General features: G+C 37.4%; 3 protein-coding genes across 3 annotated transcripts in view; 1 reads left to right on the top strand and 2 right to left on the bottom strand.

Annotated features, from left to right (window-relative positions):
- The window catches only part of LOC120293697 (increased DNA methylation 2-like), an 11104-nt gene extending 6751 nt beyond the window's left edge, over window positions 1-4353 (bottom strand). Inside the window, exon 1 of the mRNA XM_039313414.1 lies at window positions 4247-4353. Coding sequence (XP_039169348.1) covers window positions 4247-4353 — 107 coding nt within the window. The remainder of the gene's footprint in view (window positions 1-4246) is intronic.
- A 48693-nt stretch (window positions 4354-53046) lies between these two features.
- Window positions 53047-53715, top strand: LOC108959500 (ethylene-responsive transcription factor 1-like). The gene has a single exon (XM_018873222.2). It carries the CDS (start codon window positions 53047-53049, stop codon window positions 53713-53715), a length of 669 nt encoding a protein of 222 aa, XP_018728767.2.
- A 6199-nt stretch (window positions 53716-59914) lies between these two features.
- Window positions 59915-61318, bottom strand: LOC120293696 (40S ribosomal protein S13-like). The gene is made up of 3 exons (XM_039313413.1): window positions 61226-61318; window positions 60715-60853; window positions 59915-59957 (listed from the first exon to the last, which is right to left on the bottom strand). The coding sequence occupies exons 1-3, from the start codon at window positions 61316-61318 to the stop codon at window positions 59941-59943; spliced, it is 249 nt and encodes an 82-aa protein (XP_039169347.1). The 3' UTR covers window positions 59915-59940.
- Between the last annotated feature and the right edge of the window lie 10771 nt (window positions 61319-72089).

Genomic DNA, 72089 nt, shown 5'->3' with positions numbered 1-72089 from the left:
AGTGAGTAGATACCAATCCAATTCAGGTCAAGCATATTGGAAGGTTGTTAAAAGAATATTGAGGTATCTGAAGGGAACTACTGATTACAAACTGAATTACTAAGGAAATGATCTACAACTTATAGGCTATTCAAATGCTGATTGCGGAGGAGATTTAGATGAAAAGAAATCTACCTATGAATTTGCTTTTTTACTGAATAATGGCGCCATATTTTGGGGCAGTAAGAAACAAACATGTATAGCCTTATCCGCGATGGAAGCTGAGTTCATGGCATTATCAGCAGTAATACAAGAAGGTGTTTGCCTTAAGAGATTTTTGGATCATTTAGGTGTTATTGCGAATGTTGCAGACTCATTGTTGGTTAACTGTGATAGCCAAGCAGTAATAGCGTATACCAAAAATCCAAAATATCATGGCAAGACCAAATATATAGATACCAAGTATAATTTTGTCAAAAATATGGTTGTACGAAAAGATGTGAACTTACAGTACATGTCTACGCATAGAATGGTAGCAGATCTTATGACAAAGCCAATACCTAGAGATGTATTTTGTGGTCATGTAAAATCTCTAGGACTGCATAGAGGCTGATATACTAAATATTGTAATTTCCATGCAGTGTTCACATTTAATGAATTTGTGTTTTTCATCATTAATGCCTATGAATCTTTGTTTGACGTTTATGCATCTCAATGCTCAGTGCATTATATTAAGTATGTCAGACATATAAGAGATTAGACCACTCACATGGGTGATCGCCTCTATTTACTGTGTGATAAATAGAGATGAAACAGTTTTTAAGCTTATTATCTAGGTGATAATCGAGAGCTCAAGCTAAAAATATATATGTCGCATTAACTAAGTGTTAAGATGAGGACATAATATTTATTATGTCCAAAAGTAAAATAATCCACATATTTACTTTATCTGTCTATAATGCCAGATGTGAGTTTTAATGAATTATGTGAATGAGTAGATATGTGAACTCAAGTTAGACATTATGTGTGTCTGAACTATCATCTGTACGGTATTAAAGGTGTAGACATACACTCCATGGGAAATGAATTAAATACCGTAATACATGTAATTTATACTATGTATGCATGAGAAGAACAATAAGAGTGGCAAAAGTTTGATCTCAACTTTTATACCGTGTGAGATTCTTGAGGAAAAATGTTCCTCAATTTAGTGCCCTTATGAGTCTTACTTATTCTCAAGATGTCTATTTAGTGTTTGCTATCTTAGGATGTTGCCAATGATCATGAATTGATTCGATCTAATGGGACATTTCTAGAAAAGCAAGCTGAACTAAAATTGGGAGTTTGAAGGAAAGAGGAAGATCGAATTTGGAGAATCACATTTTAGTTTTTTATTCACTGGTCGACCAATTATTATTGTTTTTGGGATAATCATAATTGTGAATACAATATATCACTGTTTAAAAAGAGATCGAGAAAGAGATATAAATGTGATCGATCGATCTAGGGTACTGCATACTAAATCTACTCAAAGTATGATGCCCATTATGAGCTGCTATATATTCCTAACAAATGTATGTCAACGAGCTCTCGATGTATGTTGATTGCACTGATTATTCACCGGTATGAATATTGTAGAGAGGTAAAGAGGATCCTGTTCGGCCCACCATGCGAGTGGGAGATGATGGTTTTATTTGTATGATGATGGGCTTAAGGCCCATCCGCCCATGTTAGGCCTAAAAGCCCGGCCTGCAAGATAAGGGCCCATGGATGAAGGATTGAGATATGAAGAGGTGTTACGTTGAGGGGATGTGTCTTTTGGAGAAGACGTAAGAGAGAAAAGAAAAGGGAACGTACCCTTTCAACATACATATGTTTTTTCTTTTCTTTTCTCCCTCCTCCCAAAACCAACGTAAGTTTTCTCCCCCTTGAACCAACAGTACGCTCCTTGGTAAACCCATATCATATTCTTCCTCGAACATCAACGTTGGTGTTTAATCTGTGGATAATAAGGTACGCTCAATTCCGTGGTGTGTCTTTGATCGGTGATACATGTTTGTTTTTGGGCTCATCTTCCACATTTGTTTTAGGGGTTCGATTTAGTGTCGAATCCGTTTTTGGGAATCAGTAATCCCCAACAGCCACAAAGCGCTATTCGACATGCAAACAAGGGTGCAAGTCAGTCGGAAAGAAGTTGATGAACTAAGGGGGTAGTTACTACCAGGACCAAGCATTCCAGGTGGAACCGTGTCGTGAAATATCTTGAGCAACGTAGGCTGGGCCACTATGATAGATTGACTGGCCTTCCTGAGTATATAATAGTATGCGTGCATCATTTGGGCCACCATCAACTTGGATCGGGCCAGCTGATTCGGAGTGTACTGGGGCAATCTCTCGAATACTCTCTGCATTGATGACTTGTGGGGTGGCCTTTCCTCTTTGAAATGAGGCCCAAAGTATATTCCAACAATGGAGGAAGCACTGGTCATTCATCAGCATGCCTTCACCTGTAGGAGTAGCAATGGATGGTGCCGCAGCATTCACGGGTGGACCCATTTTTAAACAGAATCTACAGGAGAGCGATGCATTAGTTGAGGAATAGGATATGCAACATAACTAGTAGAATCTTCTGATTGCACATTATTAATGCTTCATTCAATATAATGGATATGCCGTCAATAATATGTTTGATTTCTAGCATTGCAAAAACTAATAGATAACGAACTTTCTTGTAACGTAAGTGAAGTCATTCTAACTGCAGAAACTTAATCGACATATCAGATAACCATCAACATGCTGCTTGACATCTACATGAATCAACTGTTAGTAAACCTAAACTCTGGTAATAACAAAGAAATGCTCCAACCAGTTACGGATGAATCAATTTTTTCTGGCGAAATTGATTAGTGAAAGAGCATGGCTCATCATGATTCAGTTTAACAATCTCCAAGAACTATCCAAGGCAACAGGGAGGATGATGCGAAAGAAAAAAAAGAAAAGAAAGTTGGTTCGTTGGCACAAAACAAACTAGGCTTAATTAGATCATACACTCAATCTCACAAAAAGAACAAATTTTATTCCATAAAATGTTATATTTTGGCTCCGTTTTAAAAAAAAAAGCAAAATCATGTGAATAATGTATGTTTTTCATCAATTTTTCACAAACAACTTCATGAGCACATCAACATCTACAACAAGAACAAGAGGGCAAAGAGGCAAACCAGTAAGTTTGAAGAACTTGTTTGATGCTTTGGACTGGAGTAGTATTAGAACATAGACTAGATAGTGATTGAAAGAGTTGGGCGTGGCCAAAAAGTACTAGCAGAAGTCAAGCTTTTATAATGCTAGTTTGCCTCTATGAGGGGTAGTTGTGTCATTCAACAACTTTCAGAATTCATACATTTTTGGTTAAGATTTCATTTTCCTTCCTTGCCCAGCAAAATTTCTACTAATCCAAGAACATAAAGGTATCCATTTGGACCCATACTAATGAGTAGGTAATTTAATTTAACTTACCTATTTATACATAGTTTTTAAGGGTGTGCAAAAGAACTAAGATTGCCCTGAACCAGACTAGACTAGTTGCTCCTAAAAGGACTAATCAGGTTCCACATTCCTGATTACAATTTAGGGATATGTGCAACACAAGTCCTAAAACTTACAAGGAAAGTGCAATTCAGCCATAAAACTTACAAAAAGTGCAATCGAATCCTAAAACTTGTCAAATTGGTTCAATTGAGTCCTAAAGTTAACACCGTTAGATTTATTAACGGAAAATGCTGACGTGGCGCTGACGTCATATTTTAAATAAATTTATATTTTCCACGTGGCTTTTTAAAATTATTTTTTATTCAAAATTTTTAAAAATTAGATTTAAAACTAAAAATGAAAAACTAATATTTATTTTAAAAAAAAAACTGTTAAAAAAATAAAGAAAATGGTACCGGCGGGCATGTCCACCGCAACCGCCGCCCATCGCCTGGAGGGGCCGGCGACGGTCGCCGGCCGGGCGAGGCCTTGTCGGCCCGGGCGAGGCCCGACCGCCCCGCCGGGTCGAGCGAGGATGCCAAGATCTGGGCACGCCGGTCCTCACGGGGGCCGGCGACCCTCTGCCCTCCCCGCGGGAGGCCTCGCCGGCCCTCGCCTGGGGTCGGCGATGCTCGCCCAAATCTGGGCACGCCGATTCAGCTCCGTCGCACTCCCGACGCCGTGCCCCGACGCTGTCCAGATCTGAGTGAGTGGGTTCCGAGGGCAGGGGTTCAATCACCGTTGCTGCACCGGACTGCTGCCGAGCCGTGCCGTCGTAGCCTCGACGCCGTCCCCAGAAACAGCCGTGACCCTTTGCGGTGCCGGGCTGCTACCGTTCCCCGACATCCTACCGCCAACCCCCCGACGCCATCGCTGCACCGGACTACCATCGTCGCCCAGCCGCCACCGATGACTCCACCGATCCAACGTCGGGGATGCCCAGATCGGGGCGCAGCGACCCCCGACCCCAAATTTGGGCGGCGTGCCCCGATCCGCTGGGGTGGCGCCCTCGCCCGGCCGGCGAGGGTGGCGAGGGCAAGCCGCGACGGCAACGCCGGCCACTCCGTGATGGGCGGCGGCGGAAGCACCACCGGTGCCTTTTTTTTTTTTTGCACAGTTTTGTTTTTTAAAATAAATTTATCTTTATCTTTTTTGTTTTTAAATCTAATTTAAACAAGAATAAAAATAATGTTAAAAGCCACGTGTATAATAAAAAATCATTTAAAATGCTACGTTAGCGCCACATCAGCATTTTCCGTTACTCAGTTTGACGATGTTAACTTTAGGACTCAATTGAACAAATTTGATAAGTTTTAGAACTCGATTGCACTTTTTGTAAGTTTTAGGACTGAATTGCACTTTCCTTGTAAGTTTTAGGACTTGTGTTGCACATATCCCTACAATTTATTGGAAACAGTGAATATTAGTCTGCTTTCCTCTTCATCACTCTGTCTTTTGCCTCACTCATCTTCTGGTCTCGCTTGCCTCTCTCATCTCACTCTCAATGGCCTCCGGCCTCGTAGATCCCATCTTTCACTCTCGTTCTTGATCACTTTCAGCTCCATCACTCCCTCTATCACTCTCGCTCTTGGTTGCCTCCAACCTTCAATCTCATTACTCGCTCTCAAGTTTATGCCTCTTCCAAAGTGGGGACATTGGTCTAGTTTCTGAGTAGGTCTGTGGAACCAATGGGTGGTCCCCAATTCTAATTTTTCGAAACCGATTCTTAACGGATAGTTCTAGGTGGTTCCCAATTCTAGAGCTCTAGAGGTTCCAAAGTGGGAATGTGACAGCTTGAATTTTCAGATTTCGTTTTCGATTAACTAAATCGGGCATTTCATCGATGCGCCAATAGTGTTATTCTTTGAGTTGATCACTTACAAGATAACTGGACTATCTAGGGAAGCAATTAAGGAATCTAAATACAATAGACTTGAGAATTCGACCAGGAATCAACTGCTCGATCGTGTTGGTTTGCAAGGGTCATTATGACACCATAGAAATCGATCATAGATCGGAGATAGGTCGATTTGATTGAGATATGTGATCATAATGTGGGTGATTCCACCTGATTGCAAAATACTCATTGATCGGCACTAGATTGATTTTTTTGTCATTTTGGTACCCAATGCCCATAATTGAAATCTCGAGATTTTTACGATAACAGAGGGTCGCCAATGTGTCGGGGATATACATTGTGACTCGAGATAAATTGATCATGGGTCAATTGCATAAAAAATTCCTAAAAGTGACCCACTAGACTAGATCACACTAAAAGCGCACCGGATTGAAAATAACCACAAATTTGAACATAATTTCAGAAATTTAAAGTTCTGTGGTGTCATGAGCTATTTTAGGAAAGTCAATTCATCATTCGAAAATTTTTCAGAGATTTCGGGATTTTTGTGGAAAATTGATTCGGGCTTTGCGGAATAATTAGCGGAAATTCGGACAGGCCAAATTAAGGGAAATTTGGACTTTCAAGCTAAGCCTTTGAGTGTTGGGGACTCATAGAAAATTGTCAGGATTTTTCTTCATCAAAATCGGACCTCGTTTGGGAAATTGAGTGAAGAAATTGAAATTAAATTGGTGAAATTCGAAATTAGGAATGGGGTTGCAAATTTGGACTTCAATTTGGATATTATTGTGAGATTTAAATTGTGGAAAGAATTAGGGATTTAAATTGTGGATATTAATTAAGAGGATGAAGCTTGGACTTTTGGGACATTTTAATCATTCCTTTAACCAATTAGGCCATCTTCTCATCTCTTCATTTTTCCTCCATCCGCGGCGTCCCAAGCGAAGACCCAAGCAGCCTTTGCCGCTTGCTCTTGTTCTTATCTTCCTATGAATTTTCATCCACGCGTCCAAGCCCACCGAGGAACCAGCCCCGCATCTCCGTCTCTTCCCCACGACCAGCATGCCCACCTCCACTAATAATTGTCTCCTTGGTCAACAACATCCACAAAAACCTCCCTTGTTAACCCTTGTGCAGCCACGAATCCAGCTGCCCCTCCACAAAGTCAAGTTTCACCGGCCTGTTTCCTCTCCCGGGTGTCTTCACCTCGGCGGATCCAGCAGCGTTGCCTCTCAGCCACGTGTCTCCAACTGCGCAGCAACAACGCTCGCATCGCCCTCCATTTTCCTTCGTGCAGCTCGTCCACTGAAGCTGCTGTCCGTGTGTCGCCCAGCAGCAACCCTTGTTGCTTTCTTACTTGGGCCCATCTTCGGCCCAGCTCGCAATTTCCATGTCCCTAAACCGTGTGCAGCAGGAGCCCAAGATGACAGCCTATTAATTGAGTCTTCAGCCCGCGAGTCCAACCCAACTTCGGCGAGCCCGATTCAGCAAATCCCAAGCCCGCGTCACTTGAAGCCTACAGTAGTTTCAAAGCCCAGCCCAAAAATTTCAGCAGCCCCTCTTGAAGCCAGTCCATTTTCAGCAGTTAAGCTTGCAACCTTGAAACCGAAGAAGCAGACCCAAGCCCAGATCAAGCCCGGTTCAAGTCTATAACAAATCTCAAAATGGGTTGAGATTTGTTGGGCCCGTTTTAGGCCTAGTCCGAGTGTTTGCCGATGCCGCCGAAAATTCAGATTTCGGCCGTCATCGCGGTGAACCGATTTCCACAATTAACCAGTGAGTTTATACTCTAAACTCTTCTTAGTAGGCTAATGATGTCTAAGAGGTGTTTAGATTTAATTAATTAGGAATTAGGTGGTTAGTTAGATTAAATTAGTATTTTAAATTTGCAAGTATGCATGTTAGGAGGTTATATTAGATTAAGTGAGACCTAGATAAATTGTATTATTTATCTAGAGGGGTTCGGGAATTTTCCGGGTCCGTATTGGTATTTAATTTAATGACTTTGGCCTAAGTTAGTATTTTAGAAATTAAATTGATTTACTTAATTAATTTTTGATATATTTAATTATTAATTATTTTTCAGAAATTAGACCGGGATAGTCGGTGATCGGAATTTCGTGATGATTGCAATGGTATGATTAATTTCTACAATCGAGTGTTAAATTGTGAAAATTGAGTGATGATTGGAAATTGAGTCAATTATTCCGAAATTGGTGAATTTTGATATTTATCCATAAAATTCCAAGTGTCGAGTTTTAAACACCGGAAATGGTTTTATATACTATATAAACCAGTGGGGTTTTGAAAAAAAAAGTCTATCAGTCTTCTGGGGTGAATTGACCATGTACCCACACACAACGATTTTCATGTGTATTTCTAATAAGAAGAAAATAGGCCAAGTTCACCATTTTAATGGAGATATTTGAGTACAATGCACAATGTCCTAGGCTATGTTTGAGTGATCGTGTGTTGGTTAAAAAAACCCATCCCGAGCTATTAAGCTAGACGTTACCCTATATGGGATGCCCTACCAATGGATGCCGGTCCAGAATCGACCAATGCTCCTTTATGGAATGCTGTCGACGTAGTGATGATGCCGTGCACAATTGTGTGAGACGATACTTGACAATACCAGAGGACCACCGAACAGAAAGTAAGCCATACTATATGCCGAGAGTAAAACTAGGAACGCATGATTGATTGAGTGTGGCGTTCTTGTTGTTGGAGCTTAATTGTTGCTCATATATGTATGGCTGTCTGTGATATTTGTACTGACCTGTAGGGTGGGACTGAGGCGAGGTAAGTCCTTTATACTAAATGCGTGATTGAGTGGTTAGGACGCCTCTGGGTGTATTACCCCCTAATCGGGATTTAGAGCGTGGACTTGTTGAGACATTATCTCACTGGTTATTGAATAACCATGTTCGGGTTCTTAGAAGGTGGTCGTGGAGGACCAAGGCCCCGAAGTCTAAGGAGGAGAATGAGTATAGAAAATCGGTGGATGTGTCCTATCAATAGGTTATAGGATAGCCTCCTTTGAGAGTCGACCTTTTTGTAGGCCTTCGACTAAACTCATTTTGTACCTAAATCTCGTTGTTAATAAAAGTGTGCTTTTGTGAATTGATGTCCTGCTTTTCTATCCCGAGATGATTATTGTCAGGGGATTTATTTTCGCTTCCGTATGTGCAATAAAATGAAAGGGTCGGCAACTCGTCTGAGGAAGTTGCAAAATTTTATCGACCAAAGAGGGATGGGCACACGCTCGGAGGTTTGGGGCGTGACAGGGAACCCTACTTTAGAATTGATCACCTCTACTTTTATCTTCAATTGTAGACTAAAATATGGAAGCTGTCCATTTGTTATTATTATTAAATATTTGGTCCAGATGAGGTTAGATTCGGTCAATTATATCAACAAAATCTACAAAATCCGGAAGGTCCTTAATTTGATAGGAAGCGATTAGGTTTCAAAATATCCCTTTAATGAAAAGTCCAATCTAGTGAGCATAATCCGATATTTCTTTCAGTTTTGTGGCCAATCAAGTCGAGTGAATTGCTTAAATTTGATTGCTCCAAATATGCTAGGTTTTATTATCTTCAGTAGGTTGACTCATCATTGTCCAGGGAAAGGGAAAAAAAGAAAAAAAAAGAAAAAAAAAGGAACGTGCAAAGCATCTAAAGTAAGTCGGGGGTGTAATTTGCGGTGCCAATTAAATTACACAACATAATGGCCGAAATTAATATATTATTATACAAGGTAGGGCAATGACAAAATTAAAAAGTGCACAAATGAATATTCTGTCGGAAAAAAATTGAAAATTATGTCACTCAAGTTCAATAATATTATGAATAAAAAAAAGTTCGTTAATAATTTTTTTCTGAGAAAAAAGGGAGAATTGGCTCTTTGTGTTGCCCATCAATAGAACAAAAGTTATGTGAATTGTATGATTGACAAGAGTAAAAAAATATTTTCAGGAAAAAACTTGAAACAAAAAGTGAAAAAAATGAATCTGTTTTAGATTGAGACATTGATGTTCTCTGTTTTGACAACACGTTTTGGCAAGTACCAACATTTGTTTATGCTTAAAAAATTACAAACTATTTTAATAATCTACCAATATTTATTTGGGAAAATCTCAAATAAGAGCCTAAAATGGGTTCATTTTCTCAAAAAATTATTCAAAGTGGACACTATATCAAATAAGGACTCAAAGTGGCTAATTTTGTCTCAAATAAGGACCCAAACTTTCAATCTTATTTACAGCTTGGGGCAGTTTTGTCCAAGAACATTATTTCTTTAATTTTTTTCTTTCTTCATCTTCCTCACACCTCCTCCTTCACTCTACATTGCCTCCTTCTTCAACACCATAATCAGGGCCCCTACTAGCAACCTCGTGAGCTTCATGTCATCACGTAGTTGGTCCTAGTGACAAGAATTCGGATTGGAGTTATTTGCTATTGGCCACCTTCTCGGATGCTAAAATCCTTAGTTCCTCAAGATGCATCAAATCTCGGCTCGCTTGTACTCAGCCTAAAGCTCGGATTGACCTCCATTTGACGATGACGATGTTGGATTTTCTATTAGGGGTAGCGGTCGATGAGGTTGAGAGCTCGAATATAACTTGTCAATGGCGGCAATGGGGCAATGAAGTACAACAATTTCTATAGTTAATGATGTCAGATACAACTAATGATCAATCTCAAGATGGGGGTATCGATTGAGGAGAAGAGCTATGTCGATGAGAATGGCAAGAGTGTGAGTGGGTGTCTCTAGACTAGTGATTATTGAAAGGATCCATTGACATTGCAAAGGGGAAGGGGGATCTTTGAAAGATTGAATTTACGCAAGAGAGGCAAACCTAAATTTGAAATTGATGAGGCAAACTCTTGCCAAGGTTGAAATAGTCGCCAATTGCAACAAAATTGTTCTTTGGCATGAAATTGTTGATCACCAAGTGTTAATTGATTAGAGGCATAAGTTAGTCAAACAAGACGATCTGGCGATGCTTGGATATTGCTACTCTGTTGTTGGCAAGCAGGATTGAAAACAACACAAAAAATTGCAGTTGCTGGGTTAGCGGAAGGCCCGAAATAAGTGGAGTTTGATTCACTCTCGAGGTGAGAGAAATACGTCGACAAAGGGATTAGTTGCGTAACTTGGGAGTTGGACAAGAAGTTGAGTCTCAGCAAAAGCAGATTCATATTATGGCTTTGAGATTATAATTTGCGATGAATGTTGGAATAAAAAGAACTTATTTTTGAAAGCTCATTTCAGCTTCGTGGAATTGTCTACAAACCATTTTGATGAGTGAAATTTAAAATTTTCAACGAGTTAGACTACATTGTAATGGTTCGTGTTAAAGAAACCCAATCTTAGTCATACAACAAGATGACACAAAGAGTGATGGAGGGGCTGATAATGGAGGTGATGTAGAGAGTGAGAAAGATGAAGAAAGAAAAAAGAAGAAAGACAAAGACAAAAAAAAAAAAAAACAAAAATGTTCTTGGACAAAAGTGCCCTTGGTTGTGAATAAAATTAGAAGTTCAGATCCTTAATTGAGAGTAAGTGTGACATCCCAAATTTTCAACCCTGTCTTCTACTGAATAAATCGGGCATTTCATTGACGCGCCTATAGGGTTATTCTCAGAGCCGATCACTCTCGAGATAACTAGACTATCTGGGGAAATGATTAAGGAATTTTAAGGCAATAGACTTGAGAACTCGATCAGGAATCGACTTCTCGACCGTGTCCATCTTTAGAGGTCATTACGGCGCAGTTAAAAAATCGATTTGAAATCAGAGATAGATTGGATCGACAGAGATGTGTGGCTAATCGTGGGTGACCCCACTAAATTAGAAAATTCTCGTCGGCCGACACTAGACTGATTTTCTTATTGTTTTGGTACCCTGTGTCCGTAATTGAATCCTTGAGATTTTCACGACAATCAAGAGTCGCCATTGAGTCGAGTGGGTTTATAGTGGCTCGAAGAAAATCGACCACGGGTCATTTGCCTTAAAAGTTCTGAAAACTACCCGATAGTTTAGGTCATGCTAAAAACGCGCCGAATGAAAATTAACCGCCAATTCCGAGTTCGATTTCAAAATTGAAGTTTTGGCCATGTCACAATAAATTCTAGAGTATCGACTCGCCTCAAAAGATTTTCGACAACCGACACTTTTTGGGAAAAAGTCGTCGCCGGGTCATGTTGGTACGAAAATGTCGAAGATGGTTTTCGATTGTGAAATTGAGAAGCGTGAAGGATACTTGAGTGAGGAAAATGCCGAGGTAATTGATGGATGACCAATTGATTTTGTGAGGGCCAATGAAATGAAATTTGGATGGGATGAATGTCCAATTGAAGCTGAGATTTTAAAATTGTAGCCCCTCCCTCCTACCATTTTGGACCAATGGAAAGTCTTGGAGAGGGTCTTCATTGCGATCATCGGAGCTATGGGATTATACTTTGCCAGATACGCTTGAAAGATATTTGTTGTGGAAAATCGCCATGTGCCCTCACTTCTCACTCTTATCCATCTCTCTCCCCTCTACGGCTCCATTGGACGACCTCAGCCAGCGGAAGAGAGAAACTGACGCTGCTTCTCCATCCGTGTCTTCTGCCGAGCGTCCACCAAACTGCCCGAGAAGCTCAGCATCCGCCGAATTCTCCACCGCTTCGTGTCTTCAGCCAGCTCACGCTCGGTCAACAACGAAACCAGAAGAAGCCCCGTCGTTGACTGAAGATCCTCACCGCACGAAGTCAAGACCGCCTGTTTCTCCACTATCTTCTTGCGCCTTCTGCCCACAAAGACCCGAGCTCCACGCGGCTTCAATTTTCGTGAAGCCTTGCTGACCGAAGACTCCACCGTGTCTGCCGCTCCAGCATCGTTGAAGCTCCTGCTCTCGTCCGTTTCTTCTCAACGCGTGGCCTCCACCAGCGTGACTTCATGTTCCGCCCACAGCAGTCCACGTTCCCAGCGAATCCTGCCGCGTCTTCCTCAACTCACGTCTTCAGCTGAAGCCGCACCCTCTCCAGCTCGCCAGCACCACCGAAGGAGGAAGTCTCCACGCGTCCGAGTCTTTTAAATGCTCTTGGCTCGGTCAACAGCGGCAGCAACCGAAGCTGCTTGGTTGACCGCAAAAGCCCTCGCCATTTCTTTCGTTCAGTTAGCGTGAAGAACGAAACCACGGATCCAGCAGCCCAGCGTCTCTTGCGGATTATCTAACACGCTGACACGCAATCAACATATGTCAGATTTTTCGACATGTGATCAACTATTCTCAACACATTTTGACACACGTGTCTGAAGAGAGTATCATTGAAGAAGACCATGGAAGGTGGAGGTGAGGGTGAGGAGCAGAGACAAGGCTATGACGGTGAGGGAGGGCCAGAGAAAGAGCAGAGGTTGAAGGACCTAGAGGGCCGCGACTAGGAAGAGGGTCATGAGGAGGAGGATGAGAAGGAGTCGGCCACTAGGGTTTGTGAGTGAGGAAACTCAAAAAATTAAAAATGGGATTTTAATGGGACTTTGGCGTGATTTTTTATTTCTAGAGGGAAGGGAGGGGTGGATGAGAGGGTGTTCAATTCTTAAGAAAGAAGTGACAGGTTAGGAGGGGGAGAAACGAGGGAAGTAAAAATAATTCTTGGGGGAGACGTGTTGACTTGTCGTGTCGTATTGTATTTCATATCGGTGCTACTTAGAGTGTTGTAGAACCTCCAGTCACCGTTGTCAACAGTGGGAGCCGTTGGGAGGCCGTCCGCTTTTCAAGCCACCCTGTGAGCCATGGAAAGCCATGACCATGGATGATGGGAGGAGGAAGACTAAAAACTCAACACTGGAAGCCTGTGGCCATGTCTTCTAAGACCCCCAAACCTTTTGTAGAGGACAAGTCAAGAGACCCACTTTCCTCAACGCCCAAAAAACAGGGGCAAAGAACCATCTATGCCATGGATGATGTAGGACCCTTTCCGACGTCGCTGGCTATCGACCTAAGCTACCTCTGGCTCCATCTTCTTCTTCTTTTTGGTACTTCTCCAATCACCTCCAAATCTGGAATTGTGTTAGTATTGTGTCGCTTGCCCCATGGCCATCGTCGCTTTGTCGACGTCACTCTTTAGATCTCTAAGATCTGGTCTTCTGGCGGAAAGCGTTCCGGGTGTCACACCCTTGTCCATATTAAGTCATCGGCATCGAGCAATGCCGAAGGGGCAGCTTGGCTTAGATGCGCAGGAGTTTCCGGCAACTCCGTTGGTTGCCACGGCAAGGGGATGTGCTGCAACTCAATCAAAGTTCTTCCGTGGTTTGGGTTGAATAGATCTCTCTTTTTGGAAATTTTTAAATTTTGTTTAATTTGACATTAGTGGACATCTGTCCAAATAATGAGAGTGGCCGAGACTAAAACATGTATGCCGAGATCATCAGATGACGTGGTAATCTCTAACCACTGAATATTTCTCCCATCAAGCAAATAATTAAGGAGCACAAAATTTTGTTAAGGATTTAATTAAAATATTTTCAATAGAAAATGGAACAATTTATGACATACTCAATATTTTTATTAATTTAATTATAAACTTTCAATTATGCCAATTTAATCTTAATATTTTGATGATTAACTAATTAGTCCTAAACCTTTTGACAATTTAATAATTTTTGTTATTCCGACTAATTTTGGTTGAGAGCCGTTGATATTGCGGTCTAGTCAACATTGATGGTCTTACTGCGGGTGGATAGCACTTGGCATAGATAATTTTTGCAATTCTTTTTAATTTTCTTTATTTTTCTCCTTTATTTATTTATTTCCTTTTCTTTGTTTTTCTTTTCCTTTTTCCCTTTGACGGCCATCACTGGACCTCATTCATGCTTAACGGGAGTCGTTGGCTACTAGCGAGGCCACCCTTGTTGGGTTTGATGAGGCCCCCTCCTTACCTTGGGTGAGGGTGGTTATCACCTAAGGCTAGCAACCTTTGCCGGCAATCAATGATGCCTAACATTACAATGGTTGATGAGAGAAAAGGCCCAAAAATAAAGAAAGAAAAAAGATGAAGAAAAAAACAACAGAAAATGAAAATAACAAAATCCAGAAAATTAAAAAATCATTTAAAAAATTGTTAATGTCAACGCTAATCATGCCATATAGAAAGGCTAATCTTGACTAGACCACAACGTTGGCGATATTTGGCCACAATTTGTTGAAGAATCAAATTGCCAAATTTGTAAAAGGTTGACTGAATTGACAAAGTTGGAAAATGTTTACACTAATTTGGCAAATTTGTCAAAAGATTTTAGGATTATTGTCAAAATTAAAAGTTTTAAAATTGAATGGGTATAAATGTAATAGATTTAGAATTCTTTTGATAATTTTTTACATTGTAATTAGATGTTAATTTTGACTTGAAAAAAAGAATTCTTTTTTCTTTTCCATAATAAATTGGATAGATCATTGTTTATGATAAAGTCACAATGTCACGTTATATCATATTACACGAAGTATACAAATATGTGATTCCATTTTTGGATCTCAAGACATTTTAAATTTGTTATACTAATAAATAATGGATTACAATATGAATAAAGTGTATCAATATCACGCCTAATGGATTATAATGAGCACATGCTTTCTTTGAGCTTTGGTATAGGTTTATAATTTATCATATGCAGATATATGTGTGGTTAATAATGTATCGATTCTTATGATTAATCAACTTTGATTGTCATTATTGTTGCCACACTACTCCTTTATAAAGATGCCTTTCGTGAGACCCGACTCCTTAATTACTTTTGTCTTTCCTTATGAAAATTTATGATGTATTTGGCTACATTTCTATTCTATGGAATAATTTTTTTTCAGAAATAGTTTTTTTTTTTGTTTCTATTTCCAAGAAGAGTTTTGAGTAAAAAAACGTGCTTGATAACTATATTAAATTTCTATTCCTAAAATAGAAAGAACAAGATGAAGACCTACAAATTTTTAAGACGTGAAATTTCTTTTTAATTTTTAATATTTTCTAGATTTTTCATTTTTTTTCATTTTTTCCCTCTCTTCTTCTTCCTTCTCTAGCCAATGGTGGCTCAAGACAACCGGTTGTGAGTGGTGACAGGTGGTGATGAATAGGTAGAAGAGGAAGAAGAAGAAAAGAAAAATGACTTATTCTGAAAATTGTTCTCGGAAATATGAAGTAATTTTATTTTATTTTATTTCTTGTATCTGTTCCAAATCTATTATCTGGTTACTTTTCTATTTCCAAGGAATAAAATTAGTTGACATTACCACACGAATTTTGTTTTTTTTTTGGGAAATAAAGGAACAAAATTTGATAAATAGAAATGTTGCCAAACAAAGCCTTAGTTAGCCAAATAATGCTTAATTAAGTGTGAAATCATCTTTACTTCAATGAGGCCAAACAGCTACATAAACTCAATAAAGCAATTAACATATAAATCGCATTACAAGTTAGGAAAATGACACAAATGGTCTTTGAAGTTTGATAAGTTGTGCAATGTGGTTCCTGAATTTTTAATTTGTTCAATACGATCCTTAAATTTTAGCCTAGTGCACAACGTGGTCCTTGAATGTTCTATCTAGTCCATGAATTATATTGTGACGCCCAAATTCTAATCTCTTCGCTCGCTAGTTAGAATGGGCATGTTTGAGCTAACTAAAATTTATTCCGGTAGAGACTACTTCGAACATGAGAGAGTGGAAGGGGAGGGATTATTTTAAGAAGAAAATTTATTTTCCCCACGTTGCAGCCAAGTGGAGTTGAGAAGGAAAGGGGAGGCAACACTTGTACATCTTATTTATTTTATTTTATCATTCTTCTTCCTTGAAACGTTCCTGATACATTTTCCCCAACAAACCAGCGTCTTCTCTTCTTCTCTACCGAAGCACCCACTTCTTTTCTCCCTGTTCTTGCTTTGTTCCACCAAAAACCCGACCTCATCTCGGCCTCTCACGACCGGTGCCTCCATCCAGTAGCGAAATCTTTGTTCGGAGCTCCATCGCCGGCCGTGGACCCTAGCTCGCCTGACGCCTCCTCCCTTCCCCACCAGTGAAAGATCCAGGCAAGTGGGGTTGTGTTTAGAGTTTCGAGTTCACGAAAAGGCTGTTTCTAGTTGTGCATGTGAGAATCGGGGTAGATTTTGAAGTTGGGTGCAAGAAATTTGGGAACCAAAGCTCTGTTTGGGAGCTAAAATTTGGGGGACTCAGTTCTATTCCTTTGCGCTAGACATTGGTTGCTGGATGAGGTACTGTCGCATGTTATTTAGAGGATTTTCCTCCTCCGGTTCTGTTGTGGTTCGGCCTCACCTATGGTGTGCCGTTTGCAAGTTGTCTGTCTGGTTAATGGCCATCATGGGGAGAAAGTCTGCAAGAAAGCTGAGAAATATTGTTTTGCTTGGTAGAAGGCCATGAGTGTTGTGAACATTTGCTTTGTACCTAGTTGTAGAATGTTTCTTGTGGGTAAAGACCTACTGTAATTAATTTTAGATGCTGTGGAAGAGTCTTGGTGTTGTAAAAGAGATTGGTGGAGAAATTTGCAGTTCGGTTGAACTAAAAACAGAAGAAAACAGTATAAGATGCTTCTGTTTTAGAGAAATATAGATGGAAAACCTTTTTGTTTTGGTGTCGCCTTAAATTATGATGATGTAGATAAGGAAAAGAACAAGTTTACTTGAGAGAACATTCATTAGATCAAGTTCGGCATCTAGTTATAGCAAGGTTAATGAGAAAATGTGTTGGTAAGAGCATTTACCTTGAACTAGTAAGCTGTACTTTAGAAAACAGCAATACCTTAGGTGATTTCACGAGTTTTCTGTAATTTTCTAGAAAGAATTGGACATTAAACTCTTAATGAAAGTTGTAGGAAATATTCTTGAGAATGACATATCAAAATTTGAGAGTAAATGGTCAAGGTTAAGGTGGTGAAACGATATTTCTTCTGTAGGTACTAAATCTAAGAGTTGCTGCAGAATTTTTGAGGAGAAGACAACAAATTACTGCTTTTAATATACTGAGATTTAGGCTTAGGTTTCTTCACGGAAAATGTTAATCTACGTCTCTTCTATAACATACTGAAATTTTATAACATTCTGATAAGATTAATATACTTTCTGTGTCTGTGATTGAAATTGCTCATTTCAGTCTATAGACTGCTTTGATCCGAGAATGTGCAGCAGTTGCTATGTCGCCTTTAATGAGAGTTCCTATATACTTTGAAGTATTTAATTACATGTGTTTAGACATGTTTATGGTTGTTCACATGCTGAGGTTGTTGGTGCTGCAACATGGGAATTGTGAATGTGTGAAGTTGGCTAAGAGCCAATGTGAGACCCCGGGTGTCGGGATGCCTGGAGAGAGGTGACGAAGAGTAGTGGTAGTCTCTCCAGAGGTCTGAGAAGGGTTGAATAGCTTCTCAGAGACTCGTGATGCCAGGTTGGGTGCGAGGGTACAGGGTGGAGTGTCATCTCCCCGGGTGATCGTGGACCTCGTGATGCCGTGGTTGGGTGCGAGGGGTTCAAGGTGGAGTGTCGTCTCCCCCAGTGATTGTTGCAGCTAGATTTCTGTGGATTCAACAAATTGATGATTCTATTTACCTATTTGTCTTGTTATTGGCCAATCCAAGTTAGGACTAACCGCCCACTTGCTGAGTTTTTAATTTAAAAACTCACATTTGTTTATTGTGTCTTTCTTTTAGAGTAAGAGGTGGCTGAGGAGCGCTCGACGTGTGGAAGAATTTTGTTTTTGGCTCAACGAGAGGCGGGATATTTACTATTTGTGGTTCATAGTGCTTTTATTTATTTATTTATAGAAATCCCCCTCTTAATCTCATCTCCCCACGTGTAAAGAAACCAAGTTTTATGATAAATAGAGTTGAGTAGCTCAATTCCTTATGATTTAGCTTGATTGTAATTTATTTTACAACTCATGAAGTACAAACAAGTCAAGTGAAATTAATGTATATGAGATCCAATGTGGGTGTTGAATATATGAAATTATTCAATGTCATCTTTGAACTTGAATTAATGGAAATATAATATTGATAATTTAATATAATTTATGGACTAAATTGAATATTTACTAATAGTTCAGGATCACATTGCAAATTTGGATAAAAATTCAAAGACCACATCGAACAAAAATAAAATTTAGGGACCATATTGTACATTTGAATGAAGTTTAAGGACTATTTATGTAATCATCCTCGTAAGTCTGAGACAATGACGAAACAAAAATTTGAAGAAAGAGTCCCAATTGTCGAATAAGACATTATTAGTCTCCTCTCATGGGACAAATCAAATTAACCTCATGAATTGATTTATTTTTCATTTTTCGACCAAGAAAAAGAATTGACTTTCAGAAAACTACAAAGTTCATCCTTAATCTTATTTCTTGATCTCACGGTATATCTCTAGTTTTGAACTCTACACTTATTATCCCTCGAAAAGCCTTTCTACGATATACGCTGAATATTCATGATAACGATCGTATCAACATTTCAATTAAGGTTTTCAACTGGGAACTAACGTGACTAGACAAATATATATAGTTCAAAGGACCCGATTATACCCAAAAAACAGGTCAAAAAGGAAATTGCATATGTTGAAAATTTCAGTGACTTGCGATAGCTTTATCCTATATAAAGTAAACAAAAGTAAGATTCAGCAAAGGCCATTCAAAGTGAAATATTAAAATCAGAAAAATTTAAAAGGGTGCTTTTAAAATGTGGGGATGCATATTCTATGTCGGTGCAAAGCATGAGGATGATAACTAAAAATTTTCTCGAATTAATTATGTATCATAATATCAGATAAACAAAGAAGAAGGGAACATCTAATTGCGAACATGTTTACTCAAAACTCTAGATCCAACGCAAAAGTGTATAAGTCTCGAATGACTGCCCTGCATATCCATAGCCCTAGATATTCTTGATCTACATTTGAAAGTGAAGAAAAAAATCTTTAGAATGATTATAGCTCCGTTTATTTCGCAAAAATTAAATGATTTAAAAATATTTTCTTAAAAACGATTGGTTATTTACTTTTCTTTAAAAGAGAATGGAATAATTCATGATATACTTGATGCTACATGATTGTCTGAATGGACGGTAATAGTGGTTTCAAGTTAATATTTTTTCCCAGAGTTAAAAGCGTAAAAGTTTATAAGTTTTTTTTTTTTTTTTATGGAAAATATACTCTCATTAATAGTTTGAGTTTTTTCCTTGAATTTCATCGCTAAAAGTTTGAGTTTTCTAGGGAAAGGTTGAATGCATTCGGCCTTCACCGATTGGGGCATTTTGTCACACATTTATGGACTGCGTTGGACCTTTTTGCGACGAAAATTCAATGAGAGAGAGAGCGCTAGTGTCAACGGCGGATGACGGGCATGCGGTCGTGATTGAGAGAGGCGAGCTGAGATCTACTGCGTCTTCTTTTTTCCTCTATGTCTCGTTCCTCTGTCTCGTTCCTCATTGTTAATCCATGCGAATTGTGGTAGTTATGGAATTTATGACTGAATATATCAATAGTCGAGATTTGACACACTAATAAAGATGTGTCTAGTACCCTATATAACCCTCAACTTTAATTAGTCCAAATTCTACCATAAACTTTTTTTTTTGTACATTAAAAAACCCCCTACTATAGATCGGTCTTAGTTATTCCTTAAACTTTTTTTATCTCATAAAAAAAAAAACCATTAACTTTTATTTGAATCCCAAATCTACACATCTTAATCCTCCGTCTAAAATTTCTCGTTGACAATCAAGAGATGAAAAACTCTCGAGCGTGACCTATTTGAGCATCCTAAGCCAAGTCTCTCGAGGACAAGCTCTCTGACTATGAGAGATAGGAGACTCCCAACTACAAGAGATTGAGGATTGAGCATAAAATTGAAATTCTCCGAGCGAGATGCAAGGAAGATTTTTTTTTAAAAGTAAGAGAACTTGAAGAAAGCCAACCTAATTACTCTAATTTTTACCCAAATTCATCTCCAAAAGACATCTTCTTGGATTTGAAATTTGAGGAAAACTAGAGTAATGAGATGGAATGCCACATAGGATCATTAAGGGTGATTTTATTTGGAGGTTTGACATAAGTAGATATGCGATTCAATTAAAGTCGGTGGCTTTTTATGAGATAAAAAAAAATTAGAGTAAGATTGAGAGTGGGCGTAGAGGTGAGAATTTTATGAAATAAAAAAAAATCAAGTAGAGTTGAGATTGGATCTAAAGTTGAGAGAAGAGTATTAGGCTCCATATGTGTCTTTTCTCTGTGTCTCGTTCCCTATTGTTAATTTGAGATTGGATCTAAAGTTGAGAGTTCTTTTTAGAGTATTAGGCTCCATATATGTCTTTTCTCCGTGTCTCGTTCCCTATTGTTAATTTAAGATTGGATCTAAAGTTGAGAATTCTTTTAGAGTATTAGGCTCTATATGTGTCTTTTCTCTATGTCTTGTTCCCTATTGTTAATCTAGAGAGAGAGAAGTAGAGAGAGAGAGAAAGAGAGAGAGGGTGGTAAAATATTAACGACATAACTGATAGGTACAACTACATATAACGATGGGAGACACGAGATGGGAACAAACTGAGGGGAGATGTTCATCACTTTTTTATAAAGCAATCACATTAGACACTTCATTTAAAGTTTACCACTATCGTATATTTAACAAATTTACTAAGATTCGTTTACAAAATGGGTCAATATGTGAGGGCTTTAAATGAGTGGGTTATATTCGAGAACCAATCACAGTCTAACATATCACTTAATAAATCAATTTCATAAATTAATTATAATTTTTAATCCACTCACATTGTGGTAGCATTTCTCTAGAACTTTTTTTACAGTACCCAGCATGTCTTAATTTGAGTAATAGTTTCACGTTAAATTTTTATGATCATTATATGAAGACGTAATCATGGCCATCATATGCTAAAAAAGTGAAGCTGTTAATAAACAAGATTGCATTGGATGGGATCAAAGTAATTTGATTTCTTTATCTTACAGAATCGATTTATGTTTGTAATTACATATATATTTTTACAATCACATAAAAAAAAATGCGCATAGTATTGTGGTTTTATAGTTTATTCTTTCTATTTTGGTATATTGTTTCAGATGACGTGAGTTTTTTCTTCTACATAATGTTACAATGAACAACGAGGGACGAAGTCACTTTTTCTCTCTATAGTAATTTATAGGTTTATTAAAAGATGCTTTTTCTTTATTTTATAATTACATAGTGCACATCAGAGTTATTTTTTACTCAAATACTAACCGATTCATATAAATAGATAGGAGATATTTTTTATCATAAAAATTTTATTTCTTGCACATTATTTTGTGTACTATAAAAACAAACATATAAGATGAAAATCTTTTATGTTCAACTACGTATCTTTTCGTGCTAAAAGTCTACCATCGCGTAGATAACAAAAGTCGATTATATCGAATATAGGTTAGGTGAATATATCCGCTTATCGATAGGTTAAAAGTTGAAAAGGCTTTTTACTTATAACATGACTTACCACAGGATAAACTTTCATTGTGTTTTGGATTATTCTCTTTTGCTTTGATAAGTGGAAAGATTATTCATACGATTATTTTAGATTGCCGAAATCAAAATTTGCAAAATAAATTTTTATTTATAAAGAAGAACAACGACTCTTTTTTTTTTTTTTTTTTTTTGTATTCAATGAGCAAAAGTCAGTTTTTAAATTACAAATAAAACGAAAAGGAGGTAGGGCTTATTTTTCTATTCAGGGTGTGACTTTTGCTTGCATTAATAGAACCGCATTTTATGTAGAAAAGTCAAATTTACATGTTTTATAGATATTAGATTATCAGATTGCGAATTCAGTTCACCCATTCCATCCCCCATAATTAAGGGTTAAGTGCTAACCCGGCCATTCCCCAAAGGGAAGTGGTTGTGCTCATCACCATTAGCCAATTAGCCAAATGTATATTCCTGCGTTTGGTTAAACTTTCTCAAGGAATTTTGGGTCTCTAAAATCTCTTAAAAAATAATTTTGTTTGATTCAACTTTGTGGAATATAAAGCCATTTTCCCAGATTTTTGAACGAAGATGTATTTGTTAAAAGCAAAGAGTGTTTGGTTGGTATATATTTTGTGTAAAGTGATTTTAATGTAAAAGGAAATGAGGAAAGAAGAAAAAGAGAGGGAGCAACTCAGCAACCACAAACGAAGAGGGCAAGGATACTTCCCTTGCTTTGGCAGTAACCGTTGGCCAAGTGAGCATAAATCAGTGACCCTCGTTGCAACAAAGCTTAGGTGACACAAAGCTTAGTGAAGCCTGACCATCGCAACAAAGCTCATGCAAGCAGATCTACAAAGCCCAACTGTCGCTATAGAGCTCAATGATGCTTAGGTGAGGCCCATCGCTGAGGTTGTGTGACATTAGGCAAATCAACGCCTAACTTGTGAGATCTCAAACTTCTTAGATCTAATATTTGGATTGCACTTCCACAATCTAGCCCTCTAATAGTTAGCACAGCATAAGGTGAGGACCGTTGAGGTCGCACAACCCTAAGTGACACAATGGCAAGGTTTTGCTAACTTAGGGGAGCTAGAGCTAGACTCTAATGTCGTAGGAGCCAAGCGGCAAGTTTAGACTTCAACTTCATGCCAGTCAAGTGACGGCTAGCCAAGGCCGTGTTACTCTAGGTGACGCAACGCCGGTGTCACGCAACCTAGGTGACCCCTCTTTGGCATCTAGCTCCTCCACTTCTGCGAATTCCATATTTGTAGAGAAGATGAATAGTTGCAAGGGCAAAAACATTATTATTGGGGGTAACTTGGAAAGAAAAAGGATTTGGTAGGCTTCTACTCTAATGGGGTATGCCACTTTTCCTAAGAGATAGGCAAGAAAGGCCCCTTTTCCATGATAGCTGGCACCGACTACTCTTTATCCACTTGTAACTCCAATGGGCTTATTAAGGAAAAGAGATTTCAAAAGACGAAAGCGGAAAGTCTGAAAGCCCAAGATGGAACCCACCTATCTCGACCCTTTAGCTTTGTCAATACTGCCATTTCCCCCATGTGGCCCAAATAATTTTTACCAAACACCTTTTGTCATATATCTATATGGGGGCAACCCCAATTTGTTTAATAGTGAATAAAAGTCAAAGTGAAGATGCATCTACGTGCTTCTTCCCTTCCTTTTCTAAATGAAATTTTCGAGTCTTCCACTTCATTTTCCAAGTCTTTTTCTAAAAGTCAAATCATTTGTGCATGCGATGTTTTGCGTAATACAAGGAGTTCTTTTTTTTTTTTTTTGGGTCAAAATAATACAAGGAGTTAAAACTCCTGGATATATTATAAGTTAGGAAGTTCTTGAAGCAGCTGAATGCGTTGAGATCTCCCGGATTAGGGAATCCAGTCCACCTAACAAAACAAAAAAGCTCCGAGTCAGCAATGCGCGTTACCCCACTGTTAACCTATAAAAATAAAAATAAAAAGCTGCCGTACGACTAGGGTACAACAATAATCTTGTTTTCCTGGATTTACTTTATTTTTTTTTCATTTAGTCGAAATCTTATGATTCACGCAATTTATTTATTTATTTTTAAGTGCCAAAACGCTTAGATTCACGTCTTTCTTTCATAATCTTTCAAAGTTTGAATAATATTCAACATTTTGACCAGAAAGTAAAAAAAAAAAAAAAAAACAAAAACAAAATCTTTTGCTTTTATTTAAGTGGAAATGACAAGCCCTCAATTTACCCAAAAAAAAAAAAACAATTCGAAAAGTTATATTCAAATTTGACATCACAATGAAATTTCCCTTTTTTAACACACTCGTCAACTGTCAAAATTCTTTCATCCTCACATTTTTTTTTGGTCATAAGTACCGATATATATTAAAGAGTAAAAGCAGTACATCCTGCTAGAACAGCGTCAGAGAGAATAATATCAACGAAAGGGGGGAGGAAAGAGAAGCCAGTGTCTAACTGGGCCGATAGATCTGTGGGCTTTGGCGGCCCAGTCAGCGGCTAGGTTAGCATCTCTACGAACGTAATGAACGGAAACATTAGGGCAACGCGAGAGAAGATCTTGAAGAACAGAGAATAGGTGCTGCTCATTCCAAGGTTGCGGCTGACGATTCCGAAGGACATTCACCAGATGTAAACAATCCGATTCAAGCTGTACTCGTTGAAGATGAAGGCCCTGATTGATCAAGTGCTGGAGAGCTCGAATAAGGGCAAAAGTTTCCGCCTGAAACGCCGAAAGGGCTGGAACTGTGTTCGTGAACATATTGGTAAGAACTCCTTCATGATTCCTGTAAATACAAGCTACTGTACCTTGCTGATCACCTGGAATGAAAGATCCATCAATATTACATTTGATAGTTCCCTGAACCGGAGGTTTCCATTGACGACCAATATTAACCCTAGCTTCTTGAACTCGAGGTTGATAGGGTTGAAGAGAATGGAATATGCGGCTGTGGGCGAGAGCATTCTCCACAACTCGAGTGGGATCGGGGGCTTTCTGTCTGAAGATGGCATTGTTTCGATGACGCCAGATTTCCCACATCAGATAGGCAATATCTTCAAAGCTTGGGGAAAGCCGAGATTGAGCATCTCTAGAAGCTACCCATTCATCCAAGCGTCGGACAGAGGTAATAGATATAGGGATTTTGATCATATTATGATTCCAAATTCCACTCGTCCAAGGGCAATAGAAAAAAAGATGTTCAATGGTTTCAGGAGTGTTCTGATTGCATAGACTACAGTTTGGGTTAGGGGCAATGTGTCTGTGATATAGGTTGGCTTTGGTCGCAAGAGCGTTTTTACATGCTAACCACATAAATACTCTGATCTTTGGGGCCGTCTTCATATGCCATATCTTTTTCCAAAGATGACCAGGGTTTTGGTAGGAGGATGAGGCGGAGGTGGGAAAGTGTTTATGGATTGAAGATAAGTAATTGTAACAACTCTTAACAGAAAAATCACCTGATGTAGTATCCGTCCAAACTAATTAATCCGAACCCAGAGACGAGTTTATAGGTGTATTGAAAATGGATTCACAAACCTGGGCATTGAATAGATTAGAGATGAGATCCTTCTTCCATGTAGAAGAATCTGAATTTAGAATGTTAGCAACGATAATTGGTTCACCCTCCTCGGTTGCCCTCCTATTTTGCCTATTGACAGCCAATTGTCGGCTCGAATATTAATCTTTGAACCATCCCCCACTAACCACCGGAGTTTAGGAAGAATTGCATCTCGGCCTTTTAATATGCTCTGCCACCCCCAAGAAGGTCTATATCCTGGGGTAGCATTTTGAAAAGTGGATTGTTTAAAATATAGGCCTCTAAAAAGTTGACTCCATATGGCATTAGGTTGCTGGAATAGACGCCATGCTTGCCTCCTGAGCATTGCTAGGTTGAATAATATAAGATCACGGAAACCCATGCCTCCCTCTGCTTTAGAGTTCTTTAGTTCTGTCCATGCTGTCCAATGAATACCAGAATCATTATTGTTCTTGCTCCACCAAAATGCTGATATTTTCCTTTCTATCAATCTGCAGAGTGACAGGGGAAGCTTGAAGATGGACATGGCATATTGAGGTAAAGCCTGAACTACAGCTTTCAATAAAATCTCCTTGCCCCCTTTGGATAAAAGATTTTCCTTCCAACCTGTTAACTTTGCATTAATTTTGGCCATGATCCAGGAGAACATCTCACGTTTGGAACGTCCCCAGTCCGAAGGAATGCCCAGATATTTGCCATATTTGCTAATAACAGGTATGCGCATTTCTCTGGCTAAATTATGCTGTAAAGTCATAGGGCAGTTCTTGCTGAAAAAAATACCAGATTTATTTCTATTGATAAGCTGTCCTGTAGCATGGCAGTACTGGTTAAGTATATTCATAAGATTCGGCATTCCAAAGACTTTGTAGCTTTAAGGAAAAAGGCGAGTCATCGGCAAACATTAAATGAGATAGCTTAGGACATGTTTGGTTGAATTGAATCCCATGTAAGTGACCCATGCTTACCGCTTGATTTATAATAGTAGATAATGCATTAGCAAGCAATATGAATATGTAAGGGGATAAGGGATCACCTTGCCGAATTCCTCGAGTTGGTTTGAAATATGGGAGCATTTCTCCATTAAACCGGATCTTGAAAGAAGTTGTAGTAATGCAGGCCATGACCATAGAAAGCCATTGATTTGCAAAACCCAATTGTTGTAAATAAGCGCTAGAAAGTCCCATTCAACCACCTGTCATAGGCTTTTTGCATGTCGGTTTTCAGAATAAGATTGAATCGTTTTGATCTAGATCTAACCTTGAACTAGTGAAGAACTTCTTGTACAATCATGATATTGTCTTGAATGCATGCTCGCCTCTAACAAATGCTTTTGCTGTTCGGATTGATCAATCTAGGTAAGCATGATCGAGTCTATTAGCCATGACTTTTGAAATAATCTTGTATGCGAAGTTGCATAGGCTAATGGGGCGATCTTTTGGGATATGCTTTCGGGTGTTTTACTTTTGGTACCAAAGTCAATTGTTTTATTTAAGTTTGGATGCATGAAACCTGATTGGAAGAACTCTTGCCTTTGTTTTGACAATAGTTGTTTTGATGATGTTCTAGTGATGTCGATAGAACAGCCCGTTGAGACCATCGGGGCCAAGAGCCTTGGAAGCACCCAGCTGGAAGGTAGCTTGATATACCTCCTCCTCAGTCACCTGACTTAGTAAGTGATCATTAATTTGTGGAGTAACAATAGGAGGACACTGACCTAGAAAAGGAGTAAAGTCTCTGGCCCCAACTGATTGGTATAGTTGAAAAAAGAAGCCCATGGTAAAATCTTTAAGTTGCTGTGGTTCCCGGATCCAGTTTTGGTCTTCATCCATTAACATACAAATGCGATTTCTTTGCCGTCGTTGCACAGTACATGCATGGAAAAATCTTGAATTTTTGTCTCCCCATGTTAACCGGTTTAGGCGGGGCGCAACGCCCAAAACTATTCCTCTTGATTCCATAAGCATTGAATTTCGGTTCGATAGAAGATGCTAATTCTTTGTCTCCTGCCTGATAGGAAGTTCTGTTGTTAATGATTTGAAGATGTTGCTGTAATTGAAGGATGTGTTGTTTGGCATTACTAAAACGGGATCGGCTCCATCTTTCAAGGTTGCAGGAGACAGTCTGTAATTTGGAATTTAAGGAGGTAGGACTACTTTCCCATGCTGATTTAACGACCTCTTTACATTCAAAATGATTACTCTAGAAAGCTTCATAATGGAAGGTTTGTTTTGACTTTGCAGATTGATAGTGAGTATGCAGCATAAGAGGGCAGTGATCTGATCCAATCGAGGGAAGGGCAAAAACTTCTGTAGAGGGATAAGATAAACTCCAGTCCAAAGAACAAAAAGCATGATCTAACTTCTCCTTCACCAATTCTGCACCCTCTTTATTGTTTGACAGGTAAATTCACAACCTTTGTTCTCGGCTCAATTAAAGCACAATCATTAATCAATTTCCGAAAGGATTGCAATATGGAAAATAGTGCTGGCCTTCGCCTACTTTGTTCCGGGAAATAGGAAATCATTGAAGTCCCCAATGCAAATCCAAGGTAGGTAATTCGCTGCATAGATAGTTCTGATTATATCCCAAAAATCCTGTCGAGCTTGATATATGGCAGGAGCATGTAGACAGGTGATGTGCATCGAGGCAGCCGAGGAAGGATCCAGTATTATCAGATCAATAAAATTCTGACCATCATTTGCAACAATAACATCATAAAGATCTATCCAAAAAGCGCTGAGACCACCGGACGGACCATCATGATCTCTCAAAAAGAGTGAGTGAAATGAAAGCGACGTTGTAAGTTCTTCAAAAATATTTCTCCATTCTTAGTTTTCATTAGAAAGACTAGATCGGGCTTTTCGGAGGCTATCATAGCCTTAAGGGATTGAATTGTCAGGGGATTGCCCAACCCCTTGACAATTCCAACTTAGTAGTTTCATTGGTAACGTGGAGGCTGTTGCGGGCCAGCCTCCAAAGCCCATTGAGAGGTTTCATTAGCCATTAAGACAGGGGTATCTAATAGGTGGGATTCATCCAGCTCGGGTAGATAGTTAAGTTTAATCTCATATGGGGAATATCTCTTTGTTTTCTTGCTTGAGCCCCCTGCTATCTGAGTATGAGGATTCTTTTGTTTCTTCTGAGGAAGAGAGTCGATAGAAGGACATTGGATGCCTTTTAATTTTGAATTTGCGGGAACCAAATGTCGTTCGAGAAACTGGATGTTGAAATAGTGGTTCGGTTGGAATAACGGGGGGGGGAGCGAGATACCTTAGGAGCGAGCTTTGGTGGAGGTAATGCGGGGGGGGAAGAGGCGAGTTGGAGGAGTTTCGGGTATGGTTTCTTCCATAGGTTCCAAATGAGGTTTGGGGTTGTAAAAGGCATCCTAATAGGGGCTATGTTGTTTGACTTCAGCCCTTAACCACGGGCCATACACCATTGTTTCGCGTCCCTCGAATTTTGTTTCATCATAAGGGAACTCTTTGCGGGACGCTGCATAATGCCCAAGTTTCCCACATGAAAACAGAAGTGGGGAGAGTTTTCATACTGAAATCGATCCATAGGGCTTTACCGCTATGCTGATAAGTTTACCTGATTTTAAAGGTTCTTGCAGGTCAATCTCAATACGCACTCTGCCAGAGGTATTAGGTTTGACCTCCAAGACTCTACCCATGTGCTGAATCGCTTTCCGCTAGCAGGTTGAGGAGTGTTCCATTCCGAGGTAGCCCAATAACATGAACCCGGAAAGGGACATTTGGAGAAATCGTAATAGTGTAGGGGGTTTTTGGTTGCCATGGAAGTAAATTAACTAGATGACCAGAAAATAACCAAGGACAACCATCTAATATTTGACGTTTTTCTATTTCAGAACGGCATTTGATAATGTAGATACCACTGTCGCTAGAAGAGATGTCCACATAATCTACTCGCCACGCTTTCTTCATGGCAATTTGAAAAGCAGGTAAGTTAACTGTAGGGTTGGTGAAAATATTACCCACAAGGATGAGGCGGCATTCTGCTATATTATCTGTATCGTTGACATCTTCCCAAACCTCCAATTCTTGTTCTGAGCATAGGCGACCCAGGCGATGACATAGAGATGCAATTCGAGAGGAATTTTCTTCCTCATCAGTGGCCATTTGAAGAGATCGACACTTATATAAGATGATTTTACAGCTCCAAATAGCAGATATGAAGATGACTTGGATGCATGTCAAGGATCGGCCAACATGCAACTGAAAAATTCGGAAGTAAAGCACGAGACACAATCAAATGAGCAAGGTGGAAGGGGTTAAAACCAGAGAAGAGCTTCGATGGAGACTGGAGAAGGATGGAATGAGAGTCCAGTTGTGAGGGATAAAGTCCAAAGATGAAGGCAAGAAGACAAACTCGATCATATCGCGAGAGAGAACTCTAACAAGAGCGAGAGAGAGAGTCATTATATCCACAAATTTTAGACTTTCCTCGTCATTTCAACTTAGGTATGAAGGAAATGTTAAGCGATGGTATGCAAACTATTCTCAGAGAAAATGACCGTGCACCTAATCTTTACTTCTAACGAAGAGAACCTCACACTCCTCTTCTCTACAAAGCGGTGATGATAGTTTTCCATATCTCTCTTCATGCATTGCATGTGTATCTAGTGGGGGTGAAGGGGTGGGTATTGTTGTTATAATATTTTTTATTAATGTGATCCCACATTCATTTTAAAATTGTCCACATTAGATTTCACTTAGAATTTATTATCCAAATCGAATTGTTGATAACTATAGAGATTGCCCATATCTACTAAGATTAGTCTTCATGGAAGACTATAACTACTAGAATTTGTGTGGGCATATAATACAAATAGGTCATTTAAACCAAACCTTCTTATAATTTCGACAATTCGATTATTCGATTATATGATAATTGGAGATCGATAAACGGAGAACACACCATCAATGTCGAGAGAGCAATTTGCTAGAAGTGTCTATTTTCGATAGTTCAAGCTCTGCCTATTTGTTTGCGACTTCATCAATGGTTGGAAGTTAGTACATAATTTTACATGTTCCTTCATTCGATCCAAATAATCAGGATCTTGGTTTTCCGCAAATTTCTAACCGTTTGTACCAAAGCTTGTTTATATCTCTATCTTGTTGATTTTTCCGAAGCTTTTTCAATTGAATTAAATATTCGAGGCAAAATTTGTTTGAGAGAAAAATTGGTTATTTCAGCAAAATTTGGGTAACCCATCACCCATTTTTGGATTAGTACGGTCGCTCCGCCATGGGCAACAAAAGCCTTAAGTTAATTTGGCATCATGTTGATCGCTGGAGGTGGATTGAGCGACGGAAGTCGTGGTGGCTAGGGTTTGCATTTTTGTGAAAATTTGTTTGATTTCAAGCAATTTTTTTCGTCGTTTTTGCCGAATCTTGGACCTATGTGGTCGTGCCGACGTGGTCTTAGGGTATTCCAGGGCTTATTTGGTCTAAAGTGGGCTACTGGAGGAGAATTGGACGGCAGAAGGCACGGCCACGAGTGTGGATCCAATATGCGCGCGCATGCATTAACGCGCGAAGAAGAAACCGGGGCATGTGAATTACATGTGCATAGGCGCATGTGATCCACGTGCCCATGCAAGATCCTTGGCATGTGCATCACACGTGCCATGAGAAGGATTGGGCGCATACAGCTCACGCGCCCGCGCGCGGGGCACGTGCCCGTGCAGCTTGCGGGTGATTTTACCGGTTTACCCTCTTTCGCATTAATTTCATATATTGCCTCATTGTCTACGTGATTTTAACGTTCTGCCCTTGAACCGTTGTTTTTACATTATGCCTTTAGGCCGGATAATTACTGTTTTGCCCTTTCATGCAATATGGTGAATGTTTATGCAGAAATTAAATGTCTACTAACCCACGTATAACTTTATTAGAGATTAGCCACAGCATTGATAATTATCTTAAATTATATATATTGGAAAGGACATTGATTGTATTGCCCTTTTTGCATTAATTTACTATTTTGTCCTTTTCATGCATTATTTGCAAATAGTTTATGCATGAAATAAATGTCTAGTGATCCACATATTCTAATTAATTAAAGTGTAGCCACAACATTTTTAATTAGTTAAATTATATATTAAGAGCCTTCGAATGATATCTAGAAATGGATACTGATTGTATTAATCACATTAATATGATGAATTCTATCCCACATGAATTTTCATTATATTAATATGGGATAAGTGCAATAGAAGTCCTAAAACTTGTAACGAAAATGCAATTGAGTTCTAAAACTTGTAAAAAGTGCAATTAAGTCCTAAAACTCGTTAAATTTATTTAGTCGAGTCATAAAGTTAACACCGTTTAAATTTTTAATAGAAAAGCGATGTGGCATTTAAAATGATTTTTATTTTCCATGTGGCTTTTTTAAATTATTTTTTATTCAAATTAGATTTAAAAACTAGAAAAGAAAAGCCAAAATTTATTTAAAAAACAAAACAGTTAAAAAAAGAAAAAAAGAAAATGGCGGTGCTTCCTTTTCGACGCCCATCGCTAGAGGGCCGACGACCAATTTTAGCTTTTCTTTTCTAGTTTTTAAATTTAATTTAAATAAAAATAATAATTTTAAAAAAGTCACATGGAAAATAAAAATTTATTTTAAATGCCATGTTCGCGCTACATCAGCATTTTCTATTAAAAAGGTTGACATTGTTAACTTTAGGACTTAATTAAACCAATTTGACAAGTTTTAGGACTTGATTACACTTTTTATAAGTTTTATGACTTAATTGCATTTTCATTACAAGTTTTAGGATTTCTATTGCACTTATCCCTATTAATATTATTAATTAGGATGAAATATCATATTATTTTTCTTAATTTACTTATAGGGATTAAGAAAAGGAATGTAAGATTATAGTTTCTTCATGAAATAATTATGAATCTATTCAAATTAAAAACTTAGCTTATAGGTAGTTTTTATGTTATGTGATTCATATTTTGTGACATATTTTACATTGGTAAAATATGATTTATGTAAATTTTGCCTCAAATTTTGTAACATAAGCATGATTGTTTGATATGTGGTTTTGTAACCTCTGAATTTCTCTAAATTTAAGAATGATCCTATATCAAATAGTGAAGACTATAAAATTTGGAAAGAATTAATCCTTATTTAATAAGGGTGCATAAACATTGATTACGATATTTGAAAAGATAAACCACCTGCCCCTACTGATGCTAGCACCCTAGCTGAAGTCACTCTTTATGAATAATAGGAATGATCTAACTGCCTCAATGTAATGTTCATAATGACTAAACTTTCTATTAATATTCATGATTCAATCACTCAGCATAGTAATGCCAAAACATTACTTAGAGGCTATCGGTGCGCAATTTGAAACTTTTGAAAATACACATGCCATGACTCTAGTCATGAAGTTTTATTTGTTGAAGCCAACTAATATCAGAGGTGTGCATAAACACATCATAAAGATAAATGACATTGTGACTCAGTTAAGGAAACTTGAGGTTGAGATATTGAATATTTTCTTGTGTATTATATTCTAAACTCTTCCACAATAGTATACATTTTTCAAGATCTCTTATAATGCACATAAGAATAAATGGTTAATTAATAAGCTCATGACCATGTGTGTTCAAGGAAAAGAAATGTTGCATATGGAATCAGGCATGAATACTCATTTGGTAACACCATGGAAGTTTAAAGAGTATGGTAGGCGAAAAGGAAATGGTAAAATATCTCTCTAAGTTGACATTAAAAAAGAATCAAAATGTTTCTTATATAAAAAGAATGAGCATATTTGGAGGGATTGTGTCAAATTTAAGGCATGACTTGATAAAAAAGGTAATCTAATCTTATGTGTTTGTTATGAATCTAATGTGGTTGATGTAAATCACAACACTTAGTGTATTGGAATTTACAATCCACATTTAGATTCCTTGTAAGGTTTTCAAAACCATCGGAAACTAATGGGAAGTGAACAATTGATCTATTTTGGAAACAAGATGCATTCGGATGTAGAAGCTATTAGAACATGTAAATTAGTTCTCAATAATGGTTTGGTTTTGAATTTGGAAAAAACATTTTGTATTCCAAGTTTCTCTAGAAACTTGATTTAGGTTTCAAAATTAATACCATTAGGTTATTCCTTCAACTTTTCAAATTCAACATTCATCTTTTCTTTTAAATTTGAAATTGTTAAGAATGATATTTTGTGTGATGATCATTTTCATATTAATTTACAAAACAATTGCTTTCATAATGTAATGTATGTTAATGATAACGCTGGTATCAAATGATGTATTGTGAATAAAAATTCCTCTATGTTGTGGCCTCGAAGATTGGTAACACTAGTGTGGACTGCATAAAAGGAAAAGTAGACCAACAAAACAAAGAAAGATACCAAGAGGAGTACAAAAATATTAGAATTCATGCATACGGATATTTGTAATTTGGATATGAATTTTTATGGTTAGATGTACTGTATCTCTATCATAAATGATTATTCACGATCTATGTATCTTTACTTGCTTCATAATAAGAACGAAGCATTAGATACCTTTAAGATATTCAAAACCAAAGTAGAGAAATAATGCGATAAACATATTAAGATCGTGAGATTAGATAGAGGTGGAGAATACCATAATACAACACTACTAGGATTGTGAAATTAAGAAACGCTAAATTTCTTGAGAATGACTTGATTATGGGGGTGATCACTTCAAGAACTTTGTTTCAGAATAAGATCATTCAATTACTCAACTTTTCACATCAAGTATTAGATTGGTTATTATTCGTAATCCCTCTCTAGATTATTCAACTATTGAATAATTAATTGTTGAAGTTCTATAACCCGCTGACATTAATCTAGTAGATCCAACTGCTCATCAATTACAAAAAATGTTGAACAACCGGTTGAACAACATGTTTCTCAAGAGAATGTTTATGCAACATTAAGAAAATCTACTAGAATAAAGAAATCAATAAGTTCTAGTGATTATTTTGTGTATTTACAAGAAGGTGACTATAATGTTGGTGCTAAGAATGATCTTGAAACATTTTTACAAGTCATGAATTGTGATAAATCCACTTTGTAGTACAATACCATGAAAGAAGATATGAGTTCTATCGTAATTTTGATGAAATTTGAGATTTAGTAGAGTTGCTCAATAGGGCGAGGGCCATTGATTGTGAATAGGTCTTTAAAACTAAAAAAAAAACTTATTGGGTAATATTGAGAGATATAAAGCTAGATTTGTAGCCAAAGGATTTACTCAAAGGGAGGAAATTAATTTACACGGAGACATTTTCTCCTATATCTAAGAAAGATTTATTTCGTATTTTTTTGTTATTGGTTGCTTATTTTGACACAGAATTACATTAAATAGATGTGAAATCTACGTTCCTTAATGAAGAATTAGAGAAAGGGGTTTACATAAAACAACTCAAAAGATTCTCCTCTAGTAACAATGAACATTTGGTGTGTAAGCTTAAAAGATCTATATATGACTTGAAACAAGCATTTCGCCAATGGTACTTAAGGTTTCATAATGTCATCTCTTCATTCAGTTTTGTAGAAGATGTCATAGATTAGTGTATACACCAGAATGTTAATGGGAGTAAAATTTGTTCTTTTACCTTATATGTAGATGATATTTTACTTGCAACCAATGATAAGAGATTGCTACATGAAGTGATACAATTTCTCTTTAAGATTTTTGACATGAAAGATATGAGTGAGACATTTTATGTGATTGGTATAAAGATCCATAGAGATGATTTTAAGACATATTAGGATTATCTCCAAAAACTTATATCAATAAAATCTTAAAGATATTTAGATTATTCACCAAGTGTAGCACTTGTTGTAAAGGGCAACAAGTTTAATTTGAACTAGTGCTCGAAAAATGATCTAAAAATAGAACAAATGGAAAATATTCGATATGCTTCCACTGTCGGAAGCTTAATGTATGCTTAGGTTTACACTCAACTTGACATTATCTTTTCTATGTGAGTGTTGGGAATCCAGGGTTTGGACCATTGGAAAATTGCAAAAAATGTGATAAGATATCTTCAAGATACAAAAAGTTATATGTTTATGTATAGACAAACTAAATTCATTTCTTTTTTAGAGGCCATCTCTATGGTTTGTGGTTGAAGAGTTTCTTATGAGAGCTTAAAGTTGTGGATGCTATTACTAAGCCATTAAGGATATTTATGACAATTCAGTTGCAATTTTATTGGCTAAAAACTACAAAAGTGATGGTCGAAGCAAGCACATCGACATTAAGTATTTAATTATATGGGAACGTATTAAAGAGAGCAAAGTAGTCATTGAATACTTTAGCATTGAATTGATGTTAGCTAGTTTTTGAACTAAAGGCATGCCATCAATGAGTTATGAGGATCATGTGGTTATGATGGAAATTAGTCATATTGTGCAAATTTTCATCATATGGACAGATTTGAAACTCTTATTTAGTTTTGATATTATTCTCAATTTTCGGTGTACACATTATGTTGTTTCTAAAAATAACAATAAGCTTTGACCTAGAATATAAATATAATGTTTATTCAATAAGTTATGTACACATTATGTTGTTAGCACATGGAAGATAACACTCGCTCTACGATGACTTACCGCCATATTTATGTGTTTAATTTTCAACATGAAGTTTTGTGGATTTGGTTAAATATTTTGTTAAATGAAATGTTGGGATCAAGTGGGAAAATATTACAATACTTTTATTAATGTGATCCCACATTCATTTCAAAATTTGCGTGCATTATATTTCACTAGGGATTTGTTATCCAAATATAATTGTTGATAACTATAGAGATTGTATATGTCTTGATGGAAGACTATATCTACTAGGATTTGTGTGGGCATATAATATAAATAGGTCATCTAAACCAAACCCTCTTATAATTCCAATAATTCAAATTTTTCTGATTATCTGATAATCGAATATCTAATAAACGTATAACACACCATCAACGTCGAGAGGGTAATTGGCTAAAAATGCCTATTTTTCATAGTTCAAGTTTCACGTATTTGTTTGTAACATCATTAATGGCTAGAGGTTAGTATAAAAGTTTACATATTTCCGCATTCAATTTTGATAATCAGAATCTTGATTTTCCACAAATTTCTAACGATCATCTCCATCTACATGACCCAAGCACAGGAGAAAACCACTTCCGACTCGAACTCCTTGCCAATGATGTCACAGCAGTACACCCCACCATTGCCCCACTTTTCCATAGCAATGCTGTTGAGAGCTGCCACCTTTGTCACCTTAGCGAGGAAAAGGACAGATAAATGGTTGTGTTTTTCCTTAATTGTTTATTGGATCAACACGATGACAATTTTAATGGTTGATAGAATAGATAAGATACAAGCAGTTAGTACTTGGCTCCCTTTACCTAAGTTTAGGATTTTCCTTTAAAAATAACCATTTATATGAATAAGAATTTGGTTTTAAGAGAATTACTAGAAATTATAAACATATCGTACCAAATAACCAAGTTTATCGTAGTTTCAGAGATACATAAAAGGTCCAGTGCAACTGATACTCTTCCACATCAATGTTTAGATGATTCTATGAAAAAAAGGTAAATGCATGTAAATAGGAATTTTAAGGATGTGTATGAATAGGGTTGTTATATAATATTTCATACTATGCCTGGGGTAGAATCAATGAATTACAATTCGAAATCAATCCTTTTTACCATAAGTTTTTATGCAAATTCCACGACTAATCACCTTCCAAAATGTGATCGTCCCATTTACATTATTTTAATTTTTGCTTTCAATTGAGGTGGTATTTATTTTGGATTAGCTAGCATGCGGAAATTAATGTAGACTCTATCGATGGGTCAAGATAAGGAATCCACAAGAAAGAACTTTGGGTTTAATCTATAAAATGGAGGGAAAAAACACTATAAATGTAAAAAATATTGCAAGATGCATAGTTTATTATCAAAACTTTGCATATGATCACTTGGAATCGAATACTTCTAAGAATTAGTTATTTAAGATACTTCGTAACTTGGCTTATTGAATAAAATTATTAAAATCATTAAAAAGCGCTCTACAGCTTTTATATAATGTAAAAGATTAAACACGGCATATATGATGAGAAAATCAGCCTAAGACAACATCATCTACTAGACAAAGAATGAAAATATATGGGGTAAGTACACTAGAAGTGCAAAAAATTGTATACAACACTCACTTTAGTACAAAAAGTTTCCGCCGGATCACTTAAGTGCTATCTGAAAAAAAAAAAAAAAAATGATTACTTTGATACCACTAGCGAGAAATTCCAGCCAAATTAGCTATGTGGCTTTTATATTTAAAAATAAAAACTAACGTAAAAAAATTTAAGAAGGATATCCACGTGAAACAGCATAAACGATGCCGTTTTTCTTTCTCCTAAGAAATGATGTCGTTTTGCCATAATACCTTGACTCCTTTACAAAAATGATGCCGCATAACTCATATGGCCAAAATGGCGTCGCTGAAGGGGGAGTGGAATTGGGTTCGTCGGCGCATGCAAACTACGATTCTCGCCCGATACCGACCATAGCTGTTTGGCCACCGTCACTCACTCGCCCACTATTGCTCGCTCGCTCGCTCGTCATCGCTTGGCCACCGTTGTAGTTGCGTTTCTGTTCGTTGTAGTTTGGTGGCTGTGTCCACAACTCTCACTCACTTGGGTTCGTTATGTTCTCTTCATGAGTCAATTGAGTGAAAAATTTAGGGTTCCAACGGGCAAGTTAGGGCGTAAAGGGCAATTGAGGGCTCAACTTAGAGGAAAAGTGATAGGGACCTCACTTTTGTTTACTAACATGATTTGCTTTGTTTTGTGGGGACTAAATAGAAAAATGAGGCGCAGAAGGCAAAAAAGAAAGCTTGGCTTGAAGAGAAATAGTGATGGGACTTCACTTTGTTTAATTAATTTGAATGCTTCTGTGGAGGATTAAATTGAAAAATGGATGGTGGAGACCTCACTTTGTTTATTCAATTCAGCTTCCTTTTGTTTTTGTAAGGGGACTGAATTGAATAAATTAGTTGCCTTTTTTTCTTTCGACAAAATAACAAGGACCTGCATGTGAAGTTGCTGCTTATGCTATGTGGTCCAAAAAACTAATGATTTTTTTTCCTCCTTGGATGCAGCATTGACATGGATGAGAATCAAATAAGTTATGGTGGGGAGTTTATTATTGGTGCTGAGGATTGGGAATATGCTGGTGGAAATGAAGTTACTATCTATATCAATGCTGGGAAGCCATTATATGTTGATTCTGTGAGGGATTTGATGTATTTTTTTACAATGGAAAGTGCAAAAACTGCATTATTATGTTCCTAAGAATGAATTGAATGATGATTTAAGATTTTTTAATGACGATAATGATATTAAGGACGTTATCTACCATTATCTTCACGGTGACAAAACTAAGGTATATGTTGAGTATTATAGTGATGATGAGGATAAGAATAAGGATGAGCAAACCATTGAAAGAGGAGAAGGGAGGGATCCTACTCAAGTGGGTAATCAAGTCGGAGATGAGTTTATGTCAGATGGAAGGCAAAATGAGAAGCAAGTGAGGGAGGAGAGGGAGACAAGTCATATTGACAAAGATAAATAAATAAAGAAATGTTCTAAAATCTCGGGTGAAGATGTGGGCGATGAATACTTCATTGGATTAGAATGAGAAGTTGTTTTATTTAGTGAATCGGAATATGAATATTTGATAACAGTAAATTTCCCGAGTGACGAAAATGATAATGAACTCGCATAGTCAAGATAAAAGCAAAGGGAATTTCTCAGAAATTATTTTGTAACTTTAGGAGAAAGGCCCGAACTAGTAAATAGGAATGGAGCTCCAGCTAAAGATAATAGATGTAAAAATGGAGAAAGTTGCGGTGATGAAATTGCTGGTTCGGAGAATAAGCTTGGTAATGATGATGAAGAACCCACGTGTAGAAGAAAACGTAAGTACCCTTACTATAATCTAATTGTTGATAAATTTGTTTTGTTTGTAGGTATGAAATTTGACAATGCTAAACAATTAAAAGAAGCTGTTGTCAAGAGCTCCATTGCTGAACAGAAGAACGTTGAATTCATTAGAAATATAAATGCATTTGTGAGAACTAAGTATTCACAACCCAATTGTTCATAGAAGCTTTATAGCGCTCTGAGTAGAAAGTGGTTATTTCAGATTAGATCCTTTCGAGATGAGCATATTTTTTCAATTATATTTGACAATAAAAAGGTAACAAATATGTGGTTGTCAAAGCATTTCTTTCAATACTATCAAAGTAATATTCGAGATCAAGAGTCCTCAGTTTTAGCTATTGGTGAATGAGCAATTAGAGGTTAATGTGTCAAGGAATCAATGCAAAAGAGTTAAGTTGAGAATGATGAAAATATTGATGTATCGGTATAAGGAAGAATATGCGCAAATATGTGATTGTGTTGGTGAATACATTCTTCAAAACTCATCTAGTGGGTTATATATAGAGGTTGTCGAGAGGTCACTGCCTGATTTTGAGTCTAGATTTGATAAATTTTATGTCTGTTTTGATGCATGCAAATAGGTCTTCTTGGTTGGTTGTAGAAGAGTTGTAAGATTAGATGGATACTTTCTGAAGAGTTTATGCAAGGGAGAGTTGTTGACTACTATGGGGAGAAATGCCAACAATCAAATGTTTCCGATAGCTTGGGTAGTGGTGAAGATGGAGAACAAAGATACTTGGTTTTGATTCCTCAAAACTTTAATGGCTGACCTTGAGATGACTGATGGGGGAGGATAGACAATCATGAGTGACTAACAGAAGGTAATACCATTATCAATTAATTCATTTTAAATATTAATTACTAAAATTTTTTGTTCTAATTTGTATTTGTTGGTTTGAATTTTTGTAGGGACTTGTTCCTACATTGGCTAAGTTGATGTCACATGTCGAGTATAGAACGTGCGTGAGGCACATATATACAAACTGGTCAAAGAATTTCAAAATAGATAAGTTGCATAAGCAGTTCTAGTAGATAACGAAAAGTTCAAATATGACTAATTTCATATTAGCCAAATAGAGATTGTTGCAGCTAACAAAGGAACGTTTTGATGCACTTTTCCAAAAAGAAGCTAAGCACTGGTGTTGGGCTTTCTTCAATGAAAAGTTCAAATGTGATATCATTAACAATAATCTCAGTGAAGCTTTTAATGGCAGAATTTTAAAGGTCAGGTGCAAACCAATCATCAGCGTGTTTGATAATGTATGAGTTATCGTCATGACTAAAATGCATATGAAAAGAGATGATGCTACGAAGTAGACTAGAAACTGTGGTCCTAAGATTGTGAAAAAATTGGATGCAAAGGTTGATACTAGTAGGCTTTGCCATCCAGTTTGGAATGGAGACAATGGATATGAGATAATTGAAAATTATGATAATTATGTTCTCAACCTAGATAAAAGAAAGTATTCATGCCGAGCTTGACAATTAACTGAAATTCCCTATGCCCATACCATTTGTGCCATTTAGATGAAGTAACAAAACCCTAAGGATTACCTAGATGATTGATACAAGAAAAACTCATACTTTGCTTCGTATTAATTCAAATGCAGCCTATTAGAAGTAGCAAATTTCGGAAGTCAACAAATCGTGAAGGCTCTCTACCTTTGTCTGAAGAAGCAAATAGAAAAGCCAAAAATGAGACAAAGAATGCAGCAGGAAGATGCAATAAGTCATAGAATGAGTAGGATTTGGGTAAAGATGAAATGCTCCTATTGCCACAAAAAATGACATAATAAGAAAGGTTGTGAGCTAAAAAAGCAACATCAATAGCAAGATACAATTGTTGATTTATGATCAGGAATAGGGCCAACTAAAGAGCTTGTACTTGGGCTTATTGAAGGGAGGATAGAAGGCCCTACTGTAATGCCTGCTGAAGGACAGCGCCTTGTTGTAAAGTAAATATCTTCTTTGCCTAGTAACTTTTCAATTCATATTCGATAGAGTTTTATGGTTGACCATGCATTGGCTTCTTTTGTCATTTTCCTCTATCATGTACCTGTAATTAATTTAAGAAGTTTTATTCATTTGTTTCCACCATGAAAATGAGTAGATGTTTAATTATTTGTTTTGGTTAGTCATAATCCTAATATAATGCACTGCTATAAGGCCTACTAAAATGCTAGAAAAAGGTCATGTTATAGGCCTAAGTGTAGAGATAGGGATTGGCACAGGTAGGACAACATCAACAATAACTGAGTTCATTGTTGAACAAACAAGGAACAAATATCCTGTAAATTGTACATCGCTGTGTTTGTCTTTTGTGGGCTGAAATTTAATTTAATTATGTGTTTCTCAGGTGAAAAGATGAGCAATTGTACAAGTTGCATAGATTGCTCCCCCATTGGTTGTTGCTGAAAGTGATGCATCACAACGAACAAGAGGGGCTCTTGAAAAAAGATTAATGCAATATGGTTATGAGATTTACACAAATAAATGGGGATAAGAACGCTTCAAGTGCCAAAAGTTGGCACAAAGGGACACTTAAGTGCCAAAAGTTACGAAATGTACACTTAAATGTCACATTCGAAGAAAAACGGATCACTTAAGTGCCACTCCGGCCAAAGTTCGGCCAAAAGGCTGACGTGGCGTTTTTCCGACGAATTTCCGGCGAAGTGAACCCAAAACGACGCCGTTTTGCATGCTGACATGGCAAGTAATGCAAAAACGGCGTCGCTTTGGGTTGACATGGTAAAAAAATAATATAAAAATTGAATAAATTAAATTAAAAATTCGATATAGTTAAAATATTAAAAAATAATAATTTTAATAGTTAAAATATTAAAAAAATAATAAATTTAAAATTAGATTTAGTTAAAATATTTAAAAATAATAATTTAAAAATAAAATTTAATTAAAATATAAAAATAATAATTAAAAAATTAAAAAAAATAATATTAGATTTAGTTAAAAAATTTAAAAATTTAAAATTAAATTTAGTTAAAACAATAAAAAATAATAATTTTAAAAATTAAAAATTTAAAAAAATTAAAAATTGGATTTAGTTAAAAATTTTAGAAAATAATTTTAAAATTAGATTTAGTTAAAAATTTAAAAAAATAATAATTTACAAAACTAAATTTAGTTAAAATATTAAAAAATAATAATTATAAAAAAAATTAAAAAATTAAAAAATAAAAATTTTAGAATTAGATTTAGTTAAAATATTATAAAAATAATAATTTTAAAATTAAATTCAATTAAAATGTTAAAAAATAATAATTTAAAATTTAAAAATTTAAAAAAGGGGCGGTGGCTAGGCTGCCCTCAGCCACCGCCCCCTTTTATTAATTTATAAAATTTTGATAATTTTTTTAATTTTTTTAAAAAAAAATTTTAATTTAAAATTATTATTATTTTAATATTTTAACTAAATTTAATTTTTAAATTATTTTTTAAATATTTTAACTAAATCTAATTTTTATTTTTTATTTTTTATTTTTAAAATTATTATTTTTAATATTTTAACTAAATTTAATTTTTATTTAATTTTTATTTTTTTAACTAAATCTAATTTTAAAATTATTATTTTTTAATTTTTTTAAAATTTTTAATTTTTTAAATGATTATTTTTTAATATTTTAACTAAATTTAATTTTAAAATTATTATTTTTAATATTTTAACTAAATTTAATTTTAAATTTATTATTTTTTTAATATTTTAACTATTAAAATTATTATTTTTTAATATTTTAACTAAATATATTTTTAAATTTAATTTATTTAATTTTTATATTATTATTTTTTTATCACATGAGCCCAAAACGACGCCGTTTTTGCATTATTTGGCCATGTCGGCATGCAAAACGGCGTCGTTTTGGGCTCGGTTCGCCGGAAAAATGCCACGTTGGCATTTTGGCCGGATTTTGGCCGGATTGACACTCAAGTGATCCATTTTGCTCCGATTTTGGCACTTAAGTGTACATTTCGTAACTTTTGGCACTTAAGTGTCCCTTTGTGCCAACTTTTGGCACTCCAGGGGTCCTTGTCCCCAAATAAATGAACTAAAATGATTATTTTGAATGTAACATTTGTAGGACTCATGTATTTAATTTATTGTACTTGAATTCATTTGGTTGACAATATAGCTATGTTTTTGTAACATGTGAGAACTTCGGAGGTGATTATCTCTCAAGGTGGGCTGACTCAAGAATCAAAGGCGTAGCCAAAAAAGAGTACTCCAAAGAAGAAAACAATGGGTACAAATTGAAAACGATCACAAAAAAAGAACTCAACACCAATTCCATCTCAATTGACTGATCATGGGAGCAATAGTGATCCGTAGGATCAACACATGACATGTACTAAAAAAAAAATAGTTGCTATTAATACCAAGGAAAATGAGGTGACAGAAAGGCTAATTAAAGAACATGCACATCAAGTTTAAAAGAGTGCTCGGATTATGAATTAATTCAAAGCTTTAAAAGGAAAATGAGGTGGGGGTGTTACGCATATTGACTGATGGGAGGGTGCTAGATATTGTATCTTTTTATGTTTTCCTTTTTAGGAGGGTGCTTCTTTATTGATGGGAGTTGCTGCCATTGTATTTTTGAGGAGGCCATTGTCTTTTTGAGGAAGGTACTGAACCTTTAGTTATTGGGAAGTGAAGTTAGACATGTTTTTTCTTTGTAAAGAATCAATCAACGGCAATGGTTGTTTTTTTATTATTTTCTCTTGTCTTGATTTTAGCTGGTAATGCTGACAAGATGGTTATGCTGTATAAATTTTTTGCTGCTAGTGCAACGTTATTATAAGGCTGATGTTGTTTTTAGAAGTCGTGTGCATATATTGTTGCTGGTTGAAGTAGTGAATGTTACTGAATTTGTGGATTCTGATTATATGTGTTGGTACAAAAACAAAATGCACCAACAAGCCTTAGTGCAGTTGTGAGTGCCGCATCTTCTTACATGAGTAATTCTGGGTGCTGGTGCATTTTGTTGCATTAACACTTGTACTAGTGCATATTGTTGCATTAACATTTGTATGGGCTGGTGCAAGAACAAAATGCACCAACAAGCCAATTGGTGCAACTAGGGGTGAGCATTGGTCTAGGGTTGACCCTGGACCGGCCCAACCCTGCCGGTCTTGGTCTGGTTCTCAAGAAAACTGGGTCAGTCCTTAATTCTAGAATTCTTGGACCAATACTGTATGGGTCGATTATCGGTCTTGAGAGTTCCGGGTTGGTTCAACCTGGACCAACCATGATATTATATATATATATATATATATATATATATATATATATATATAATATTATTTATAATTTTTATATATAGAGAAAACCATAAAATAAACGCCGTCAACAACATTAAACAGCTCTTTAGCAAGGAGTTCAAGTAATTTTACATTGTTCTTTAATAACTTAGGTTTTTAATGTCTTTTACAGCGTTAATAGTCATAATTCACGAATGAGAAAAATGTTTTTGTGAGGAGTCCTCACGGTGTCCAAAAAGGCACCTTATGACATCATTCTCTAGTATTCATTTTTTTTTTCTATTTTATTTGTCCTCTTAGTCTTTAATTTGCTAAAATCGAAAAAAAACTACTTCTCCACTCGTCACTCGTCACTCGCCTTGCTCTCTTTGGATCACTAGTGCTGCTCACCACTTGATGCTCACTTGGCTTATTGCTCTCCACTTGACATTCAATGTTCATTCTGTTCGATACTCAATCCACTTGACTCTCACCACTTGCCTTTCTTAGCTAACCTTGCTTATCATCAAACCCATTGGGTCGGTACGGTCCTCTGTTGCCCTTTCAAAGAGTACAAAAAATGAAATAAAAAATTATTGGTTAATCCTAGGTTGATCTTAAAAATGGACTGAACCCATTAAGTCAGTCTAGTCCTCAATCATTTTTTTTTTTTTTTTAAGGATTACAAAAAATAAAATAAACCACCCGCCGTGGTGGCTCTGCTGGGTAGGCTCCAGACTTCCACTCAGGAGGTCTGGAGTTCGAAGCCCCTGCAACGCAAGTTGCAGGGAGGCTGGTGGATCATTTGGTGACTTACCCGGGGTGCGTGGGTGGTGGTTTCCTACGTGCCTCCCTAGGGTTTACTTCCAGCTGTCGGCTGTGCCGAGTTTCCTAGGTCACCAAAATAATAATAATAATAATAAATAAAATAAATAATTTATTAGTTGGTCCCAAGTTGACCTTAGAATTGGACCGAACCTATTGGGTTGGTATATGTTCGATCCAGTTCTCGGTCCCAAGCTCAATAGGATTGGTCATTGGTCTCAAAAATTGAGGATCAACATTATGCGGGTTGGTCCTAGGGTTAGGGGGTAAACTGGCCCAACCAGGATCATGCTCACCCCTAGGTGCAACAAGATGCACCACGACTGATGCAAGCCAAGTGACATTTGAAACTAACATATTCTTTTTTTAAAACTTGTGTAACGCAAGTAATCACTTTTTAACTACAATTGACACTTAAATGATTATTTTTATAAAAAAATTTGCATTCAAGTAATTATTATTTACAACTTATGGCATTGAAATAGTTAATCATAAATTTGTCATCATCCCTTAATTTCACTATGGTTTGCAGTAATAATTGCAGCAAATCATCATCAAACAAAAAATGCAGCAAACCATTACATCCAAAGCAAAATCTAAGCAAGACAAACATTGATGATGCATAGCTAAGCAAGAAATTTTTTAAGTGCAATGAATTCCAACTCCAATCTTCCATTTTTACCATAGACCGCAACAAAACCTTTTGTTCCATACAAAAATTGCAGGAAACCAATAACACACTTTACTTACAAATAACTTAATACAAGTACATATTCCACATTTTCGACTATGGTAAATATACAAACTTATTCACATTACTTACTTCACATTTGGCACAAATGTGAGCCGATGCTGAAGCTTATGCTCTCCATTTGCAATAGCAAGTTGATAATTTTGGGAGAAAATTGAAGTACATGCTCAAATTAGAGATTTGGGGTTTTGAACTTTCGGTTCTCTTCAATTTGGGGATTTAGGGTTCTTATTTGGGGAAAAAGACGTCAAATGGCATCGTTTATGCATGTTGACTGTACTCTTTGGCGAGCCACATTAGCTTCAAAAATTAATACAAAACCGTCACATCGAATTTTCAGCCAACTAGATCGGTATTGACACTGAAATGATTGTTTTTCAAATTTTTTTGACATTTAAATGATCCAAAATAAACTTTTGGCACCAAAGTGAGTGTCATATACAACTTTTGGCACTTTTAATGTACTTACCTCACAAGATATTACGTGAAACAGATGATGAGAACATCGACTCAAAACGAGACCATTCATCAATCGATCGATTTTCAAACTTTCAAGAAATAATTTTTGGTACAATAGTCTTGACTGTTCTAGTGTTGTTGTTCCACCGTTTCAATCCGTCCATTACAGGATGCAATCAAAATGATCCAAAGTAGAAACAGATGGATGCAAAAAATTTGAAGTTGGTCTGCTAAGCTGATTGGTATATGTTGGATATTCCTGTGGATCTTTGCTAAGAAATATGGGTAGTGAATTATAACATCATTCTCTTAAGTTTCTCTCTTAAGGTTCCCGTACTTTCTCCTCCAAATTAGAGCTTGAAAGTTACCCTAGAGTTGGTGCAATTGGTTGTACGTGTCAATGGATTTTCAGCTCAAAAAGTGGAGGTCGTCCATTCGAATTGCACAAATTACATGTAAGTTGTTCTAGAAGTACAATCCAATTGTATAGACCTAACCAGTTTATAAAGCTTGTATGGTGTTTTTCGAGCCTTCAAGTAGCTAGAACTCCATGTGTATGCCTTGGAATTAAAAGAAAAGAAAATACTCAAATGTTTGCATCTTTCATCTAGAATGTTATGACGAAAGAGCAATAACACCAAAGGAGAAAAAAAAGTCAATCTACTAAAGTATTGCTCCCATTAGAAGATCAATAACTCAACGGCAAGAATGAATCATATACCCACCAAAAAATCATTTTCTTGACTTGCCACTTCCGCTTTGTCCCGCGATGAAGATTCCTTGCTTCCGGGAAATTCCAAGGTTCATGAATTTCTGTCGCAGTACCTGTGACATCATTGGAGATGCTAATTCACTTGATTTCCACCCTTTATCATTAATTTAAAGTTGCCCGTGCAAAATTCAACAATTTTAACCGTTTGCTGCATCAAATGTCTACAAGTGTCTCTATAACGTCACGATCTTCAAGCTCCAATTCAAGTTTAAAAACCAGTACGCATGCCAAAAAAATTCAAGCCCGTAAAGTTTGAATTGCAACGGCCCAAATATTCTATTTGAGAATATTCGGCCAGAACAAAGAACAAAAAATCAAGATTATGATAATGGTGTTTTTATAATACAGACATGTATACTATAACATTCCGCCAGGTCAGCAAGGTCACCTCATGAAAACGACATCCAATCAGCAAGTCCCATCATCTGGAGCAAGAGAAAGTAGGCGACATTTTGGATTGACTGGACAAGACCTTTTGGCGCAACGACACATCTGTCGGGTAAAGGTATGTACCTGATTCCCTTAAGCTAAATTAAATTTAAGAACTTCACAATAAAAGACGTTGAGCTGAATAGAAAATCCTTTTCATTTATGATAAATATACAGTGGAAAAGCATTCTATTGTAGCAAGTTGTGAACCTAATTGTGGAAAAGAGTCGTACATGATCCTAGAAATTTACTATTGTATGCCTACAAGGTTTAAGTATCTCGGTTGATTTTCCTTTTCATGATTATAGATGTATTTTCCGCAACATGCTTGCTAAATGACTGTTTTATTACATCCTTAATTGAGGGAAATTTTTCACATCTAAATCTCTAGCCGGTTGATTCCTTTAAAATTTTGAGAGAAAGAGAGATTGTGTGTGCTAATTTCTCATGCAAATTTAGAAAACCTATTCATGAAAATGCAAAATAAACACATTCTAAATTGTGCATACTTGCCTATCATTAGAGAAAATCTTTTCTCTTAGGAGGAAGAAGAGTGGCTGACTTAATAATATAAGTATAGGATTTAGTTATGGAGAATGAGAATCACATTGTTAATAAAATACTTACTCAACTTGAAATAAAGAATTCTTTTTAAAAAAAAAATAAACTGAAGAGATCATTCTTTACAAGAAAGATAAAATGTCAAATCATATCACGTTACACGAAATATAAAAGTATGTGATTTCATTTTTTAATCTCGCAACATTTCAAATCTACTATATACTATAAATAGATTACAATAATGTGAATAGAGTATATCGGTATCACGTCACATGAATTATTGAGCGCATGCTTTCTTTGTATATGTGGCATGTCTATGATTAATCAACTTTAATCCTCATTATTGCTGCCCCCACTACTCTCTTATAAGGGTGCTCGTAGACCCTACTCCGGTAATTACTCTGTCTTTTCTTCTGGCAATTCATTATAATTAATTTAATGAATGGATACTCTAATCAATGTCGTATGCTTAATTCACTAGATAATGATATACTCATTGGTGTGCAATCGTCTTGCTTCAACGAGTGGCCAAACAGCTACGTAAGCTCAGTCTAGCGAAGAGCAAACCCCATTATGAGGGGCGAGGACCAATTTGACCTCGTGAACTGATCATTTTTTAATTTTTTTTGGGTCAAGAAAAGGAATTTACTTTCGAAGAATTACAAAATTCGTCCTTAATTTTTGCTTGATTCCACTGTGTATCTCCAGTTATGAAATCTACACTTCACATCCCTCACAGATTCTTTCCACAATATATGCTGAATATTTATGATTAATTATGCTTAGCGATCACGTCAACATTTCAATTAAGGTTTTCAACTGGAGAACTACCGTCAACAGACAATTATATATATACTTCAAAGGACCCAATTTCACCCCCCCAAAAAAGTAAAAAATGACATTACATATATTGAAAAATTTCAGAGGACTAGCGATAGAATTATCCTACAAAGTAATCAGGAGTAAGTGACAACAAATGTAATTCAAAGAAAATTATTAAAATTAAGGAAAAAAATAAAATGGTGCTCTTTTTAAAGCGGGGTTGCCCGTTTATGTCAGTGCAATACCGATCGCACATTCGTTTAATTAAAACTTCAGATCCAATGCGAGAGAATCTAAGTCGACAACGTCATCGAATGACTGCCCTCTGCATATCCATTTTCCTAGATTGCTCTTCATCTGCAACTGAAAGGGAAGAAACGATCTACAGAAACATCATATTACTGCATTTTACGTATCGAAAACCTTTAGCTCGGCCAAAAACCAAGTTCAACGAAAGAAGAACAGAAAATCGATTTTTGTGTTCAGTTTCAAGCGAGGGTCGCAGAGAAACACGTAAATGATCCCCAACGCAGTGCATGCAGCTAACTTGAAGTATTTTTGAAGTTATTTAAAGCGTTCTTTTAGGTTAAAAAATAACCGTGTTAACGTAAGGACCATCTGTCCTCAAAGACCTCTTTCAAGATCGCCTTGGCGATTTGTCAATACGGCATCCCAACAATCTTTTGAATGACCAGACTATCGGCCTGTTGAGAGGGCACAGCGGGTCAACCGCTAAGAGAAAGTCCAATTCTAAGCCTATCAATATATCCAATTAAACTAACATTTACTCAAGAATTTAAGGCAATGCATTGTGAACCAATTAAGATATATTAACCGCCCTACACTATATCAATTATCTGATATGTGACTTCTTTAACATAATTCACTCACATACGTGTGAGCTCAATGTTAGGCATGCTCTCCCTTACTATAGGTATCCTTTTGGCCTAACATCATCCTTACGGGCCCACATTGCTACACCACAATGCCTACTTGCTCGGAAAACACAAGCATCGACTATAATACCATTTGTTAAAAGCACATAGTAGGGAGATCACCAAAATAGAGCTCAAATCCGAACCCACCAATATATCCAGTTGGACTCATCTTTACTTAAAGCTTAAGTCAATGGGTTATAAACCAATTAGGATATATTAATTGCTTTACACCACATTAATTATCCAATATGAGACTTCTCTGCCACAACTTACTCACACGTGCATCATAGCACAACAATGTATATTTCTAGGATTTGGGATAGTATCGTATCTACAACGTCAACAGTATGCTCGGAAAATGACAATTGATGAACACTTTGCTATATTCTCCTTTTGATTGCAAAGCAACAAAAGATTTGTCTATTAAATCAAAGAAATTGCACTCGCATGCGCTACTTATACATTATATAGGTTCTCCCACTTTGAAAACATTGTACTTTTCAAGTGACACGCAAGCATTTAAATTGCTTTTATCTTTGGATTCTGCATTTCGCAATAACCAGACAAAAAGATTGATTCCTTTTGAGTGAAACTCAAGTCTTTCAACCGAGGATACAAGGAAAGCAGTCGGTATCCTCGGTTGAAACACTTGCGCAAAGCTCAACTGCCCTGCGACGGTTGTGAAGCCGCCTTGTCTCAACCCAGGCGCAAAGAGCCACTACATTCGTCTACCTGATTGTAGCCAATACCAAAGCACTAATGTAAAATCTATCTTCCCCTAATAGGTCCCCCAATTCCCATCCTATCTTTCTTTTCCCCGATAGGAATGAATACAAAGTATTACTATATGGAGTCTCGTCCCTCTAGGGTTCTTCCCCCATTAAGAGCCTCCTTGAGCATTTTAAGAACTTACTCAGGTCCAACATTATATAGGTTCTCCCACACCAAAAACATTGTCCTTTTCAAGGGACACACAAGCATTATTTGGATTCCGCATTTCAAAATAACCAATGGAAAATGAGACAAATAGTCCATAAACTTTGACTCAATGTGCATTATGGTTTATAAACTTTTAATTTGTCCAATATGATCCACAAATTTTAGCCTAATGGGTAATGTGATTCCTAAACTTTTGAAACATTGTATTATAAATTGAAAATTCATGAATCATATTGCACATTAAGCTAAAGTTCAAAGATTACATTGGACAAATTAAAAGTCCAGAGATCACATTACATATTTGATTAAAATTCAAAGATTATTAGTGTCATTATTCATTTAATATACCAATTAAGATTTCTTCCTATAATTCAAAGGCACGACCATCTAACCAATCATGTAAGGAGTATAAGTTAAATAACTTTTCTTTAAAAGACAATGGAAGAATTAATGGTATACTTGATGCTTCGTGATTGTTTGAATGGACAGCCACGATGGTTGAATGCATTCGGCCTTTACTAACGAACTCCGTGCTGAGGAAAGATGGCCATTATCTTTTTATGACGGATCATATTAGACATTTCATTTAAATGTTTTTAATACTATATGTGTTAAAATATGTCTCGATTTTGAGCCTGCGAATGAAGCCCAACCTAAGATGAAGGAAAGCATGTAGTTAATTTTTTTTAGATATTTATTGAGCAAGTTTTGACCCGAACCTCAATTTAGTTAAACTTCGGATAAAGAAATATTCCCCCGATTGAAGCAGAAATTGGCAAGGGAAAATCAAGAAGGAAAGTCAGAACTTTTACTGAAATATTCGGATTTCAACTTCCTGTATTCGGTGAAGAAAGACACATAGACGTAGGGAAGTCCAAGTTGGGTGGTCCTCCTTCTCCAATTCGGACTACTAGAGTATATATGATTTATAGTCGGTTGTGGGAGTTTTAAGGGGCGCACGTTGATGAACGCTTATAGGAAGTGTGCTTCTTCGTGGAGGGGGTATTTCTTCGACAGATTACATCCAAGAATTCAAGTGTTTGTAATCAATTAAATCTTGTGTAAAAAATTTTGTGTAATTCATTCGTGAGATTGAGAGATTATTTAGCGAGAAATTGTGTGGCTAAATATTGCGTGAACTATTAGATATAATTGGAGTTTGGAAAATATTATGAGTGATTGAGTGATTCAAGTATTGTTATAATTTTCGTTGTATTGCTTGATTCATAGTGAAATTTATTGCTGCTCTTCTCATGGAGTTAGATCACTGCGACCGAATCACGTAAATCTGGTAGCCAACTTATTTTCTTGTCATGTCTATTTTATTGTTCAATCACCTATTTTTCGCAACAGTTTTCTTAATAGATATGAACTATGTTAGACATGCTAAATTTGGTGTGCAAAATTGATTTATTAGGTAAAGCCTTATTATTTGAGAACCAATAACAATATGAAATATCTTTACATAAATCGACTTTATAAGTAAATATAACATTTCTCAAGATCTTCTTTTCTTTTTTCTTTTTTTACAGTGAGAGATTTAAGGAACCTATAATACTTTCATACCCACTGTTTTTTCTTCATCAATTAATAATGAAAACGTCACGGTTGCAATCTTATGTTTAAACGTCACGGTTGTACATGCTCCACGCCACGATGATTAGAAAAAACAACCATGTGGCGATTATAATAGTGCTGACAAGACCAATTGAAAAGACTTCAATTAAAACTCCCCGTATAGTGCGATTATATATATACCGTCAAGCTTCAACTCTCGCCACGGCATAGTTCGCACAGAGCCTTATTCAGTCCCTAACCTCGTATTTTTTTCTCCACCATTCAGGATCAACATGTCCGCAACAAGTTCAACAATATCAGATACAGATGCTGCTCTTTTAGAGCGTATCCGCCAGCATCTTCTCAACGACGATGACTTTGAAACCTTGGCAAAAACCGCCCAAAATGTTCGATTCCATTGTCCAAATTCAAGCTTCGACACATTTTCGTCGGCAGAGACAACAATGTGGTTCGACGCAACTGATTACGACGACATGGGCATTTATCATGAGCACCCGAAAGACGCTGTCGGGTCCAAATCACCCAGCTCGTCAAATGAGCAACCTGTCATGGATTATGGAGACGTCCAAACGAATGAGGCACTGCCTGAAGGGTCCCGCTACCGGGGAGTGAGGAAACGGCCATGGGGGAAGTATGCGGCGGAGATTCGAGACCCGAAGAAGAACAGCGCAAGGAGGTGGCTGGGGACCTTTGAGACGCCGCGAGAGGCCGCACTGGCTTACGACCAGGCCGCATTCGCAATGCGTGGGGCCAAGGCCCGGCTGAATTTCCCTCACTTGATCGGTTGCGACGAGGTGGAGCCGGTGAGGGTGACTCGGAAGCAGCACCGGTCAACTAAGGCCGAGAGCAGCTCGCTGGATCCGAAGTGGAGAAAGGAGGATTTGATTGGCCTGGCCAGCGACCCCCACGAGCTTAATAGTTTCATCCTATCGTTTCGATAGAAAAGGACTTGAAATGGACAAAATTGAGAGGTTTTATGTGATGATTTTTAGTCATTGTGTAATGAACATGTGTCAGTGTATGAAGCGTATGTTCTTCCTCTGGAGATTAGGGAACGGAATTCCAATGACATCTTCCACCAAAAAAAAAAAAAAAAAAACAGAAGAACACGCAAACTAATTTATGTCTTGCTAGTGTTCCTAGGCAATTTCATTTTTCTACACCAATTCTCATTGTCCCCCGACTCATCTTTTCCAAACAGAAAATTAGTGTCCCAACCCTGTTCGTTCGCAATTGAGTAAAACAAGGAAATAATGAAAACATACCGGTTTTCCATATACCAACTATTTTCGTCAATTTTATGTAAATTAAACATTTCCTTATAGAAATCATTTTGACGTCTGCATTGTCGTCAGCTAACAATTCCTTTGTTCCTAAACTTTAATAAATTGATATAGTGGGACAATTATGTGAACTTTTTCTGGACATTTACTTCTGTTCTCACTGTTATCAATCATGCATAAGATCCATGAACAAATAGACAATTAGGATAGGCCGTAAAGGTTCCAAACTCTTTCGCAAGAGTTTGCACAGTGTCATCTAAAACTTTGTACTCTTGATTAGGTCATGCTTCTTTCTCTAGATTAGGTAGTTTGATTGGTTACTTAGGTTTTGTTGGCAGCAAGTATTTTGACTGCTTGCCACCTAAGTTGGGAAAATATCATGTTCTGCCAGTTGGTTTTAGTAGATATATCTTTTTGCTTGCTTTGATCTAATTCGCTCTAATATTTAGATCGTCTCCTACCCACTAAAAGAAAATCTCACTACTTTATGATTTTTGTTGATGTTCATTCTTGTTATAAATGGTTTCATCTTATGAAAAATCAATCTAAACTTGCTTATATCCTACTTCGAATACGTTACCATCACAAAAACACAATTTTATCATGTCTCAAGGTGTTTCTTACATAATGCCAGGGAAATTAAAGAAATAGAGCCTTTGAGAATCCTTTCTCGAAACAGTAATGTCATTCATCATTTTTGTCTGAAAACTTTGCAACAAAATGGTTGAACAATGGGTAAACATATGCATTATGTAGACTTGTGTGCAATTTTCTAATTTTAACCTCTTTCCTTGAACAATTTCAGGTTGAGTCACGCCATATTGCTATGTAAACTATCAACCATACTCCATCATCCACTATAGGTAACAGCTTTTCTTATGAGCGCTTGCGCGCTTGCATTGCAGTGTTCATAATACAATCTTCCTTCATTATTGGACAATGCCTGTTTTGTGCATCTTCCATAAAATGAACACACGAAGTTAGAATGTCGTGCCTGACTATGTTGCTTACTCTGGTATGGCATAAAGCACAAACAACATAAATATTGGAATGCTATCTCTAAGTGTCTTTGCATGTCCAGTACTTGGTCATGTCATCGATTAGGTCACTGACCTAAGGCAAGTTTGAGCTCGCTAGATTTGGGTAGCCGAGCTTGCCGGCCTCGCCAAGCTAGCAAGACTCGAGCTCGCTAGCATCAAGGCAAGCTCAACCTTAGCAAATCTGGTGAGGTGGGCCTTGCCCAAGATCTGTGAGGCTCGACTTGCCATAATCGAGTGAGACCGAGGCTAGAGCCTCAACGATTTGGCAAGACTCGAGCTTGTTGGTGTCAAGGCAACTCGAGTTGGTCGAATCTAGCGAGGTGGAGCTCGCCCAAGGCCAGCGAGGCTCAAGCTCGTTAGCATCGAGAAAGATCAACCTCGTGGATCTGGCAAGGCTAGAGCTTGCCTGTTGCCAACCATGACCATCATGGCCAGTGACTAGGTGAAGAAGGAGGAAAAAGAAAAGAAAAGAAAAATCTATTTTTTAATAAAATAAAATAAAATAAGAATACTTAAAAGGAAAGCATAAAAATCAAATCAAATCTTCCATACCAAGTGGAAATAATTTTTCATTTATTTTCAAGTTTCAATTAAAACACTAAGAAATATTATTATTTTTAGAAATATCACATTTTTGTGAAATAACGAAACCTTTTTTTTTTTTTAAATTATAAATTTTGTAATTGTATTAGAGTGTTTTAACGATATAATTTTTTTAAAATCATAAGAAATAAATTTTTCCAAATTTGATTAAATATGAAAATGTTTTAGTAATATAGATTGAATATATGTTAATAAATTTATATTAGTAATAAATAGTCATAAACGGATTAATGGCCAATTCAGATGAGATCATTTATAACTCACCCCAAATCTGATCAAGTCTATCTATTTGACAGGTCAACTCACGCTACCCACCACGTGTGCAGAAGACCAGACGCGTGCAAGACGACCTACGGCAGAGAGAGGAAGGTAGACTAGCGACGGACGGGAGGCGGAGCAGGCGCCATCAGTGGCGCCGAACAGAGGAGAGCAGGCCTAGCCGAGGTAGGGCCAAACCTGTTGTGAGTGGACGGCAAGGGGATGCTGGTTTGGCCAGGAAGAGGCTCGGTCGGCACGCTGAGGACCGGCAGTCTGAACAGCTTTGCCGACTGGCCTCCTCACCTAAAAATACAGGGCGGCTTCATGTTTGCCCCGTTTCAGGCAACACCGAACCAACGCCCGCGACCGTCCGGCCAGCACAAGCTCCGGCCCGCGTCACCCCTCTGTTCTGTACCCGTGTTGTACATGTTGATCGTCATGAGTTCCGGTGCGAGTTCCGAGTCCCGTTTTATCTGGAAACGTTAAGAACGGGTAACGCACCCAACCTATTTGATGAAATGCCTAAATGAGATCTGTTCGTTCATTGTGAGTGCTGCTCGTTGCTCGTTAGATGCGCTTTGACAGATCCACGCTGCCATCCTTTCACCTTGCTTCGTCGTTTTTTCTTGCGCATCGTGTTACGCAAGAGACCGGTTATAAGCCGGTATAGATGAAGGATGGCGGCGGTGGCCGTTGGTTCCGCGGCGGCGGCATCGGCCGGCAGCTGTCGGAGGTCCGGTGAATGCGTGCGTTCGGCCGACCGTGGCGAGGGACGCTCCGGCCGGGGCCTTGTGATACTAGAATGGTCTTCGGCAAAGGCCACGCTTGAAGAGGATGACCGCGCGGGGAAGAAAAAGGAAAGAACAGTGAAAAATAAAGGAATAAAGACAAAGTGGAAAAGGACAAAATGGGTCCCCCCCAGCCTCTCTTCTGGCTAGTCTGGCGGGTGCACAGGGGACAAAAATACAAGACAAGACGAGAGAGAGAGAATTAGAGAGATAAAAAGAAAAGAAAATCAAAAGGGAGTAAAAGAAAATAAAAAAGGACAAAAAGGGGGGCCTCTTCTCTGGCCATCCGGAGGTCCGACCCGGGTCAGTTTATATTGTGTTGTTAATTTTTTTAAAATCAATTTAAAAAATCGAGAAGAATTTTTAGTTTATTGAATCAACATATCGAACCAACCGAGACAATTAAAGAATATATAATAAAACTAATATGCCTTGATTGATGCAGGAAAATGATCGAATCATGATAACCTAAGATTCTATCAACTAATAACGTGCAATTAAAGAATATATAATAAAACTAACCTATCGTGGAAAGTTGAATATAACTCCACTTACCCGCACGAGGGTAACGTGAGGACCACTATGCAGGTTGGTGATGGAGTTTCTTGAGGAAACTGGGACAGCGAAGCCGGAACAACACTAGCCAATGGCTGAAGAGTCGTTGAACTGAGGCTACAATAGATTGGTAGGCTCGTCGGCCTGCTAACTTGATAAAATTTTCGAACAAAGATCTGCAAGACATCAAGAGTACAAGGACTTTGACAAGGGTGTTTGCAGTGATGCAGGAGGGACATGCTGAATCGCTGGTGGCATGCCGAAAGGGAACCAATGTTGACAAGAGGATCCCTGGGTATAATAGAAACTATCGCCGGGGTTGCTGGTTGTCTTGCGAAACAAGTGGCTGGTGTATGAAAATTACCATGTTCACTAGACCCGGCGAGATTCACTGAACATGACTGGACAAAGTTGTGGTTTGAACTGATGCGCTGGATAACCTGTATCGGGGAATGTAAATGCAGCAAAAGACTCGCAATTAGGGATGAGCGGATCCTGATTCCGGATTCCTTACAAGTTTCGCTTGGAACCTAGAACCTATCATGGGTATATGTTTCTCATTTTTTGGAACTTGAAACCTACCTGTCAAAATCAAGAACTTGGAACCTATTTTTTGGAACCCGAAACCTACCCATCAGAATCAAGAACTTGGAACCTACTTTATCACAGTTCCGAGGTAGGTTCTAGGTTCCAACAAAGTTTTTCTTTTTTCTTCATTTTTAGTTTAAAAAATAGAAATGAACGCATCAACAATAAACAAGCTTTTCATTCATCAAAGAAAATACGACACGAACACAAAATCTATAATACTCATAAGCATTTAATATTCTAGAATATGAACCAACATTCTACATGGTGATACTAGCAAAAATGAGTATGCCACATACCACGTCCACCTATGCTAAATATTTTACAAATGACAAGTGATAATGGATACTACCAAACAAGTACCTGTTTGGAATTGCCATCTCCATTGTTCTCTTGGGAATTGAGACTATTTAACTTGCAACTTAGATAATGTATTTCTTTGCAAAAGCGAAAGAAGTAACATGAGCATTTTGTGAAGCTAGTGCACCTTGAGAAGCCTTTGAATCAGCCAAGATATACAAATCCAATAAGTCTCAGGTGCTTTATGACTCAAATGAACAAATAATGTAGATAGGATGTCTAAAATAAATGTACGAAACTCTGGCTTCAATACCATTCAAAGAAACATGGCCGACCACACTTTTGGGGCCATATTCACCGCTTGACCGAGAGTTCGAAATCCGAGAGTTACCTTTGCTAGCGTAGCCTAAGCCTGCAAATAGGGAAAAGTGCCAAAAAAGTCCTAAACCTTTTGCTTTTGTGCCAATTTAGTCATAAACATTTTTTCGATGCTAATTCAGTCCTAAACCTTTTTAAGTTGTATCAATTTAGTCATTTCCGGCAATTTTGACCGGATTTTGTTGACTGGACGCGGCCGGTTGACGTGGACAACTTTTAATAATATTTTAATTTTTTTTTTTTTTTTTTTGTCTTTTTCCTCCAGCCGGTCGCCGATGAGAGCGAGGGCCGGCGACCTCGCCGAGATCCAGCGAGGGCGAGGGCCGGGACCTCGCCGAGATCCGGCGAGGGCGAGCCTCGCCAATGGCCGCCTCGCCGAATCCGGCCATGGGCGATGGGCGAGGCTCGCCGCCGGATCCGGCGAGGTTGAGCCTCGCTGGCCCTCGCCCGACCTCGCCGAGATCAGGCCATGGGCGAGGGCCGGTGAGGCTCGACCTCGCCAGATTCAGCGAGGGCGAGCCTCGCCCATGGTCGCCGCCAAATCAGGCCATGGGCGAGGCTCACCCTCACCAGCCTCGCCCATGGCCGGCGAGGGCAAGCCTCGCCCATGGCCCGATCCGGCGAGGCGGCCATGGGCGAAGCTCGCCCGCCGGCCCCTCGCCCATGGCCGGCGAGACTCGACTCGCGAGATCCGGCAAGGTCGGCCTTGCCCTCACCGGCGATCGCTTCGGGGCTGGTCGCCGGACCCGGCAACCGGCTGGAGGAAAAAGAAAAAAATAAAAATAAGAATATATTAAAAGTATTTAAAAAATTAAAAATTATTAAAAAATTATTAAAAGTTGTCCACGTCGCACCGATCATGCCATCAGCCGCCGGCGTCCAATAGCAAAATCCAAAATTGGCTGGAAAGGACTGAATTGGCACAACTTAAAAGGTTTAGGACAATCAAGACCGAAAAAAGGTTTAGGACTAAATTGGCACAAAGACAAAAGGTTTAGGACTTTTTGGCACTTTTCCCCCAAATACATATATCACAAATCAGTAAGCCCCTTCTCATGAGGATCATACTCACTTGTTCTTGTTCTCTTTGTCTCAAACACAATTTTTTTTTTTTATAAACCTTTGAGTCTGAATATTGTACAACTTCAACCTTCTTATTCGACAATGAGCAACCTACTACTTGATTCAATAGAAAGGTATCTACTACTTTAATTATGTCCCGAAGGAGGAAAATGCGCACCCTCAAACCCTTTTCAGAGAGGATAAATAGCCAAAGATCCTCAATAGCAGCAACAACGGCACACATGTCGAAAGATTTCTAGTCCAGAGGGTTTGAGCTTTCTCCAAGGCTCTTGGAGTACTCAGATGCCTATTCAGATATTGCTATAATCTGAAACAAGAGAAAGATGTCATTCATATTTTGAAAGGTTGGACAGTAATTAGCAATTTATGCAAGCAAGGATTCATAAAAGCAATGACACGAGATGATAGAATCAAGGAGTAATAATTGGCCCAAACAGCTTCAAGAATATCTTGTACATGACAGAGACCATATGCAGCATATTATCTCAGAAACTAAATCCGATTCACCAGATTCAGCCACCGATGAAGCAACTTAGTTCTATACAGAAACAAGCTCATCATAGAACGCCTAATGAACAAGGTGATTGCATGAGGACGATCATCATGAGCTTAACTTACAAAGAGGACAAAGCTGTACGATTTATGCTGTTTTAAAATTTCGAAGACAAACCCAAATTAGCTTCACCTCACTAGTCACTATTATGCCAATCATTTTAGAATAAGGAAAGGGATACATGAACAATAGAAAGATGCTAAAGCTAGATATGAAGTAAGACAATTCCAATAATAAATCAAGCCTTGAAAATCAACTTTTGATGAACAACAGATAGTGCACAACATAGTTTTCAGGATGATTTTGGGACCCCAAGAACATAGCAAGCTCTAAAAACTAATTTATCTCCTCTTAAAGTTGTGCTTTAATCAGCCACCAAAGTCATCAAGCTTACAATTTAAGTACTACATAGCATATAAAGAGTTATTTCTGTAGATCTGAAATCCATTTCATATATATTAACCGGCAGATTCACTTCACAAATATAATGAACATGTGAAGTAAAACATACCGTGAGCCTTGAGGATACGCAAAATCTTGCTCCCCGTCATGCTCTTCACTTGGGCAATCCCGTGAGAGTCGCGAAGAATGACACCAATCTGTGATGGCGTCAAACCTTTCCTGGCGAACTTGCTGATGTTCTCCTCAACCTACAAAAGAAAAAAAAACTGCACGAGTGAATGCAAGTAAATAGCGAAACCAAAAGGCTAAAACAGAACAACGAAAGCAAATTTTATGCACTTGTTAAGCGTGCTGAAAAAGAAACTGCTTTTGTCCAAAATAAATAGAAAAAGAAATATATTGCTTGCATATTTTTAAACTTTTGGGTTGCAATTTGCAGTAGAAAAAATTTCACAACCGCCACGCCCCGAGTGAATGTTTGTCGCCACACTCACCGTAAAAGAAACAAGAAAAAAACCAACCACCAAAGAGAGCGAGAGATAGAGGGAGAGAGGGAGAGTTTCAACAAAGTGTCCTGAGAGGGAACAAATTAATGCACTCAAAATCACAGAGAGAGAGACCTGAGTGATGATGTTGCGCAGCTGTTGGATGATGGTCGCTGAGCCGTGGCCGGCGTTGGTGATAGCAAACGATTCAAACGAGAACCACAGCATCGCGGAGAGGAACAAGATGTCAAGAACGACGAGATGAATAGAACCACAGAGAAGTGGAAAGAACGACAGCGTCTCGAAACAAGAATTGACCAAGGAGAAGAATGAAGGAGAAATGGTTCCCTTTTCTTGTTGTTGACAGAAAGGAACGAGAAAGACAAAGGGGAACGCTGGAGCCAAATTAGGGATTTGGCTATTTTAGGGTTTGGGTGTTCCTATTAGAGGTAATAGGTTTAAGAGAAAAGAAGTAGTTGCTTGAAGTATTACACCAAGAGACGTCAAGTTTGGAACGCTCAACATTGTTACTTCCAACGTAGGAAACCTAGAGTTTTTATAGGAAAGTTATTGGGCTCCGGCCCATATGGACCCAAAAAACCATGCTTTTACCTATTGGGCTTGTATGTGAACATATTATTTTGGACTATATTAATAATATATCCAACAATCTCCTCCTATGTTCACCATACAGCACAATCCAATAAGGTGGTTAGTGTAATGTTCAGACAAACATGAATCATCCACATTCAGTCCAAGACAATCAACTCGGATCGGTCAACGAGTATTCTAGCAGTAAAGTATTAAACTAAATCATCATATGTAATCTAAATAAGTGAATCATTCTTATCATGAATCTGTTCTGAGATTAACAAAATCAAAATCCCAAAATAAATCTCAGACTCAGTTCACAACCAATATATGCATATTAATCAAGTATAAGTAGGCCAGTCAAAATATTTTAAGGCCTTACAAATATAAGAAACAAGCATAATAATGTCCACAAAATAGAAATAGCAAAATACAAGTCTCACGTAAATGGACTTCAACAAAATAGGCAATAGCAGGTAAACTGTCAAGTCCCTACACGCTTTAAATGATATATATTCATTCATCAAGTAAGTCATCCCGGTCAGATCCCACTCATTAAGCTCTCCTCCATCTCTCGCCATCCCTTGTAGAATGTCAAATATGAATTTCATATTATCATGAATTCAATCATTTGAATAAAAACTTAGCACCATTCCATCAAAGAGAAGAACATATATTGATGTCATAAAGCATCATAATATCATGTCATAAGCATCAAGCCAGTTTCATAAATTATGAACAAGATCTAAACAATGTGATTTACAAAAAGCCATTAACTTAAGTTTATTTGTAGGAGAATAAGTATTGTCTAGTTTTAAAGAACAAGACCAATAGTCAAGTTACTTACAAATAACCTAGTCATGTAATATCAAGTTTCAATTAAGAACAAGACAAATAGGCTTCTTATGTAAACAATTGTTTCTATGTTTCAATTTGGAATGTCACAATTACTGATTCCTTAAAGTCAAATAATCTAGCATCAAATTTGGAATGAGATCATTTAACCAAAAATGATAGTCCAATCTAGTTGAATTGTATCATCAAGTTTGGAATGACACAATTTTCCCAGATAGAACATTTGAATTAGGTTAAAGTCATCTTCATCAAATTTGGAATGAGACAACTCACCCTCTTCAAATTAATTAGCAACTGTGAACATCGATGAAACATATAAACTGTGCTTATCATTGTAGCCAATAAAGAAAGATTTAATAATTCAAAACACATAATTAGAAGGTAAGTAAATGGTAGTTAAGACTTGCCTATATAGTCTTTAACCCCAGTTCCCTCACTATTTTGAATAATCGATCTTTAGGCATATCTTTGGTGAGAGTATCGGCTATGGTATCCTTCGATCTCACATCGATCAAGGTGATAATGCCTTGTTCTCTCTGATAATTCAACAACGCATGTCTCAGTCTCACATGTCTTCTCTTTGAATTAAAGAGAGAATTCTTGACGACTTGGACAGCTGCTCGATTATCACAAAATAGGCTTAAAGAATTAATCTTTAGCCGAGTCAAAGGAATATCCATAATCAAATTCTTTATCCACTCTGCCTCTTCATCGGCCGAGGCTAAAGCAAAAGTTCCGATTCCATAGATGACAATGCAATACAAGTTTGTCGTTTGGATTTCCAAGTAATAATAGCTCCACCCAAAGTGAATACATACCACTAGTGGATTTACTATTTCCAATATCTGAGCACCATGAGGCATCATAATATCCATCCACAGTTGGAGGATAACCAGAATAATAAAGAGCATAATCTTTAGTACCTTTAAGTTATCTCATTAGCCTATTGAGGGCATTCCAATGCTCTTTACTAGGATTACTAGTAAAACGACTCAGCATGCCAACTGTAAAGGCTATGTTGAGTCTAGTGCAACTCATAGCATACATGAGACTACCAATCAGTTTCGAGTACTTTAACTGATCCACGATGGTCCCTTCATTAGGACTCAGACTATTATTATAATCACATTGTGTCTCACTTGGTTTACACTTATCATATCCCCAAGTAAAAAGTAGCTGCTCAATATAATGAGTCTGACTAAGGGAGATAACTTGCCGTTTAAAACTTACTTTCATACCAAGAATGGTATTAGTAATACCAAGATCTTTCATGTCAAATTCTTTAGCTAAAGTAGCTTTCATGTTACTCACTACAGAATGATCGGAACCAAGAATTAACATGTCATCAACATACAAGCAATGATGACTATCTTATTTGACATAGAACGATGGTAAATGCATTTATCTAAATAGCTAGACTGAAAACCATAACTCTTTACCACTTTGTCAAATTTAAGATGCCACATCTTAGGTGCTTGTTTAAGACCATACAATGATTTATTCAATTTACAAACTTTGTTCTCAAATTCAACTAACTGAGAGGTGATGCTTGAATTCATAGTGAATTTAAAGTCAAAGAATTTCTCCGCTAGGAGAGTTTTAGATAGCCCTCTTGTTTTTGGAACTGAGGGTTCAAGTGATCCTATATCTCTTTCGCCGCCTTATACTTACTATAAATCATAGCCATATTAGGATTTAGAGAGTTCAACTAGTAATCTCTACAAAAATCCTCATTTTTGTTCCATTGATATTTCATTCACATCTTCAGTGGTAGATGCAAAATCGCTTAATACAGTATAGAATATGTCACGTTCTTTCATGCCAAATTGAACATGTAATTTCCAGCCATGAAATTCAGTAACATCAAAAGATTGCAACTTTATAATATCATAGGAACTACGCTGTCATTTTAATCAAAGTAAAGTGTTAGAAAGTGCACACCTTGAAGTCCTCACAGCAACAAAGTTGAATAACTTCCTAACCTTGATCAAACCACTCTATAGAGATGGAATTTGCCAAAACAAACCCCAAAAACGGATCTGGAGCGCCCAAAAACCTTACGATGGACTGCCCTTGTCGCTGAAACTCGCTGAAAAATTTCACCCCTGAAATTCACTAGAAATTTCGTCCACGAAATTCGCTAGAAATTCAGATGGAAACTTCCGAGTGCCGTGACTTCTTTGTCCGACCTCCGATTGACGCAAGTGACCACTCAAAACGTTCGTATCGATGAGTACCCTCTAAAATTGGCTATAATTTTTGGGTTTTTGAATCAAAGATTTCAGACACCCGAATCTTCAAACTCAGATCCCAACCAATATCACCGTCGAAATCAAAAGTAAATTACAGCCACGAGTTCGTCTTGACGAAATCTTCAAGAAGACACTTTACTCGCTCAAATCCGACACACGAACCTAATACTTCAAGAATGTTGGAGGTAATAGGTTTGAGAGAGAAGAAGTAGTTGCTTGAAGTATTACACCAAGAGACGTCAAGTTTGGAACGCTCAACAGTGTTACCTCTAGCATAGGGAAACCCTAGAGTTTTTATAGGAAAGTTATTGGGCTCCGGCCCATATGGACCCAAATAACCATACTTTTACCTATTGAGCTTGTATGTGAACATATTAGTTTGGACTATATTAATAATATATCCAACAGTTCCCAATTCCCAAGTTACGCCGGTTCTAGTTCCGGTTCCTAAAAAAATGGAACCGAGAACCTACCCGGCCCTTCATAGAACTGGGAACTGAATTGGACCGCCGATTCGGTTCTTCGATTCTCGGTTCTACCCTAGAACCACGCTCACCCCTACTCGCAATGCGATAAAAGGTTACTATTAGCCCTGGGAGTTCGCTAGAAGAGCCATGGACACATCGATGAAGCAACGAGACTCCTCGCCAAACCTAGTGGGCATGTGCTTGCTGGATAACCACCAACGTGTAAAGGATCTTAAACATGACTAAGCAATGTGTGTCATCATACCACATATATACATATATATATATATATATATATATATATATATATATATATATACATATATAAATATAAACTGCTGTACAAGAAGTTCTAGAATAATTTGGTTTCTCTCAAATTATTTTTTCTCTCTTTTTAACACTCATTAATGGTCAAAATTCTTTTACCCACATGTTTTAGATGCACAAATTTTAGACTTTCCTAATGACACTGGAGAAATTGTAGAGAAGTAGGAAGTAACATAAGTGAGAACTAAATTAGATAGATCATTTGCCACTTGTAAGAATCCACCTAAGAGATAAGAGTACAATAAAAATCCTTCTTATTCTCAAGCCAAAAGCTAAATGAATTATCACTTAAATCAAGTTTGCCTTCTTATTCATCATAACATGTTTTATATGGACAAACTTGGAATAACCCTCCATGCATGAGTAATTGCTGAGACTTTTTGGGAAGACATAAGGACTCATGGGGAAGATAGATTAAATAACATTGACAATTAAATAATGACTCTAGAAACTTTAAATGACCTTTACTAGACCTTGAAAACAAAAGAAATAAATGTTATTGGGTGTAGATATCCAAGATTTGTTTGTTCCAATGTACCGAATTAATTGCCTTTGAGTGAATGTGCACACCCTTCAGGCTCGCAGCTACTGAAGTATTGGTATGGTTAATGAAGTATCAATAACTATGTGATCATAACACTTTCATTGAACCAATGTCATCTAGGAATGCTCCGGCATTAGACACTTTTGTTGTGCGTAAACTCATCCTTGAGTTTTCATTGTTTCATCTTCTTGGTAGGGAGAAAGATCTGCAACATTGAACATCACTAAAACAACATATTCATCAGAGAATTCAATCTTATAGGCATTGTCTTCAATTCTTTGCAACACTTTGAAAGGCCCGTCAACCCTAGGCTTCAACTGTGCATGATGACCTCGAGGAAATCTCTCATTTCTAAGATATAGCTAAACCAAATCTCCTTCCTTAAAAGTTATAGACTTTCGATGCTTATTGGCTCTCTCTTGATACTTCGCATTGTACTTTATGATCCTTTTACAAATTTGTTCATGAAGCTTCTTTAGATAGTTGGCATGATCCTCGGCATCTTCACTAATATGTTGAGAGATGGGAAGTGGAGCTAAGTCTAAGGGACTAATAGGATTTTTCCCATACATAACCTCAATAAGACTTTTTCTAGTTGTTTGGCTTGAAGACCGATTATAAGCAAATTTAGCTTGAGCCAAAGAAATGTCCCATTGATGCAAGCTACTTCTGATTAAGCTCCTTAAAAAATTACCCAAACTTCGATTAATGACTTCAATTTGCCCATTTGTTTGGGGATGATGAGAAGAGCTAAATTGAAGCATTACACCTAGCATCTTTCAAAAAGTGTGCCAAAAATGATTGATAAACTTTGAATCTCAAATGGATGTCATTGCTTTTAGAATACCATGAAGTTTTACGGTAAAGATTCGCCACATGAGTAGCCTCTAAAGTCTTGCCACATGAGTAGCCTCTAAAGTCTTGTTACATGGTACAAAATGCGCCATTTTGAAGAATCGATCAACGACCACCTTAATTGAGTCTTTACCCCTTTGTGTATGAGGTAAACCAATCATAAAATCTAGGTTTACATCTTCCCAAGGGGCAGTTAGGACCGGTAATGGAGTATACAAGCGAGGGTTTTGAGTATAGCTTTTGGCAATGTGACAAGTTCGACACCGCTTCACATGTCTCATAACATCTTTCTCCATGAGAGACCAATAAAAATTTTCTTTTAAGAGAGAGTCTTTCTTTTCCAAAATGTCCGACTAATCCTCCACCATGGGCTCATTGATAATGGCTTCCCTTAGAGAACTTCCTGCTATGCACAAATAATTATTTTTGAAAAATAACCCATCTTGCTGAGATAGCTAGTACGAGTACCTAGAGGGGGGTGAATAGGTATACAAAAAAAATTTCTCGATGTTTGCACGATATTTAAACAATTAGAGACTTTGCAACAGTTGAAAATTCAATCGCAAGACTGAGTAAGGGAAAGAGAGAATTGAACACTCGCTTATAGTGGTTCGGCTTGATTCAAGCCTACGTCCACTTTCGCACCGACAGCCGATTGGCTGGATTCCACTATGATCAAAGAGATGTTACGTTGTTGATCTTCCTTGATTTCTAGGTGTAGATGATCTACCACACTTGCTCAAGGCGTCACCAAGTATAAACACTCTCGCATACAATTTCGCTCGCCTCAACTAACAATCAAAGGATCTTCGACTGGAATTTTTCTATCGATCACACACTTAAAACAACTAGAACGTCTTCCTTTTATACTCCTTCATGCCATCATAGCCGTTGGCACTTACCAAAGGAATTCCTCCAATCTACCCGTTGGACGGAATCAATCAAGAAGATCATCCGAGCTATATAAGGAATTGATGATAGCCCATCAATCTCGTTCGCCCATACAATCGGGATCTCGGTTTCCAAGAATAGAATAATCCAAGATTATTTCGTCGACCATCGGATCTTCAATCGTTCTTAGATAAGATATAAAGAATCCGAAATGATTATCCAACCAAAGAATCTATCCTGAGGATAGGATCAAATCCTCAATCATAAACCTCGACTTTGGATTTCCTTCAACACCGGATTAGAAAGACCGTCAAGTGAGAATAACTTTGAGTCTTGAGTCTTGAGTCTTGAGTCTTGAGTCTTGAGATAACAGAGTCTTGAGACTATAAAATCTTGAGACTTTAACTATCGATATCCAGACTTAGATCGATAGAAATGTTTTGTCGCCTTCAAAATATTCTCGGGAAAGATTTCTCCAACAATCTCCCCCTTTTGATGGTGACAAAACTTTCTTGAAGATTTGAACAACTTTGACCTGCAAAAACATTTCTCAAGCAATATGGCTAACTCATAAAGATTAATAAACAACCAGACTCTCGCATCCACAAAGAAATTGGTTAGTCTTTCATGAGTAATACCATGTAACAATACTTGATATAAATGCAACCATCAAGCATCAAAATCCACAACCAATTCAGTCTAACACTCAAGTTCAAGTTCTCAAGTCATACTCAAAAATAAACATAACCACAAAAGTCAAATAAATAATGTTTGTTCAAATTGGTTCTCCCCTTTTTGTCATCATTAAAAAGAGGGTGAGAAAGGAGTCATGTCCGCTTGGGAATGCGCACGATCCGGAAATCCCCAATGGACTGGACTACTCCTTCGAGCTTCTTCGCATCTTCTCGCAGATGAGCTACCTCTTCTCTCTTGGCATTGGCTTGAAGTTGTAGAGCGAGGTCTTTGTATTTTTCTTCCAGAGAGATCAAGATGCTTGTCCAAAGATGCTTCAAGACTTGATTTCACAATCCAGAATATATATCTCGGTTACGCATTTTAAGAATATTCATGATACTACGAAGATCTACGTAATCATCCGTCCGTGTACTGGCATTGGCTTTCTCAGATGGTGTGTGTGCAGACGATGGCGCTTCTGAACGGTCTTGCAGATTTGGAATCGTCGTATCATCTTCTTCAGGCAATTGAGAGACCTGAGCTTCTTCTGGGTCTTCTGGAGATTTTCTTTGATCTTCAGCAGCATGAGGTGGAGACCTCTTGCTCGCTAACTCCCCGTCTCTAGGACATCGAAAGGGGAAGAGTGATGATCAATCTCTTGATTTCCTTCTCTCCAGCATTTATCGCCAGACCGATCTTTTACTTCTTCTTTTTCTTCCTCAACTTCTTTCTCCTTCTCTCTCGTTCTTCTTCTTCTCTCGCTTCCGCTGAAGTTCTCGTCGAATAAGACACGTAACGTCTTGTTCTTGTCGGTGCCGGAATAGTGGGATCTTCATCATCTTCATCTTCATCCTCATCCTCCAGATAAGAATTCTTTTCCTCTTTTTCGAAGAAGCACTAAATGCCTTCTTTCCTTTTCCTTTTGAAGTGCATCGACCGGAGATTTCACTTTGAATTTCTCCATTGCCTTAGAAAGTTCTTTGCAGACGCATCTTCATTAACATTTTCAACCCTACCACCATCTTATCACACGGCCTAACACAAAAAGTATGTGGCAGTTCAATATTCGATGTCTGAAGATCTTGGTCACTGCATCAGATAAGGCAATTGTCCTTTGTCTTTTGACACGTTCCGTACATATGGAAAAGAATAGTGTGCGGGAGAGAGAACTTCCGTCCCGAGTTGATCGCATACATCAACTTTGCTTCGTAAAGAGACACGTAAGTCTTTGAAGTAGACTTAGGTCTTAGACAATTGATCACAATCTTGTGAAGCACAATGTTGATAGCGTTCATTCTTGAATAGATAATTTTCTTATCTACATCCCTATCTTTGACAAGATCCGAGTAGTTCGAGCAGGTGAGACTTTAATTGGGAGATAGCGTCCCCGTTCAACTCCAACTATGTCTCGCCAACATATTCACATCTACCACATAGACTTTGTCTCGAACATCGAATGAAATTCTATTCGCATCCAAAAAGCTAAGATTTGAATAGAAATAAGCAGCCGATGATCATACCCGTCTCGTAGAGTCGAGCGAAAGTCTCAAGTTGAAGCAAATTCAACTTCTCTCTTAGGTTCAAGTTGATGGAATCCAGAAGTCAAAATCGACACTTCTAGGGTTGATTACCCCTCTTTTCAACAGATCGTAATACACTTTTTCTTGATCCTTGGATTTAAACAAATCCATCCGATTTCCTTTCGCCTTTGCCGCCACACCCATTCTAGGTTCAAATTCAAGGAACATTTTGTCATCATCATTCGCGTCAATCGATTTTGTCTCGGCATACGAGGATCTCTTGGAATGTTCGCAAGAGCTTCCTCTCGCTTTTCCTTTTGGGGCAATTCCCCATTCCTCCATTTTCTTCAGAAAAAGATACTCATTCCCATAATTTTTGTCCTTAAGGAAGTCATCTATGTAGTTCAATGGAGTACCCGTGCTTTTCAATGCACGATAAAGTTTATACAAAAAGGAAGGCTTTTGAACTCTTACGGGTCGGCATCCTCGATTATCTCTTCTTCCATTATGACTTGCACTTTGTGGGGCAGTGAGATGCTGAATGACGTGGAGGAGAGCGAATCGGACTTTGTCGCCGACTGATAAGTCTTCTTCCTCAGTGAGATCGAAATGAGTCGGTCCCTTCTTCATTCTTTGTGGTCCCCCCGTTCGCGATTCTTGATGATTTCCTTGAAGACGACATCTTTCTTTGTCTATTTGAGGATTCCTTCACTTGCTTTCCCAAGAAAATGACCACTTTCTCGACGATGAACAAAGAGTAGAAACAAGACGAGAGAAGAGTGCTTTTTAGGGTTTTGAAGATTTGGGAAAAAAATCGTATATATATATATAACTTAGTTTTTGAAAAGGGAAGTTCAATCGGTGCAATGGAAAGTGAACGATTACTTCTTTTCAAAATCTATAACTGCCAAAATTATTAAACAAAAGATCGTACCTTTTCGACTAAATGACAATTAGTACCTTTTAGAAGAAATACAACTTACGCCTTTATCCACGAATGTCTCGAGTCTCAGACTTAGAGTCTAAGAGATCGTAGTCTTTAGAGTTGGTGAGTCTCTAGACTTTAACTTCTTCAAGCTTCAAAATGTTGAGTCTTGAGCGGATAAAGTCAAACCGATTCTTCTCCAAAGGCTTTGTGAATATGTCTCGCTAGTTGACTTTTTGAATCAACAAATTGAATCGAGATTTCTCCATTTTGAATATGATCTCTAATAAAGTGATGTCGAATCTCAATATGCTTTGCTCTTGAATGAAGGATTGGATTTTTGGTGAGATTTATAGCACCGGTGTTGTCACATCCGATTTCGTGCATGAGTCTTCAATGCCAAAGTCTTGTAGCTGTTGTTTTATCCATAGAATTTGCGAACAGCAGCTTCCAAGAGCTACATACTCGCTTCGTTGTTGAAAGAGCTACGTTGCTTTGTTTCCTCGAGAACCAAGACACCGTTCGTTTCCAAGTAGTTGACAAGTTCCGTAAGTGCTCTTTCTATCGATTCCGCAACCGGCCAGATCCGCATCCGAGTATCCTAGAAGATTAAAGTCTCCCTTCTTTGGATACCAAAGACCGATGCTTGAAGATGAAGCAACGTATTTGATAATTCGTTTCACGGCACCGAGATGTGATTCTCTAGGATCCGATTGAAACCTGTATACAAACACTAAACAAAATATCGGTCTAGAAGCGTAAGATAAAGAAGTGAACCGATCATGCTTCGTACAGCTTTTGATCTATTTTCTTCCCTTCTTCATCCTTGTCTATCTTCCGAGAACATGACATTGGTATGTCGATCTTTTTGCATTTTTCCAATCCAAACCTTTTGACAAGATCATTCGCATATTTTTCTTGATGGATGAAAGTTCCTTCCTTCATTTGTTTCACTTGGAGTCCAAGAAAGAATGTTAATTCTCCCATCATACTCATTTCAAATTCATCCCGCATAGACTTAGAAAATTTCTTGCAAAGACTTTCATTAGAAGATCCAAAAATAATGTCATCAACATATATTTGAACAAGTAAAAAGT

This window comes from Eucalyptus grandis, chromosome 5, assembly GCF_016545825.1.
Source record: "Eucalyptus grandis isolate ANBG69807.140 chromosome 5, ASM1654582v1, whole genome shotgun sequence".
Taxonomy (NCBI): domain Eukaryota; kingdom Viridiplantae; phylum Streptophyta; class Magnoliopsida; order Myrtales; family Myrtaceae; genus Eucalyptus; species Eucalyptus grandis.
The sequence above is the reverse complement of the archived record's forward strand: the minus strand, read 5'-3'. Positions and strand labels throughout refer to the sequence as shown.

What these genes read in the sequence shown, in the direction of transcription:
- LOC108959500 (XM_018873222.2), top strand. Translation starts at nt 53,047, where the DNA reads ATGTCCGCAACAAGTTCAACAATATCAGATACAGATGCTGCTCTTTTA.
- LOC120293696 (XM_039313413.1), bottom strand. Translation starts at nt 61,318, where the DNA reads ATGCTGTGGTTCTCGTTTGAATCGTTTGCTATCACCAACGCCGGCCAC. An exon ending in TGCGCAACATCATCACTCAG is followed by an intron (nt 60,854 to 61,225) that starts GTCTCTCTCTCT and finishes TTTCTTTTGTAG; the next exon opens with GTTGAGGAGAACATCAGCAA.